The 72,089-nt window shown below is 39.5% G+C and overlaps 1 long non-coding RNA gene across 1 annotated transcript; it reads left to right on the forward strand.

The window, feature by feature from the left end:
• The first annotated feature begins 6,962 nt into the window (after nucleotides 1–6,962).
• LOC119791938 lies at nucleotides 6,963–46,536 on the forward strand. The gene is made up of 3 exons (XR_005281915.1): nucleotides 6,963–7,086; nucleotides 41,395–41,494; nucleotides 46,452–46,536. It is a non-coding gene; the product is annotated as an uncharacterized LOC119791938 (long non-coding RNA).
• The last annotated feature ends 25,553 nt before the right edge of the window (nucleotides 46,537–72,089 follow it).

Consider the following 72,089-nt stretch of genomic DNA (forward strand, 5'->3'; position numbering starts at 1 on the left):
TCCCTGGAAATACATCACACATCTCGGTCCAGAAAAGTGCAGTTCTAGGAACAGCAAAGCCGAGAAAGACTGAGCTTGGAGGAAAAAAAGGGGGAATTCTAGCAGTTCCATAACTGTGGGAAACATACCCTGGCTCCAAATTGGTAGGGACACTTACCGGTAATCCAAAGCAGAAATGCTTTCAGTGGTTGCCATTATAAGTGCTAAGGAAGAAGAGGTAGTGTGCTTACTATCGCTAGTTGAGTTAGCATATGGGCCTCCTGGTGTTCCTATCTACAATACTGCTAGGATTTCCTTTGTTTCCAGCCTTTTACTACTGATTAATCCAGGTGTGTCCGACTATTCTCGTCATGGTTACTGCGATCACACATGCCTGGAATAATCAGGTTGTTCAGTAATTAAGGACAAAACAAAGAAGCTGGATGAAGTTCAGGAAAGGGGAGTTGGGTATATAGTCCATGGCAGGAGCCATAATTTTAGATATTCAGAAGGAGCCCTTTTTTGTGAAATCTCAACTGTCTCATCACACCTGATTTGAATCTTAGTCACTCATCAGCTGTAATCCGCTGTTTGGAGACTAATAGGTGAGTATATGCCTTCTATAAAACTACAGTACAACTTTTTCTTTTAACTCTGCCAAAGCTCACCACGGTACAGATACTGCCATTCCAGAGGTGTTCCATGAAATGTGGATAAAGGCAGACAATGAGCAACCACAGTGCTGGTATTATTGGACCTTATAGCATCATTCAACAGAGTTGATTGCTCTATTTTTGCTACAGTACTGGACTATATTAAATCCAACTCCAAGGTCAGAGACATTTTTGTGTCAGTGAGTAACTTTACATCAAGACCACACAAATGAAATTAAGTGGTGTTTCCCAAAGGTCCATCTCATGGCCTCTTTTGTTCAATACATGCTCCCCCAATAATCTTAATGAACAACAAAATAAGTAACCATGGCTAGATGACAGACTATGATGTCTCCATGTAACCCATTCAAGTGCTGGGTAAATGCATTGGAGAAATTACCTGCTATGGATTTGCCAAAACTTTCTACAGCTGAATCAAAACAATAACTGAAGTCCTAATTTTTGAACCAAAGAAAAAACCTTCAAAAGTCAGGACAGAGCTTTAGTTAATCCAGCTAGAAACCAACAGTCAGGCTCTAAGTCTGGGTGTATTGATGGACTCAGGCCTCAACCTTTGGAGGCTCATAAAGAAAGGAACAGGCAACCTTCTATCACCTGAAGAGCATCCCCAGGATTAAATGGCTAATGTCTCACCTGGATCCTCAAAAAACAAATGAATGCGTTCATCATTATTCCTCCCTAAAGCTAAGAAAGTGGAGCAAATCGCCCCAGATCTAAAGTTCATCCCCTAGCTACCTGTATCTAATGAAATGGACTTTAAATATACTTCTGTTGGTCTATAAATCACTGAATGGCTTAAACAAATTGCACTGGTGGCCACATATTCAAATGGTGCAGGGATGTCAAATTGGTTCCAGAAAGGGCCGTGTGGCTGCAGGTTTTCTTTCCAACCAAGCAGTAGCTCACCACACTCCAGTCATCTCATTAAGTGAGTCCAATATGAAGATGATGAGTTGATGAGATGAACAGAGTCTGTTGTGCTATTGTTTTGGTTGGAAAGAAAACTTGCAGCCACACGGCCATTACTGGAATCAGTTTGACACCCCTGAAGTAGTTATTGACGTTTCATCAGTCTAGGTAGCTGGAAAAAGTCAGAAAAGGCCAGATTTCAAACATGCAATGGAATAAAGACCTAAAGAGGAACCTAATAAATGTTTTTTATTATAACTTTACAAACTAATCCAAACAAAACTTTAAAAGCTTTAAAACAGGGGTGGGCAACTCCAGTCCTTAAGGGCTGGTCTCCTGCAACATTTAGATCAGGGGTCACCAACCTTTTTAAGGCTGAGGGTTACTTCATGGCTACCGAGTCTTAGGAAGGGCTACCAATACTGACCTATGAACTGGAGGGATCAGTGTTCACCTACAGGAAATCTTATCCATAAAAACTCATTTTTATTCTTATTTTATTCTTTTATTCATTTCTAATTTTCTTTTTAATATTGTCATTTTGAAACCACTGAAATATGATGAAATAGTTAAATAAATGATTAAAAAGAAGAGCAACAGAATAAAAACAAAAATCAAACTTAACCCACTGAGTGAGTTCTTCTGTTTTCAGAAGACGAAGAGGGCACCCCATGTGGTCCTTGAGGGCCCCTTGGTGCCCGCGGGCACCGCGTTGGTGACCCAGGACTGGATTTTCCCAGCCCTGGCTTTAGAATAAGCATGAAAGGAAGCACACTGTTGTAGTTGTTTAAAAGAACCACTAGAGGGAGGCAAAATATCACATTATCAGGATATTCTAGTCGTGTGTCCTCTGATAAACTGCACCATTGCAACCACTGATCTTTAACATAAGAGTCAGTCGGTGCAGGCACGTGGATGATGCTTTGACATGAACAGCTCATCCACTGATGTGGTTCCTCTAAGCAAATTAAAACTGAATGTACTTACTGAGAGCCTTAGCATTAACAGGGGTGGATTTAGGAAATTTGGGGCACAGGCATGGGGCCCTCTAAATTGAGGAGACTAAATAAAACAAACCCATTATACAGATAGAGAAATTTATTTCTCTATGTGTATAAATTATCTGTTCTAGGTTCTGTCCCTCTCTTCTTGTCCCTTTTCTTCTTGTTTTCCTCTCTATGTTTTGTACTCAGCTGACTTTTCATGCTGTCTCAAAAACAATGAAAGATTTTTTCCAAGCACTAAGCTCACTTAGCTGATTGCTCCTTCCTGTGTTTCCAAAAAGGCCAAAGTAAATAACCCAGTCCTTCTTTTCACTGTAGACAAGCCATGATCTGCTTATCTGTTCTCCATTTTTCATTTGGATTAAAAATAGCTGCATGAATCATGACAGCAGACAAGATAGAGGAGAGCAGGAGGCGGGGTTACCAATCTACTTGCTCTGGAGAGCAGAGTTCGATGCTTTTAGATGTTGTCTCCAAAGTCTCCAGTAGCAGAAAAAAGTCGCTAGATTTGGTCCTGGACACCTGCCTAGTATTGCTTAATGGTGAATCCCCTTCTGACCATGAACAAGCAGGAAACGGAAGAGGAATATATTTAAAACTGCACAGCTCCTTTGCCATGACAAATGCTGCTATTATGCTTCAGAGTTAAGCAAATGATTTCTACACTATATCTATGTTAATCTGATTAGCATGATTGCTCCCAAAACGCAGTTAATTCATTTGTGTCAGGTGTAATGAGAAGACATAAGGATTGGCCAAGTGTTCTCGATGAAGTAGCATTTGAAGATTTCCCTGACCGTAGTACAAAATTATAATTTTGAGATTTAAGTCAACACTTTGAATGATACACTAATATGATGCTGGAAAAATATTGCTGTATTATGGAATGGTCTCAGGAGGCAAACAATACTCATGGAAGTGCTGAAGTTCCAGATGTTTAGTTGTCCAGTTATCTCAGTCTAAAGGGGCATTAGTAAAAAAAATAACTTGTTCCCAGTCCTGCGCCTAGTTCTGGTACTTTATGTCATGTTTTCACTGAAAGAACCGGATACTTGTTGTGATTAATATGTGTGGATAGAAACTAATCAACGCTTGATGTCGTCCCTGAACAAGCTCTGAAATGGTGTGGTAAACTAAATTGAATTAAACTTGGAACAGAGTTAGAAAACCATGCAATAAACAAGCCACTGTAGTTCAAATTGCTGAAGAAAACCATGTCGGTTCTGATGAAACAGTGTCAGAATAGACAGTAGGCTGCAGAGCTCTCAGGTAGCCCATGCTGACTCCTGTCTTCCATCCAATGTACCAATAGTAGGCGTGCAAACATTAGAATTTGAGCCAGAGAAAAATGGTGACCTGGTCCTAAAAAAATATCTAAAGCAGATTGATGGTTGGAGGTTGGGGTCAGATGTGGGTCCTGCCACCTAGGTGTCAGGGTTGGTTGTGGTTTAGGACCCAAATGCAGAGGCTGAGGTGATTTCTTGTGGATTTAATCGAAGGAAAACAAAGCAGGAATGCAAAAATCCATCTAATAAAGAAAAGCAAACCAGAACTATGGAGACATCTGGGGAAACCGAACACTAGGAGCCAGGGAGAGACGAGGTAGGTGGACAACAGCATGGGAGGACAGCAAAGACAAGGAACCAACAAAGAGTGAGAGCAGAGGGAGAGTATATATAGCTGACAGAGACAAAGGGAGGGCTAACGAGCAGACAAGGAGCAAGAGAGGAGACAACGAGGGAGCCAAGGGGAAATGAACACACACACAAGAGGGAAACAGAGGACAACAGAAAAACATGAGAACTAACATAAATCTACCGGAATTAAACCAATAAATCTAGAAAACAAGAAGCAAAGTAAAGAACAAAAGAACCAAGATGACACTAGGAGGAAGTTTGTTTGACATGATTCACGGCATGCAGAAAACAGTGCAAACAATTTTACGTGATCTGTATTCGGATATGTGGACTAACAAGGTGAGTAAATAGAGGCAACACCTCCCCATTTACAATCAGGGGGGGATTTACCATTAGGCAACATTAGGCAGTTGCCTAGGGCCCCAAGTTCCTGGGGGCCCCATAAAACTCTGTTTACATGTATGGTTAATACAACTATTCCTTATTTGTGCACATTAATTATGTTTTTGATAAAAATCCTTTTGCTAAAATGCCATCAGAACGCTTAGAATATTAAGTTTGTTTTAGGACTGGGTTATTTACTTTTGCCGTCACCTTTTTGGAAACACAGAAAGGAGCAATCAGCTAAGTGAGCTTAGTGCTTGGAAAAAATCTTTCATTACTTTAGAGACAGCATGAAAAGTCAGCTAAGTACAAAACATAGAGAGGAAAACGAGAAGAAAAGGGACAAGAAGAGAGGGACACAACCTAGAACAGATAATGGATGTCTGTTCTATTAACATTTCTCTATCTGTATAATGGATCTGTTTTATGTGTTTTCTTCTCAATTCAGAGGGCCCCCTGCCTGTCTTTGCCTAGGGCCCGGAATTTCCTAAATCCGCCCCTGTTTACAATTCCAGATTGACGTTAAACATAGACTTAGACTCAACTTTATTTCTACGTTGGGATTACTCCTTCAGGGAAATTCTATTCGATTCAATTCAGTTTATTTCTATAGCGCCAAATTCACAACACATGTCATCTCAAGGCACTTTACAGTTCAACCAGATCATACAGTCAAATTGATACAAAGTTTTCTATCTAAGGAAAACCAGTTGATTGCATTGACTCATTGACTCAAATACAATCCCCCACACTAAGCATGCTTGTAGCGACAGTGGAGAGGAAAAACTCCCTTTTAACAGGAAGAAACCTCCAGCAGAACCAGGCTCAGTGTGAGCGGCCATCTGCCGAGGCCGACTGGGGTTCAAGGAGACAGAAGCAGAGATACAAAATGCAGCTGTAAAAGGCGGCCCCGTCCAGGAAACACGCAGCCAGGCAGACGAGCTCCAAGGCAGCTCCCATGCCAGAGGACGAAGAGAGCACATCCACTCAGTCACGGTCAGAGAAACAGGACCAGACTGGAAAACAGGCCGATCTCCAACATCTATAAACAAGGGTGTTGATGGCAGCAGCACAGCTGATGTTTCTCTCCAGGATGGCGTCACAGCCAAACAGGAACAGACGAGGCAAAGCTACTCTGAGGAAAAGCAGAGAGAGCAGAAGCTTAGAGATTGAACTAACAGATTCTGCAGAATAGGAGAACAGAGAGAGAATGAAGCAGAATGATGAAAAAGGGGTCCCTATGTCCTCCAAAAGTCTAAGCCTATAGCAGCATAACTATAGAGATAGCTCAGGATAACCTGAGCCACTCTAACTAGAAGCTTTATCAAAAAGGAAAGTTTTAAGCCTAGCCTTAAAAGTAGACAGGGTGTCTGCCTCACGGACTAAAACTGGTAGTTGGTTCCACAGGAGAGGAGCCTGAGAACTAAAAGATCTGCCTCCCATTCTACTTTTAGAAATTCTAGGAACCACTAGTAAACCTGCAGATTGAGAGCGAAGTGCTCTGTTAGGAACATAAGGAACAATCAGATCTCTGATATCAGATGGAGCTTGGCCATTTAAGGCTTTATATGTGAGAAGGAGGATTTTAAATTCTGGTTCCAGTAGCGTATATAGAGTACAAAGCGTTAGAGCAAGATGCCATAAAAGATAAAAATATGACAGACAATATATAAAAAAGGTATATCGTACAAAAAAGCATAAAATAAGAAAAAAGTTGTAATGTCCAGGAATATGTTTCCCTTAGATATAAAGATATATAGAGCTAACGGAAGACTGCATAGTGGTTGACTTAGGTTATTGCACTTGTTCTGCAGAGATGTATTGACCTTATAAATAAGTTTGAAGACTAGTCAATAAAGGCACCTAAAACAAGAACATATGTGTAAGTTTGATTTAGTCCACTAGGGGGTGGTAGTACACTGCTATTGTTATTACTCTGAAACAGTTGGATTTAATAATGGCTTTTAAATTAAATTTGTTCAATAAATGGGATAATAATGTTGTTTGGTTGGCTTTCTAGTTGCTCCCTAATTACACTCAGCAAATTATTTTATGTCAATTTGCAGATCAATGTTAATAGAAAAGTGATTAATTACAGAACAAAAAGTTGTTTCCATTTTGTCCTTTTTGAGGATATCTAATTAAATATTATGTTAAATTTTCCGTGATGAACCAATAAAGTGACGCTCATCTTTGGAGCAGCCTCTGCTGTAGCTGCAGCGCTGCAGCAGGAGCTGGAAGAGAAACTGTCTTTATTCTTTATTAGGATGGAAAAGATGTCAGAAGCTCCGGAGAAACGGAGCTTTACGCGCTGAGGAGGTGGGATAGCAGTAAGGCTGCAGCACCACAGTGAAATTTGCAGTCACCAGGGCGGTGGTGGTGACAGAGCAAAGGAAGAAAGGAGAGAGGGAGAGGGGAGCAGATACTTGGGAACACATCAGAGCAGGACAGACAGTTGAGTGTGAGGCGCTCAGCCGGCGAAGGACGCGGAGCAGGAAGGTAGGACAGGAGCCCATCATCCAGCTGAGCTTCATTTAGGAAAAGTTAGAAAATCCATTTTTCATTTACTGCAACATTTACTGTCTGTTTGAACCTGCTGTAATTCGTGACTTTTAATTAGATATTTTCTATTTCTATTTACCTTTATTTGAGTTTGGAACATTTATAATAATTTTCTAACAGTTAATAGACAATCTAAGGTGATTTAGGTCCGAAAACAAAGAGTGTTTGGATTCTTGTTAAATATGATGTTGCTTCAGGGTCATTTTGTGTAGTTTGCATAATGATCGTTTGACATTACAGTTTGCTTCAGATCCGTTTCAATGTTGAGATGGTGCGTCTGCAGAGGTGTCAGGTGGACGCTGTGATCTCAGGTAGCCAGGTGCTCAGCTATGGTGGCCCAAGAGTGCCACAATCCAGTTAAAAAGTTGTAAAGTAATTTGAAAAGACGATGATTTGACTTAAAGTTTATATTCAGGTCAATTTAATTGATTTGTAATACATTTTACACAAAAACGAAAAAAGAGCATCCTCTTTAGGCACTTTGCTATAGGAGTAAATCCTATCCACTGATATATAATAAGGTTATGATAATAAAATTCTAAACTTGATATCAATATAACTATTTGATACACAAGGGGTAATTCATTAAAAATCAGTGGGGTCTGTACGGAAGAGGATTAGGGCCACTGGAAAAAAAAAAGAGTTAACTGATTTTTTTTTTTTCAGTATAGTATGGGACAAAAGTCAGAATTCTGACTTTAATGTCAGAATTCTGACTTTAATCTCAGAATTCTAACTTTTTTTCTCAGAATTCTGACTTTTTTTAACCCTTTATAGGGCACTCATTGAAAAACTTTGAAATGTTAAATTTCCATCTCAGGGTGTCATTGTGGTATATATCAATAATAATAATCTGTAATTACATTATTAAAAAAATTTCATTTTCATGCTGAAAATCACAGGAAACGAAGTGATCATATATGGTAACTTGCCCCGTTCTGGTAAAAAAAAATCTAAAAAGAACACAAGATAGAATTTGTTGAAAAAACATGAAATAGTTTAATAAACATTTGTTTAGACCATTTAATAACATTATGAAACCACTTTAACAAGATAATACTTCATAGAAAACATCTAAAATCATGACAGAATATTTTAAATATAGAGTATAATGTAACATTTCATAACAATACAATATAATAATAGGAAAATAGAACAATGGATGGATGTTGCAGTGCCTTACTGCTTTCTCATCATAAATAGAACTTTATCATTTTGCAGTATTTTAGAACCTTCAGTGTCTTAGTGCTTTTTCAACATAAATAAAACTTTAAAATTTTACAGTATTTTAGAACATTCAGTGGCTTAGTGCCTTTTCAACATAGATAAAACTTTATTATTTCACAGTATTTTAGAACATAAATTTATGTTGAGAAGGCAGTAAGGCACTGAATGTTCCAAAATACTGTGAAATAAAGTTCTTTCACAGTATTTTAGAACGTTCAGTGCCTTACTGCCTTCTAAATATCTATTGACTATCTTTATTTAGGGTTGTGGTACTCAGCAAAGCAGTTGCGTGTTGCATTTAGGCAGAGATGGACCTTGCAAACCCCGCAGAAAACATTGGACCTTGCAATGTTGTCTTTCCTGCTGCAGTACTTGCATGTTTGGCGATGAGTGTAGACAGGAACGTGGAACACGGAGTGGTCGAAACGCACAGCCTCAGTGGGGTTGGAGCAGCGATGTCCTCGGACTGGCTTGGGAACATCAAAGGCAGCTCTCAGACTGTCAGAGCTTCTTCCTGAGCGAACTACAGACAGCCTTTGGTTAGAGGCATGCTTGAACACCTCGATCCGGAAGCTTTTCAGAGACTGGCTGTCCAGTTTCAGTTCCTTGCAGTCCCGCCTGTACATCAGCCAGGCATTTGAGATGGCCAGATCAATAGTGTATGCAAACAGAGTATATACCACCTCTTGGACTTCATGGGGGTGCGGTACAGGTGCACCAACATGTCGCTCTTGTCAATCCCCCCCATGTTGGAATTGTAGCTTTTGATGACTGCAGGACAGCTCACAGGTTCCTTCTTTTTGGATTCACTGGAGAACCTAAAACACGATTTTGTTTTATTGATCACCATTAGTGAAATTTGGTGTTGTAACAGCTCCATAAAAAGTGTAAAAATATAAATGAATGGAGGAAAATAAATGGCTAAGTAAAAAAAAAAAATATAAAGGCAGCACTGACATCTACAGGAACAACACAATCAGACAAAACTAAAATAAACAATACCTGTAGACAGATGACAGAGGTTCCACTCCCATGTCTGTCGAAAGCAGAGTGACAACTTTATTGTCCTTCCACCTGAGGACCAGGATCCCATCATCACTGACAACGGAGTGACAGGTCCCACGAGGGACACCTTTTTTCTCCATCTCTGTGATGGACTTTAGGGGAGGATGTCCAATTCTGTTGTCCCTTGCAGTTCCTGTGTATCTGAACACATAAATATGGAATGGATGAATAATGGATCCAATGTAAGTGGGTTACATATCCAGCAGTAAAGTGCAACATAAATGTAATCATTCATTCACTCACTCACAGAAAGTAATTGTTACCTGCAGTTCTGAGTTTTGAGGTACCGGACTAGCTCCAAGCTGGTGAAAAAGTTGTCAGCGAAGATGGCTGTTGTGGTGGAGGATGACATGGTACTGGCCAGGACAGAGACAATCTGGCTGGTGGCGCCCAAGGCTCTTTGTTCAGGTGTCAGGGGGACACCATGGGCCTCCAGCGTAGTCTTGCCCTGGTATAGGACCATGTCATGGATAAATCCATCCTCGGAGGCCCTGGCAAACAACTTAAACCCCCACTTGTCAGGCTTGTTTTTAATATACTGCCTCAAGTTCCCAGCTGTCTTCCCTTTGAAGGCAACCATCACCTCATCCACTGACTGCTTCGGGGTCTGCTCCTCACTTCTGAAGGCACTGCAGAGGAAGGTGAACAATGGCCGGACCTTGAAGAAGCGGTCAGTGGTGCCAGGGATAAGGGTGTTGTCATTGAAGTGGATCATCCTTCTGAGCAGCCTGAACCTCTTTGATGACATGATGTTGGCAATCTGAGGAACCCTGGTGTCCATGGCCCAGTAGTCATCTATAGATGGCAGTTCTACCATGCCCATGTAGATGAGAATTCCTACAAATTTCATCATCTCATCCTCATTGGTGGTGAAGGTGGTGTTAATGTCCTTTTGACTGGCGTACAGGTTGGTGTGATAAGTTATGTGGCTAATGAATTGTGGGGTAAAGTATCTTAAAAAGTACACAAAAGGTTTCCCAATAAAGTTGGGAGCAGAGTGCTGGTACTCAGGCAGAGGTGAATTTCTTAATTTGGTTTTCCTCCAGGTGGTGGGTCTGGGTTTGGGTTTAGTGGGACCCTTAGCTTGCGGTATAACCTGCTCATCTTGATCTTCATTTTCATCCTCATCTTCCCCATCCTGAAGCACCTCCACTGCAGGCTGCACATGTCTCCTCTTGGCAGGAGGACTCATCTCACTTGTGGTGGGAGTGTCCAGGTTGTGGCTGACTGGAATGACTGTATGATCTGGTTGAACTGTAAAGTGCCTTGAGATGACATGTGTTGTGAATTTGGCGCTATATAAATAAACTGAATTGAAATTGAATGTAATCAGGATCGACCTCCACATCATCTTCCTCATCCTCTTCGTCATCGCTGATGGCAGGGTTGGCTGGAACAATCACAACCACCTTCCTCTTTCCATAAAACATGTTTGTTGAAATCTGCAACAGAAAAATATTATAATTATTGTATATTTTTATTACTGCTACTGTCATTATGTGGATAATAATATGCCATATACTTGAAAAGCACTAAAACTAGTCATAATATCACTTATTCAATATAAACAATTAATAATAGAAATAATAATACTATTAAGACATAAAATAACAGTTAAGTGATACAAAATATAATACAAAAACATCCAAAATCACTTATTTTCACCATTTTTAGCTATATAATCTTTAGAAGTGAGATATATATGTGAATAAATCATTATAAAAGCTTCTAAAAGCATCAGATAAGATTCTAATGTATTATTTGTTGGTTATAATGCGTGTTTGGTAAACAGAAACTCAAAAATGTGGCTTAGAAACAAAGAACATATGAGTTAAAGTAGGCGAAACTGATGCAGGTCTGTTTTTACTTGTTTTGGGCATATGCACATATATGTGCTCCCTGTTTTTCATGCTATGATTTCGCCAATTTCCAAAAGTCTCACGAAAAAAACATGTATGTCATCATTTAGTACAACTTCTCAACCGTGTAATGTGAAAGTTTAATAAACTTACCATGGTTAGTTTTGGAGAGCCGAGTGAAAACGCTAGAGAAATCAAGCCCCGAAGTGGTGATTTCCTGCTCCCGGGAAAACACTGACGTTTCGCGCGTCACAGACACGCGCTGATTGGTCGAACGGCGCAATGGCGCGAACCGTAACAAGCTTAGTCCCTGCTGATTGGCTGGGCCAAATCACGTGACTCCACAAGTATGCGCGAGGCCGCAGTGACGTCATTTAGAAGGTCTCCGGAAGTGCTCAAATATGGTAACTTGCCCGATAAAGGGTTAATTGTCAGAATTCAGTCAGAATTCTGGGATTAAAGTCAGAATTCTGAGAAAAAAGTCAGAATTCTAACTTTAATCTCAGAATTCTGACTTTTTCCCATGTTAAACTGAAATAAAATTTAAAAATCAGTTTACTTTTTTTTTTTTTTTCAGTGGCCCTAATCCTCTTCCATAGGTCTGAATAAAGAAAATCAACCAGTAAAGGTCTGGAGACATTTTTATTTATAATCTGTTACTTTAAACAGAATTTAACTGAAATAAAATTAGATAATTATGCATCCATGTTTTTCATTGAATTTTTAAATAAAAAGATAGAAAAAAATAGAAAATTTTTCCATTTAAAATTTTTAATTGTTATTTGAAGTAGAGAACAATCGTTCCGTTTGGTAAATAGACAATTTCCTGACTCTGTCTTAATGCTGGCAGTGGGCTTTAGGCTGCCCTGCAAGGCTTTAAACCTGGGTTTAAATGGAGACTAAGCCATTCTAAAGCACATATCAAGGTGCTCATTTTGAGCCTGGATCCAGATTTATTGTTGATTCTATTCATGGTGGAGAATCCTGCTTCACAGCAGCAGGTTGAGCCAAACATCCTCTAAATGTGCAGGGTCATCTTTGAGCACGCCATTTCACTTTTCTTTCACCAGTTCACCGCAGTTCTTCCAGCAGTCCACACTTTCTCTGCTCTTTTTCTCATGGTCTTCTCCTTCTTTCCCATCGCCCAGCTTGCCACAGGTTTGCCTGCTGTGTCTAAAAGTAGCAGCAGCAGCAACCCAGACTGACAGCTCATTGGCTCATTTGGATCACATGCAGCCTGGAGCCGGACGCTCCGGAAGGCTTTACCGTATTAACAGGAGAAGCAGCGCTAGTGACGTCAGACACTACTAATCCGTGACCATTTTTCGTTACTATAAGGTTAATAAATGCTAAATAATTAAAGGCAAAAACGTATATTTAATAACAATAAAAACTCAGCTTTTCCAATTTCAGGTGCTTTCTCAACAGGATCATAGATTTAATTAGTTCAATAAAGTTTCAAATAAATGTTAAATAAATATAACATAATTTAACAATGTTTTGAAGTTGTTTGAGGTAACATTTTTAAAGTGAAAATAATATATAAATATATAAAAGCAAAAATATATGTAAAATATACTTGTATTTTACCATGCCAAATTAGAGATGTATTGGGCTACAGCATTTCAATATCAATACAATTGAAAGAGGATATAATTAATTAATGTATTTATAGTGATTGTAAAAAAAAAAAAAAAATTATACTAAAATATTTATTTTCCCAAACTTTGTTTATTTGATGTCTTGGTTTATGTTTTTGTATAAAATTATCTGAGGTAGCCAAGTGCCAGAGCTAATGAATGAAAATGTCTTATTATATATTTCAGATACTGATTTTATACAAATAAAACTGATGATATATTTAATTAGCAAGTAAATAATGATAAATATAGAATTATCTAATAGTCAACTGCAAAGGCACAGTGATTTAGCTCCATTTATTTATTAAAATTCAAGATCTGTTAGGGTTCAATATGGTAATTTAACATATTTTAGATTTCTCTGCGTTGACTTCCACCATCATATTACCTCTAAACTGTCTCCTGAGCTTGGTAATAATGAACATTTCTGAGTGGGTCAACTGCAGACAATCACTTCTATCCGTTGCAATGTTAGGGCCAGCTAATGAAATTATGATGTGCTGTGAAAAAAATCAAAATATTAGGGGAGCACGATATAATCGGCCCCCTATCGGTATCGGCCTTAAAACTGAATATCGGACATCGGCCACCCCACCGATATTTAACCCGATATTTGATCAGCTTCTGAGTTTCTAAAGTCTAAAAAAAAAAAAAAGAAATACTTCTTCTTCTTCTTCCTCAAAAACTTCTTTTTTACAGACTTAAAAACTTCTAAAGACGAGGGAAAAAATATTGATACATTAAAATATCCCAATATCTTCATATGCTGATATATTGCCATTTAAAAACACCATATCAATCTCTTTTACTAATGAAATATTGCTATATGTCATCGTTATGCTACGAAATCCCCCGAAAATTCACAAAATTTTGCCAAATTTTTATATGTTGATATATTGACGCGGTATCGATCTATTTTACTAACAAAATCTCACAAGAATTTGCAAAATATCACGAGAGTTTGTAACAGAACGATGAAATTTCACGAGATTTTGAAAGTAAAATAGATCGATACCGCGTTTTTAAAAATCTATTTGATATCAGCATATGAAAATATATTTGAGTATATTATTTTTCAAAGTGTCAGAAATGGATAACAAAACTGCTATTTTCTATGACTACTTATTTTTGTCCAGCTTTAACATCAGTATCGATATCGGTTATCGGCTACATGAGTTTTAAAATATCGGCATATCGGATATCGGCCAAAATCCCAATATCGTGCATCCCTACTAAATATTATATATATTTTTTAAATGTGCCTCTCTCAACTAGGGCTGCATACAGCTTACATTGGTATATAAGTCAATTAAAATCAATGTATTTTTTATAAAGTATTACAAGAATTAGATTTTTGATAACCAAATGTAAAATTGTTTGTTTATTTGTTTATGTGTGTATCTTTATTTTAATATTTCATGAAATATTTAAGGACTTTTTTTTTATTACTTAGGTGGTGGTGGTGCTTTTAGGACTCCATACTTGTGCGTAGTGCTTTGAGCTCCCACTAATTTATTCATGTGTCACCTGAACGCAGCATCAGCCGAACGCCTGGTTGAAGGAGAATACTACACCTCAATCATTTCATTGTTGACGTCGTTTAGAATTGCAACATGTGTTTCAGTTTAAAAAATGCAGTGTTTTATATTTTTATCTGAATTTATTCACTGCTATACAACTAAGATTGAATATTATATTTCACATTTGATCTATTCAAAGATATAAAAATTATTGTTTTCATTTATGTGTTTCATTTTAATGGTTTAAGAACCTCAACATGTTCTGTAGTTTGCACAAGAAGGGAGGGTATATAAATTCCTTTTACTCAAGAATCTTCTGGTTTAAACATAAGTCTGCCTTCTGTATAGATGAATTCTTTCCAGTTCAGCGGTTTTAGGACATAAACTACACAATAACCTTTGAAGTAAGATGCTGCCTACAGACAGAGGCAGACGGTGTACTACATCAATAAAACAGCATCAACATTTCAGAGCTGGAGAAGTTATTGCAAACAGCATTAAAAGCTGCTTTGTTTCTCATTTGTCATAAAGAAATGACCCCAAATTTATTCTACATTCATCCTCTGAGAATATTTACATGAAGGGAAAAGGATCCCCCGCATTCTGTTCATTATAATAAAAGATATAGACATGTTTTATAATGTTGATAATTCTTTATGATAGCAATCTTAACCATTTCTGTTACCAATAATTATTTTTGTGCTGGCGATGTGTCATAGTTCTTTTATTAAAAGAAATGAAGATTATAGAATTTCAAGCCGTTTACTAAGAGCAAAGTGCATCAGTGTCATAACAGGCCCACATGCATTATATATAATTTCACAGTGATCTTTGTCATTACTGCACCTGGAGGCCGTATAAAACAGACAATTCTGAGCCTGACCTAACCTGACTCCGCCTGATGCATTTGCTCCGCATATCCATCTGGAAACCTTCCGTTGAAGTAATTTTGGGAAGGGGCGAAAATACTGGTTAGCCGATTGGCCTATGTTGGTGATAGACGGGCCAAATAAACCAATCAGATCAACGAAGCATATGACGTACTAACAGAGCGACGACGAAGAGGAGCCGATTGATAGATCAAACTCTTGCCGAAACCAGTTGGGAGAAGAGCAAAAACATCTTTTCCTCTGAGAAAAGCCTCCAGAGCAGTGTTTTGCTCTTCTTTCAGTGAAGAAATACTCGCTCGATACTTGCTCGATAGCCACGCTAACGCTAGTTTCACCGGCTGAAGCCGCCATGTTCTTTAGACCAGAGGTCTTCAACAGGGGGTCCGTGACCCCTAGGGGGTCCGCAGAGGTAGGCTACTGCATGGGGGTCGCGAAGTTTTGGTTAATTAGACTTATATTCCCCCCTGCAATATTTTCCACTAATTGAAATGTCTTTAAATCCACATTAACATGAATTCAACACACTGTAGTAAACAGATAAATGAAAGCAGAAGATGTCTTTCAGTCATCAATGCGTTTCTGAGTAAAAATAAGTCAAATATCTGAAAAAAAGTGGAAATTAGAAGATTATATTAAATTTTTTTTGTTATTGTTGTTCCAGTAAGTTTAATAGTAAGAACAGAAACATAGACTCTAGATTTTTTTAGTTCTTCAAAAAGTCAGAGAAAGAATATCAAGATTTGACGCATAAAATATCTAAAAACATGACTTATATTTTTAGATAGTCTTCAACATAAATGACAAAGGAACCAGAGAAAAGAGGTCAAACAGGTATAGGACAGCTGTAACCTAAACCTTTTTTTTTATATTACCCCTGCAATTTTTTCCACTAATTGAAATATCTTCAAATCCACATTAACATGAATTCAACACACTGTAGTAAACAGATAAATGAAGGCAGAAGATGTCTTTCAGTCATCAATGCAGATCTGCGTTTCTGAGTAAAAATAAGTCAAATATCTGAAAAAAAGTGGAAATTAGAAGATTATATTAAATTTTTTTTGTTATTGTTGTTCCAGTAAGTTTAATAGTAAGAACAGAAACATAGACTCTAGATTTTTTTAGTTCTTCAAAAAGTCAGAGAAAGAATATCAAGATTTGACGCATAAAATATCTAAAAACATGACTTATATTTTTAGATAGTCTTCAACATAAATGACAAAGGAACCAGAGAAAAGAGGTCAAACAGGTATAGGACAGCTGTAACCTAAACCTTTTTTTTTATATTACCCCTGCAATTTTTTCCACTAATTGAAATATCTTCAAATCCACATTAACATGAATTCAACACACTGTAGTAAACAGATAAATGAAGGCAGAAGATGTCTTTCAGTCATCAATGCAGATCTGCGTTTCTGAGTAAAAATAAGTCAAATATCTGAAAAAAAGTGGAAATTAGAAGATTATATTAAAAATGTTTTGTTATTGCTGTTCCAATAAGTTTAATAGTAAGAACAGAAACATAGACTCTAGATTTTTTTAGTTCTTCAAAAAGTCAGAGAAAGAATATCAAGATTTGATGCATAAAATATCTAAAAACATGACTTATATTTTTAGATAGTCTTCAACATAAATGACAAATGAACCAGAGAAAAGAGGTCAAACAGGTATAGGATAGCTGTAACCTAAACCTTTTTTTTAATATTCCCCCTGCAATTTTTTCCACTAATTGAAATATCTTCAAATCCACATTAACATGAATTCAACACACTGTAGTAAACAAATAAATGGAGGCAGAAGATGTCTTTCAGTCATCAATGCTCACATTCAGCGACACACAGGAGCTCTTTCAAGCTGGACACCGTTTCATTCACAACACCTGTCCCATCAACCAGGAATCAGAATCAGAAATACTTTACTAATCCCAGGGAGAAACTACTTTAGTCACATTACTCCATCTGAAATAGAGCGACTATAGAACCAGTTTAATATAACAGAGTTTCATACAATATATAAAATTAGGGGTCCCCGCTCCATCTCGCCATCAGTTTGGGGGTCCTTAGCCTGGAAAACGTTGAAGACCCCTGCTATAGACTGAACTGTCGCGCTTCTCGTTGCGTCACACCTCAACCCGCCTCAAAGCCAACGCTGATTGGACGTTCGTTTGGTGAACGGCTCCAAATTTTCTTTAACGGAGAGTCTCCAGACTGATCTGCGATATAAACCTTGAAAGCTTGCAAGATCGGGATGGTCTCACGAGGCTAAGCCTGACACTTTTCCAGCGATAATTTGTTATTAAGCCGAGCATTCACTGTACGATTTTTTTCAATCGTTGCACGCAGCTACAGCTCACACTGTACGATGAAACCGCAGGGTTTAAAAGTTCACAGCTCACGATGTTTGTTCTCACACTGTGCGACCCGACGCTCTGATGCGTTCTACCTGCTCACAGTGTACGTCTAAAAAGAACGTCAGACTCAGCTTCCCAGTGAGATGGCGTTACTCAGACTCATCTATCTGGAAGCCAAACGAGTAGAAGAGAAAAAGATGAAAGTGTCGATGCCTCCTATTAAATATGGTCACTAATGTAGAGTATTTGGACAAAGACATGGCTGAGCAAACGTGGCTACTACGGTCTGTCAATTTTACAGAAAGAACTCCATTTCACTACTTTCATCTGAGAGGAGGAAGTAGAAGAATCCTTGTTTGCGCACTGAGCGATTTGCCCACAACCACCTTATGACGGCCGACTGAATTTCAGACATGTTTGATTTTCTCCTGACCTCCCGATTCCTGATGGGGAAAAATTCTTGCACGACTGGAGAATCACCCAAATAAGGGCAAAAAGTCGTACAGTGCATCCCCGGCTTTAGCTTTTTTTTTTTTTTTCAATATAATATTTTTTGTAGCTTTTACTGTTTGCATTTTAGAAATACTAACTTTGTTCTCTGGCTGAATTAAGAGCCAGATATAAGTCATGGCTTTAATGTTTAGTGTATTTTGTTTGGAATTAGTGTTCAAAGACAAATAGATCCTTTGTTCTTTTAAGCTAATTACTAAAAATATAACTTAAAATGAAAAATAATTAACCCTCAGACAATTTACATCAAGAAACCCAGAGGAAATAACCTTGTAGCGGCACTCCAGCTCCTTTAGTTTCTTCTGTACCGCATGGAAAAACAGTCTAGATACTAGTATTGAAACGCGAGCAATTCCAGATAATGTTCTTCAACTTGTGATGTTTATTAAAGAAAACAAAAATAAGCGAACATCCACATTCATATAAAATAAATTCGGTCAAAAACTGTGTCTCTTCCAGCATATCTGTTTTCCCCTCAGTCCTTACGTACAGTTCGTAAAAGCAAACAAAAAATACACGTATAAAATTACAGCATGCAGGAAGCCCAAATATATGCATTTCAAATTGCATTTCAATAATCGAGTTCTTAAACTTAAATTATAATCTTAACAACAAACAAAATGATCAATCTTGTATTTTAACCCTTTTTAAAACTTTAAGTGAATTTGTCTCAAATGGGCTCTTACAAACCTAAAATAAACTGTTTTAAAAAATATCTGTTTATATATATATGTCTATAACTCTAAACACCTTTGATTGAGTGTTGCCCTTCAGCTCTGACATTGATATGACGGCTCAATTTATTCTAAATATGAGTGACAGCACCGAGATGTTTGGACAGTTGGTCGGGTTTATTACATGCGGAGGAAGTTCTTCACTTATTGATAATGGTTTTGCTGTAACTCTTCAAATATACAACTTTTGAGCAATTCTTGCAAACGCATTCATACTTCTGAATCTTTACCAGACTTAATAAAATAGTCAGCCTTCTTATTTTGTTTATTTTCTATGTTCCTTATATAATATAAGCAGTACTCGAGTTGAAATGAGGGGGGACGGCATCCCTCTTCTTAAATGACCATCCCCTGCAACGTTTTATTACTGACTGTGTAAAATTTCTACTATATAGTAAAAGTAATGGCAATAATATTGCTCTTTCAACATTTGGTAGTGGCCTGAACAAAATAAATAAAATCAAAGAAGTGTCCTACCATGACTATGAAGCTGATCCCAGTGGGAAATAAGTCCCTAACTCTGTAGGGGCAGTGGTAGCCATGCCAGTTCAGGGTCTGACTGCAGTTCTACTTTAAGGTGCCTCGGTCAAGATCAATGACTGGCGTACGTGACATTGAGCAAACCAGACCATGCATAGAGCTTTATTTTAATATTCTATATCAATGAGGCTATATGCTTACAACTAGACTACTGAATATAAGCGAACTTTACAATAATAAACTAAAGTAAATACGTTTTTTTAAATTTTTTTATTATCTGTTTTGGTTAAAGCTACAGTGTGTAATAATTACAGGGATATACAGTCAGAAATGTAATATATTATACATAACTATGTTATTTATCATCATCTACGAGCTCAGCCTCTTAACCTTAATATTTGCGTTGCCTTAGAATTCATTATTTATAATTACATAGGAGCGGGTCTCGCAGCCATGGAGGCAGACATCTTTGCGCTACGGCAGCGCAGAGCCGACAAACTAGCGATTGCAAGATCGCCAAAACGTCACAACGATGTAGAAAAAATAACGGGTATATTTATTATCTTAAGTCTACATGAAATCTATACCCTACACAGACTAATGAAATACTATCTGTAAAATTATCTATGTAAACAAACCTCATCACTTGAGAAGGTAGGTGATGCGGACGTCGTGGAAGACATTTTGTCCCGTAACGCTCGCCGTACTGTTGGGGGGGAGAAGCGGTGGGGGGGAGATGTTCATGTTGCTGCAGTCTGCAGTCTGACCGCTAGATGTCGCGAAAAGTTACACACTGTAGCTTTAATGCTTAAAGTTAAAGTTTTTTTTTTTAAATGTTAGTTTTGTGATTGAACATTAGTGTCATGTTCGGATTAAGGTGTCTAACCCACATGCAGAACACTCGGAGGCAGAAGAAAAGTTCAAAGATTTATTTACAATAAATGTACAAAGTTTGATCAGATCCTAGAGAGGGCTTGACTGGTCACGAGTGGATTCACTGCTGAGGAGGATAGAGAGATTAGTGGAGGTCCAGGTATTTTGCAGGTTGAGAGTGTTCAGGTCAGTAGCTGTTCAGGAGTGGAGCAGAGCTGCAGAGGGGGGGAACCTTGAGGGTCCAGAGGTTGTCGGCAGGCTGAGGGCAGAGGCGGAGGCAGAGCTTACAGAGTGCAGGCAGATCTCAGATTGAGTTTCCTTCCAGTAATCTTCTGAGAGCGGGCAGGCAGATACTTGATAGAGACAGCTCTCCAGAGTTCTACTGAGAACGAGCAGACAGATCACCGGCAGAGAAACTCTCCAGAGTTTCAGGTAATCAGGCAGGATCAACCTGGGAAGCAGAGAGGAGAAAACGGGATCAGGTTTGGTTCACAAAAGTCAGAGATCACAGACAGGCAGGTTGGCTCAGGCTTGCTAACCGTTACTGGCAAACACTCTGGCACTGGAGTGAAGCCCTCCGCCTCCTTAAGTACAGATCTCCTGATGAGCAGATGGGAGACAGGTGGTGCGGTCGGCTCAGGCTCCAGGAGACCTCCTACGCCCTCTGGTGGAGAAAGTGGACAAACCTCCAGATCCCAACAATTAGGGACTGAATGATTGTAAAATGAGCATTTCAATTTTACCCTTTTACATGAAATACTATGTAGTCCAACCGATTTCCATCAAAGTCTTCAATCGGTATTGCAGCCACTTTGCAGGAGTAACTTTGAAGGAGTGTCAGAGGTCCAGAGCTCAGGTTTGGGAATGAGAATGACACTATACCACCAATATAGTTTCGAGGAAACGATAAAAACAGCTAAAGAAAAGAAGTTTATAACAGGGATGTTCTGATCAGATATAGATTTTTCATCTAAAAAATGAATATGGGAATATATCAGCCAACAAGTAATACTTTAGATAGTAGAAAGCTTATGGAAAACTTTTCTACTATATATATTTTTAAGTTTATGTGATTGTGGAGAATTGGAAAGGGTTTAGTGGTTCTCATACCTGATGTTGCTGACTATTGTCCTCTGTTTCAGGAATATCAGTTCATTAATCCTTTTTTTTTATCATCCTACACTAGTGAATAAGTCATGAAATATGCATGATTCATGCTGATATCATGTCCGGTTTATGTCAATGCTTAAAGCCGCAATATCATTATCGTATTGGGAATGAAAAAGTTGCATCGGGAAACCCCTAGTTTATAAGTATTGGGGAGGACACAGCAAAAGTGATGCACTAAACACAGCATACAAAGAGTGAAACATGGCAGTGGCAGCATCATGTCCTGGGGATTTGTAATAGAGGGAAGCTTTGTTACAGCTGATGTGAATTTAGAGGGAGCAAAACGAGATGATTGTATGTTAGAAGGAGCTGCACATAATCTAATTCATGATTAGATGAGGTGTTGCAGAATTGCACAGTTTCATTAAAAAGAGTTCAGAATAAGAATGAATGTAAAATATTCATTCCCATTGCTCCTCCAATCCTCCTCAGCCTCTGAGGAGATTATGTCACTTCTTCTGTTTCAAAAGATTGCCTTTCAGCTTTTCAATTATAGTTCATTTTGTCCATCTTTGTCCTCACGTCTCTACATTATATTTTAGAAAGATAAGAACTAAAATAATCTCAAGTGGTAATATGTTCACTATAAACTGCTTGAGTTTTCCAGGCTTGGTCTTGGAAGGCATGAATCTGACAGTCAGTTTCTGAGTCTCTGTCAATCTAAATTTATTCAGAATGGAAAAAGGGAGCAGAGAAAAAAATCCTGAAATGTACGGTAGAGCCCATTTTTAAAAGACACCTTGACTGACAGGCTCAAATGAAACCCAGTAAGAGGAATAGGGAAATGAATTGCAGATACAGTAACTCCTCTATGCTGTCATGTGAAGTTTCACAATAGAAGCAGAGCATCATAAGAGGACAGCAGGTAATGCTAAAGAATAGTAAACTTATAGAGAAAAAGGACCTGGAATTTATAGAGGGTAGAAGATTGATAAAAGGTTTGAGGAAGGATCGTATTTTCTACCAAGCTGCTGTCAGAATATTTACTGTAAGCTAAGGAAATGACTAAATGCATCCTTTACAGCAGCATTAATGTTTATTTTAATAACTTTGGTTGGATTTGGCCAAAAGGGAGAGACTGGTTAAAAACTCAGAATTTCAATTTTCATGACAGCTTCTAGGAAAGAGAAGTCACAGCTTGATCTCCATGTCATAGAGGTGTAAAAGTCTGAGCAGGGCGGTGTTCTGCTTCTTTGCCTCCATGGCTTTGATTGAACCCCAGATAGCTAAGGCTAGCAGCCTCTCTGAGCTTATGCAGAAAAGAATCCTAATGTATCACAGACAGTGACGGGACTAATGGCGTTACCTTGTTTTAGTAACGAGTAATCTAACTAATTACTTTGACTGTAACTATAACGCAGTTACCATTGCAGACACCCCGTTACTGCACGTTACTCAGGTCGCACAATTAACCTTTTTTGATGATAGGACTCGTGCGCGCCTTGTCATGAGAGAGGGGAGGATGAGAATGGCTGACGTATAGTGAGATTCCGTCAGTTGGGTAGGTGGGTGTTTCTGCTGGTGGGTGTTAACGTACAGCACACACAGAGAGATGGAGAGGGAGGAGGATCCAGCAGCAAAACGGCGCTTTCCAGATGGAAATACTGGTGTTACATCGAGCTGCGTTTCCCCATCAGATACGGTTTCCCCTGCATCTCCGCACAGCGCAGGCGGCACGATTCACCGCACAAGCGACAGGAAACGCACATGCTTGCTAAAGGCGCGCAACAGTCGCCCTGTGCTCGCGCCACAGGAGAACTATGAAGAGCGTGAACGATCAACTGATATGGAGAAAGGGGGATGGATGGATGGATGAATGGATGGATGGATGGATGGATGGATGGATGGATGGATGGATGGATGGATGGATGGATGGATGGATGGATGGATGGATACTCTGCCTTTTCAACCTGTATTTTTTATGTTAAACATTATTTGATGACCTTTGTGGCAGGGATGGAGATCCATATTTTATGTCACACACAGAGTATAGATCTAGATAGATAGATGATAGATAGATGTTGCAGTATCTATAACAACCCAAAAACACAGGATTTCAGAATTAGACATCCCCAGTTATTAATTTCATATACTCACCAGATCTGAATGCCCTGTTAAAAACCTTCACATCGCTTTTCCCCCATGATGTCATTTACGTTGAGTTGCAATAAATGCTAAACTCTCTGCAGGTTCTTGTCTTTGTCGTCCGCTCTATTTAGCTGGCTTTGGAAACACACGGTGAGGAGGTGGGGGCTGGGTGGTGAGGGTTACGGGGCGAGAAACGCAAAAGTAACGCAATAGTTACTTTTTCTAGTAACTAGTTACTTTTATTGTGGAGTAACTCAGTTAGTAACTCAGTTACTTTTTGGGAGAAGTAACTAGTAACTATAACTAATTACTTTTTCAAAGTAACGTGCCCAACACTGATTACAGATTCCAAAATAAGGGACTATATCTCTAATTACTTCAAAAAATAGTTTTTCCTTCCACAGACTTCAGAAAAACAACATTAGAAAAGAAGCCCTTCATGTTTATCATGTGGGCCAGCCCAAACAGACACCAAAAATACAAATTTTACCCTTTTTGGGACAATTTTTTGGGGTTTTGCGAGAATCTTTTGGTACGGGTCCGGTTCCAGTCTCTTGGTGTGTCTTGCATGCTGTAGTAAATGGAGGGTAAGGAGGGTCAGTTATCTTCTCAAAGAACGACCTCCCGATCAGGAATCTTATATACTTAGACTTAACTTTATTTATCCCTCATTCAGGGAAATTCTGGTACCAGTAGCTTATATAGAATACAAAGAATTAAAGCAAGATGCCATTAAAAATAAAATATGACAGAATATAAAGATTATATATTACCAAAAAAGCATTGAAAAAAAAGTTGTAATGTCCTATAATGTCCTGTTTCCATGATATAGAAATATCTGCACAGTTGAGTGCTAAGGGAAGACTACAAAGTTGTTGACTTGGGTTAATGCACTTGCACTGCAGACATGTACTGACCATATATTTTTATATAATGTCAGGAAACGCGGACAGATGGACCCAGTATTCAAGGAGAGACAGTCAGTAGTAAAGTTCAAAACATTTATTAAATAAAGAAAACTAAAGTGGAGCTGTGGCTCGCGGACACTGCAGGAAGGGGACGGGGCACCGCCCCTTCTAAGACACTCTGGTTTAGCATTTTTAGTCCATACCCCTTAAAAGAGGGGTTCAATCCAGCCAATGGGCTGACAGCTGACGCCGCTCGCGTCACCCAGAGTGTCCCCAGTGCTGCAGCTCCGGAGGAATTGCAGGAAGCCGATCCTGATCAAGGATAAAGATCAGGCAGGAACAGAGCAGGTGGCAGGATCCAGGCTTCCATCAAAAACAGAGAACCCAGGCAGGCTCAGAGTGTGACTGGGACCGGAAGCATGACCAGGCGGTCATGCACAGGAGCAGACAGGATCAGGTGCAGATGAGCAGGCTCAGTGGCAGAGGGTAGCCGAGACAGGACGTGGAACCAGAACTAGATGCAGGAACTTTAAACTGGTCTCCTCCCTGGAGCCAGGCCTACTGGAATAAAAACTGAACCTCCCCACATATAGAGCCAAAAACCCAGAGGACTCCACGGGGGAGGAACAGTGGATGATCAGAAGACGAGACAAACACAAAACCCTCCTTCCACTGGCCGCCAAAATCCAGGACATGAACCAAGGAATCAAACTAACAGACAGGCTAACAGAAAGACAAATAATGATCTGGCACTTAATGCTCAGGCTGAACTGAATATAACCCAGAGGACACAGGTGAGAGGAATAAATTATAATTGAGGCGGGGGGGGGAAACGGCAGGTGAAATAAATGACCAATTAAGGGGGAGGAAACAGGCCAGATCATGACATATATATCTTATGTTAAGATGTTAAGAATCGTGAGGCCATTGTGAACACATCCCACTGTTGAAGCAGAGTCAGAGCATTATGTCCAGACAAGAGATATCTTCTGCTTCTCTGACTTTGCTTCCTGATAAATTAGTCCGACCAGCTCCATCTCTCTACAGTGCTGAGATTTATTGGTTGTACACTGTTAGTTTGAGTAATCAGAAAGGTTAAAACAAGTCAGGCTGATAACCAGGTTGAAGCCCCTGTATTCTTTTTGAATAGCCTTAAATTTCACAATATTGGCAACGTGCTAGAAATTTATCTGAGATTTTGGCCCATTGAGACAGAGGTCCTGCATAATGAGGATATGCTGGTTTTCCACATCCCAGAGGTTGATTATTGCGTTCGGATCTGGGAAGTGTGTAGCCAGTGGAGAACTGTAAACCCGCTTTTTCCCCCCGCTGCTGTGTAATTACAGGAATGGCACTCAATTTGATATTCAGCCACCTATGTCTCTGTGATTCAAAGTTCAATCTGTTGACCGTCCAGAAATGTTGTTTTATATATTTTGGCTCTAACCAGCGGGCATTTGATTTACTCGTACTCTTCGTATTGGGTGTCATCAGAGACTGGGTCTCAGCAGAGACTTCCTTCTCTCCTCACAGCCTGCTCACAGGCCAGCCAAGGGACATAGTCCTCCAGCATGTCCTTCATCGTCCTCTGGGCCTCCTCCAGGTGGGAGACATCCAAAAAAGATGTTCAAGCCACCCCAGCTGACTCCTATACATGTGGAGGAGAAGCGGCTCCTACTCTGCCACCCAATAGATTCTGTATAAGCTGTATAAACTTAAAGTGTGTGAAAAATCTCAGTTGATCAGCAATTTTTGAAAGATTCAAACAAGCCTGTCTGGCACTGACAAATGCCAATTCAAAGCCACTTAAATCCCCTTTCTTCCTCATTCTGACACTCAGTCTGAACTTCAGGAACTCGCCTGCTCAACATCTAAATGCCTAAATGGATGAAACTGCTGCCAAACTATGTTCAACACCTGGTGTTCTTTGGAGCTTGAAATAGCACTGCCGTATTGTCACTGCCTTCTGCTTGTTTCCGTTGAAGCGTCTGAGGCAATATGTTTGATGGATAATCAAGAGATATGGAGACATCCGTGAAATGATAGTCAAGAAGAGTTTTATTTGTGATTCCACTTTGAAAGTCGTAGTCGTTAATCATTATAAAGAGAAAACTCTTGCAGTTTTACCTCCATCCATCTGAAAACTACTCTTATCGTCTTTTGCTTTTCGTATCTACATAACATTCTCCGTATCTCATGATTACGATCAGTGTCTGCTTTTCCAATTTTCACTGCCAGGTCTCTTGTGGTCCAGCTGTGTGGTCATTAAATCAGCCAAGGCACTGAGGCAGAACAGCAGAAAAATGCCTGTAGAGGATGGAGAGGCAGCAAAGATGATTTTGCTCTGCCAGTTGTTATTCAGCAAGGCTTTCAGGTCCTTACAGATGTGAAACTATGTTTTCCTGAATTAATTGTGTTGTACAGATCACTAGCATATTAACTAATCCAAATTTTAATGTGATATCGCTTAAATATTTAATACCTTCATTTTAAATAGTTTATTGTAAACTGATTTACTACTTTGCTAATGTACTACTTTTAATTTCAGATAAAATATTTCGAAATTGAAGAAAATTGCGGATGCTTTTGGAGCTTTTATCACAAAGTAAAATAAGAGAAATTCATGGCCTGGTGTGGTTTTCATGCTGAAATGTTTTTCGCTTCACAAAACAGCCACAGTTTAGTCCCCGTTCTGAAAGATCCTAGCTGTTGGCATCCAGATCTGGAACGGAGAGCAGCAAGCATGCAGGGCAGGATGCTACTGGAGACACTGAATGAAGAGAGAGGTGAAGAGTTGAGCTTCAAAGGTCATCTGTGCTGAAGAGCAGCTGCTAAATGGTGCGTTTTGATCTTTCAACCAGAAGAGACGGTCAACTGTTGGTTGAGTGAAAGACATTATTCCAACAAAGAGGGGGACTAAAGGTTATGGATGAGTCTGCTGAGTTTTAGCATCAACTCTGACACAGTCAACTTATCTCGTGTTGTCTTTGTTCACATTTTAGAGCTTGTCCAAGCTTATTGTGTGCATGACAAACTGACGAAAAGATTATCCATAAAACATGGAAATAGGTGGGAAATCATTAGAAGGGAGAACAATACTGCTGCAGCTTTTCATGCAACTAAACCAGTTTCAGAATTTTAGGTACAAGAGAAGTTAAGATTTTTCTTTTAATGAATTTATTAGCATATGAAGGCTGTGTGGGTTAAAATGATTTACATAAAGCAAATCTCTCTGATGAATTTGAGTCATATTGTTAATATATTTTACAGCTTTTCCACCAGAGAGGAATTTTGAGAATGGAAAATAATGGAAAATATTACATATATGCAAACATTGTAGGTTTATTATCAGTCAGCCACACAATTATAACATATATCTATTATTTGTATATTCTTGTATTAGGCAAATGTAAAGGTTTTAAATATCAATCTCACCAAAGGATTATAAGTGCATTTTCAGATGGCTTTGAATAGAATAGAACTTTATTGATTTCACAATGAAATCAATGACTAGCACATGGGCTGTATAAGTCTGTTACTAAAGGAGCTGCTCAGCTCCTCTACAGGCTGGTGAATGGGATGAGAGGTGTTGACCATGATGGATGTTAGCTTGGACAGCAGCCTCCCCTCAGCCACTTCCTCCACTGAGTCCAGAAGGCAGCCTAGGACAGAAGCGGCCTTTCTCACCAGTTTGTTCGGTATCTTTCTGTCCTGCTTTGCGCTGCCGGCTCTGTTCCTTCGGGCGTCGGTGTTATGAGTCCAGTCCAGTTTATTGTTGACCTGCACACCCTGGTATTTGAAACTGTCCACATTTTCTATGCCCCTGGATGTTCACAGGGGAGTGAGGTGGGGGTCACACCAGTCCACAAAGACCATGATGACCAACCGGTACTCCAGCTCATTCCGCCTAAAATGGCCAAGTCATCGTAGAACTTCTGGAGATGGGAGCTGACGTGTTGTAGGAGAAGTCTGAGGTGTAGAGAGTGAAGAGGAAAGGTGACAGAACTGTGCCCTGGGGGACCCCAGTGATGCAGACTGCTAACCTGACTCCGCCAGATGGATTTGCTCCGCATATCCATCTGGAAACCTTCCGTTGAAGTAATTTTGGAAAGGGGCGAAAATACTGGTTAGCTGATTGGCCTATGTTGGTGATAGACGGGCCAAATAAACCAATCAGATCAACGAAGCATATGACGTACTAACAGAGCGACGACGAAGAGGAGCCAATTGATAGATCAAACTCTTGCCGAACCAGTCGGGAGAAGAGCAAAAACATATTTTCCTCTGAGAAAAGCCTCCAGAGCAGTGTTTTGCTCTTCTTTCAGTGAAGAAATACTCTGTAATTCAGATAATTCACGCTAACGCTAGTTTCATCGGCTGAAGCCGCCATGTTCTTTAGACTGAACTGTCGCGCTTCTCGTTGCGTCACACCTCAACCCGCCTCAAAGCCAACGCTGATTGGATGTTCGTTTGGTGAACGGCTCCAAATTTTCTTTAGCGGAGAGTCTGCAGACTTGAAAGCTCGCAAGATCAGGATGGTCTCACGAGGCTAAGTAATTACAGTAGTAGCCCTTCAAAGTTTCCTAACTATTCTCAATGGGCCTTGGATGGTCCCCTACAATTCCTTATTAAACATCAATCTTTGTACTAGAATATATTCTGATTCATGATTTGTGTACATTAATATCCAAATAGAAGTGTCATCTCCTTGTCAGACCCTGTAAATCAGAGAAAAGGGGGAGTCATAGTAAAATAATATGCAAGATGGGCTCCCTCCAGTGGCTGGAAGTTGGAGGGGATTCTGCTGGGAGTTGCAGGGAAGTGGCCTGCCATTCGGCTGGCGTTAGACTTGGAAGGGCCATTTTGAATGGCTGCTACTGTACCCAAAATAGCACATTTTAGTTCAATCTGACATGTCCAAACAAGCTTACCATAATTAAGTTGATAAAGTAAGAAGCGGAAAAAAAAGAATGTTATTCCCCAGGTCAAACTTTATATGAATATGTTGTTTTTAAACCTTGTGACATTTCTTTACATTTCCTACAGGTTACTAATGTCCCACCGAGTAAAACTTGTTTGAAAACCACATTGAAAAGAGGACATGATTTACGTCCAAATGACGTCTACATTTGGTTGTAAAGTGAAAGGTGAAGATCGTTGATCTTGAAAATGATCTTGACCTTCAAAGTCTATTTTTGGGTAAAATGGGACAAAATCAGCCCCACAAACAGCCCAATGCAACAATTATTTCTGGACTAAACCAAAACTATGATGGACTGATGGACAGATTTACCCTTAAAACCAACGCCTAAGTGACGTCTGGTATTTAGGGGGTAATTCTCGCAAATACATTACATTGATGCCAATGTTTCATGGCTGATATGATGGATATGCGGAGCAAATCCATCTGGCGGAGTCAGGTTAGTAATTACTGACTCTTGGTGTTGATGTCAAGGGAATTTAATATTTGACTTGTATCCTCAGCATGTTTATTCTTAAAAAAAAATGCATAAAAAAATTGAGGAGTTAATATTTTACTGAGTGCTCAGTATGTTTAGTTATCTCCATTTTTTTCTTTTAGAGACTCATGTCATGTTGGAGATAAAGAGGTTGGATGGTTGGAGAATTACTCAGCTCATCAGACCATTGCTGTCCTTCCCTCCTTGACAAAGCTAAAGTGTTTGCTTATCTGGCTTTGATCAGCGTGTTAATGAGTGACGGCTTTTTTATGAGAACTGAGAGCAGACAGAATCCTCATCGATTTGCTGTGATAATCCAGATCTGGCTGCAGGCTGAGAACCAGCACCCTTCCTGTGAGAGGGGTCCTTATGAGGTCGCGGCAAGTCAGACACAATTGCCTTGTAATCAATAATATCGAGTGCAGAAAGCCTGCAGGATTTTACAATTTGGCCTTTTTGGATAGAGCATGTTTGGTGCAGACATTATTCTTCATTTTAGCCTAATTACATATGGAAGTAGGGGAAGAAATCTAAACGAATTACATATGCAGGTTCAAAAAAAAAAAAATAGAGTTTGATCATTTTTGTCTCCTTTCAGGACATAGAAGTACTATCGAACAGACTAATTATAAAGGGTGAAATAATTTTAGCATGTAATTTTTATGATTTTTGCTTAAGATAAGATAACTAAAAAATGGGCATCTTTGGAAATAAGAATATTGAATTAGATCTACAAAAAGGATAGTTCAAATGCACATTTTCAGTCTGTAAAGTTTTTGTGTCTCATTTGCTAATGCTCTATAGATTTAACCTGACTCCACCAGATGGATGTGCAGAGCAAATCCATCTGGAAACCTTCCGTAGAAGTAATTTTGGGAAGGGGCGAAAATATTGGACTGATTGGCCTATGTTGGTGATAGAAGGGCCAAATAAACCAATCAGATCAACGAAGCATATGACGTAACAGAGCGACGACGAAGAGGAGCCAATTGATAGATCAAACTCTTGCCGAAACCAGTCGGGAGAAGAGCAAAAACATCTTTTCCTCTGAGAAAAGCCTCCAGAGCAGTGTTTTGCTCTTCTTTCAGTGAAGAAATACTCTGTAATTCCGATAAAACTTGCTCGATAGCCACGCTAACGCTAGTTTCATCGGCTGAAGCCGCCATGTTCTTTAGACTTGTCGTTGCGTCACACCTCAACCCGCCTCAAAGCCAACGCTGATTGGACATTCGTTTGGTGAACGGCTCTAAATTTTCTTCAATGGAGAGTCTCCAGACTGATCTGCGAGTGAAACCTTGAAAGCTTGCGAGATCAGGATGGTCTCACGAGGCTACTATAGATTCCCTGTAGGATTCAGGTCAGGCCAGTTATCTGGCCATTTGAGCACAATAAGCCTTGGTCACTAAAGCAGCTTTAGGTACCTTAGGCAGTGTGGGCAGATGTTTAGTTCTGCTGGAAAAGGAAATCAGCATCTTCAGACAACCTTAGACAACAGCGGTGTCGGATGTTTGAGTTTGCCCTGCAAACAGAGGGTTGTCGGCTCAAGCACCGCCTCCGGCTTTTAGTATCGTCCTGTCCTTGGGCAAGACAGTTCACCTGCATTGCCTATAGATGGCGGTCAGAGGGGCTGGTGGTGCCGATGTGCGCCAGGCTCACTTCTGTCGGTGAGCCCCAGTGCAGCTTTGGCAACGATATAGTTTGCCAGCAGCAGTATGTGAGTGAATACGTTGAATGACTGAATGTAATGTGGTTTGGTCAAGTCCTCTGACTTGCAAAAGTGCAGGCCATTTACCATTTTCTCCAGTACCTGAGACCTTGATTTCCAAATGCAAAATTTGCTTTAATCCAGAAAGAGGGCATTGCACCAATGAACAATGATCAAGTATCTATTGAGAAGTGGTTTGTGACAACAAATGCAACATTTGAAGTCCATGTGTAGGACTATCCTTTAGTAGCTCCATACCCTGACAACAGCCTCAGTCCACTCTCCCGATTTAAATGCATTTTGCTAGACAATCATCTCAAGAACATCTGTCAAGTTAGCATTCTTCCCTTATGATTGTTCAACTTACTGACCCAAAATGAGAGACTATTTAGAGGTTCAGGAAACCTTTGCAAGTGTTTGAGTTAATTAGCTGATTAGGGTGTAACATCGTGAGCTTCCAGTAATAAACTCTTTTGCAAAAGTCCAATTTTCTGAGTCACTGAATTTTGGGGTTTTCATTATCTCTTAAACAATATCATCATATTTCACTCTGTGTGTAAGGAATCAGCATAATACAAAGTTCCTGGTATAAATGACAAAAAAGATTTTACTTGAGATGCTTCTACCTTACTAAACACTAAAATGACCAGCTTCTGAAAGGTTATAGATGAGCTCTATGTCATGAGATAGTTTTAGTGTAATTTATTGTCCTTGGGTTTTTAATAAAGTGGTATATTTTATGATAAAAATTAACTATTTCCACAATAAGATAGAATTGGGTTATTCCAACACGGTGGAGGGATTATCATAGTTTGGGTCAGTTCTACTGCATCTGTTTAAGATGAGTGATAAAAGTTATGGAAGCCCCTAAATTTTTGGCTGAAGTGAAAAAACCCCGAAAAATTAGGGAAAAAAAGCCTGAAAAACGAAACACCGAAATAAGTTATGTCAAATTTTAAAATCTTAGTATTTCTGGCCAAGATTTGTACTAACCCTATTTAAAAATGTATATATATATATTTTTTTACTCAAGGCATTTTAATAAATTATATATTTGTCATGCCCTTTACCTCAGCAGGATCACTGGGAAACTGTATTGTTTTTTGAAACATGTCATCCACAGACGGAGTGGAGATGTTTGGTGTCAGTTTCCTTTTTTTCGGGTCAAATTCCTTCTCATACACAGAATGGTGATGTTTGTCGCCACCCGATCCGTACCGGTAGCACGATCCGTACCATCAGCTCATTTGCGCCTGCGCGAACAGAATAACTTCCGGGTCCCCAAAAAATAATGTAATTACGGTACTGAAAAAACTTTATTTATATCCTTAAATAATTAAAGAATACTAAACTACATCGTTAAGACAATATTGAAGACTTTTCTGGAAGAAATGGATGCTTTTTAAATTCAATCCATTGTATTGCTTGACGTCATCATCAGACATGCTAAGAGCAGCCTGGGAATATATTATGAAAAACTGCAGGTCACGAAAGGTAGCAAATGAATCCATTGTGGGATCAGTACTGCTGGAGTGGATAGTTAAGTACAGAGTAAATCAAATATTTAAACAAATTTAAATATATACGCTGTGTGACATATATTTGCGCATGCTCAGAGCAGTCAAAGTAACTATCACAAGGCGATTGAACTTTTTTATGTATTTCTGTTTTTTAGTTTTTAGAAAATGCAATATTGACGAAAATACAAAGATATACAAAAAGAAACCCATGCCTCTAAAAAATACAAAAGAATAAAAAAGTAAGAAAAAGGAAATATTACCACCGGAAGTTATTCTGTTTGTGCACACGCAAATGAGCTGATGGTACGGATCGTGTAATGACACCAGCAAACATCAACAGCTAACAGAGCTGTCATTACCCGATCCGTACCGGAAGCACGATCAATATTGGCGCAAATGAGCTGATGGTACGGATCGTGCTACTGGTACGGATTGGGTAATGACAATGTTAACGTTTGGATTTCTATGGCATCATTTTTATACCAGTGACCTGACCAACGTGCAGCGTTTAAACTCACACCCCCTCTCTCAAAATTGCCCCTAATGACCCCCCTTTTAGAAGCCTAACCCACTATCGGGTTAGCCTCGTGAGACCATCCTGATCTCGCGAGCTTTCAAGGTTTCACTCGCTAATCAGTCTGGAGACTCTCTGTTAAAGAAAATTTGGAGCGTCCAACCAGCGTTGGCTTTGAGGCGGGTTGAGGTGTGACGCAACGAGAAGCGCAACCGTTCAGTCTAAAGAACATGGCGGCTTCAGCCGATGAAACTAGCGTTAGCGTGGCTATTGAGCAAGTTTTATCGGAATTACAGAGTATTTCTCCAGAGCAAAACACTGCTCTGGAGGCTTTTCCCAGAGGAAAAGACGTCACTTAGGCGTTGGTTTTAAGGGTAAATGTGGTCAGTCCATCATAGTTTTGGTTTAGTCCAGAAATAACTGTTGCATCGGGCTGTTTGTGGGGCTGATTTTGTCCCATTTTACCCAAAAATAGACTTTGAAGGTCAAGATCATTTTTTAATATCAACGATCTTCACCTTTCACTTTACAACCAAATGTAGACGTCATTTGTACGTAAATCATGTCCTCTTTTCAATGTGGTTTTCAAACAAGTTTTACTCGGTGGGACATTAGTAACCTGTAGGAAATGTAAAGAAATGTCACAAGGTTTAAAAACAACATATTCATATAAAGTTTGACCTGGGGAATAACATCCATTTTTTTCCGCTTCTTACTTTATCAACTTAATTATGGTAAGCTTTGTTTGGACATGTCAGATTGAACTAAAATGTGCTATTTTGGGTACAGTAGCAGCCATTCAAAATGGCCCTTCCAAGTCTAACGCCAGCCGAATGGCAGGCCACTTCCCTGCAACTCCCAGCAGAATCCCCTCCAACTTCCAGCCACTGGAGGGAGCCCATCTTGCATATTATTTTACTATGACTCCCCCTTTTCTCTGATTTACAGGGTCTGACAAGGAGATGACGCTTCTATTTGGATATTAATGTACACAAATCATGAATCAGAATATATTCTAGTACAAAGATTGATGTTTAATAAGGAATTGTAGGGGACCATCCAAGGCCCATTGAGAATAGTTAGGAAACTTTGAAGGGCTACTACTGTAATTACTTAGCCTCGTGAGACCATCCTGATCTCACGAGCTTTCAAGTCTGCAGACTCTCCGTTAAAGAAAATTTGGAGCCGTTCACCAAACGAACGTCCAATCAGCGTTGGCTTTGAGGCGGGTTGAGGTGTGACGCAACGAGAAGCGCAACGGTTCAGTCTAAAGAACATGGCGGCTTCAGCCGATGAAACTAGCGTTAGCGTGGCTATCATGCAAGTTTTATCGGAATTACAGAGTATTTCTTCACTGAAAGAAGAGCAAAACACTGCTCTGGAGGCTTTTCTCAGAGGAAAAGATGTTTTTGCTCTTCTCCAGACTGGTTTCGGCAAGAGTAGCCTGGCTTGTGGTTGTGTTTTTGTCGTCGCTCTGTTAGTACGTCATATGCTTCGTTGATCTGATTGGTTTATTTGGCCCGTCTATCACCAACATAGGCCAATCAGCTAACCAGTATTTTCACCCCTTCCCAAAATTACTGCAACAGAAGTTTTCCAGATGGATATGCGGAGCAAATCCATTTGACGGAGTCAGGTTACCATCGCGTATTGCAGACTAACAAAGAACCCAAAACAACTCCCCACTCCTAAGGGGCGGACCCGTTCTACTAGTCAATTTGCATGTTTTCGAAGCCAAAACAAGTTTTTGGGCTACTATATAAAGCTTCGAACTCAATGCTAATTCTTATATTTTGAACTGAAAAAGCTTCCTGGATGGAAATTGAAACTTAGAAACCAAGTCCAATTGATTGTTTTTTAACTTTTTTTTTAAAATGACTTTGACCTGAGATTACTGAGAATCTTCACCAGCGTATGGATGGTGATATTATAGTCTTCCCATCACTGCTCAGCTTTCTGCTCTGTAGAATGATAACTCCATGCTCTAGTCAAGGGACCTCTTCTATTCTAATAACTCTTTCTGGATTTTACTCAGTTTTACACTTTGAAGTCATTCAGTGGGACTTAGTATTAAAACCTGAAGCTCTTCAGAACATTTGATAACAATTTTTGTTTCCTTGACCATTAGAAAGCCATAGAAAGCTTTGCATTATAGAGTTAGGTTTCAAAGTTACACAACCAGGTCTTTGATTGAACAATGGCAACAACAGTCTGTTAGCAATGAATTGCTTTTAATTTTTAATTGTGGAAGCTAAGACCGACTCGTGGCCCCTGGAAAGCAAAATGGGTTTTTTGATTGCCAACCCCCACACTACATTATGAATAGAGTGATTGGAGCTGCGTTTACGGTATCCACGATAAAGCACAGTTTTCTTAGCCAGACAGTGGCCGGGTCTGCTACATAAAGCCATAAAATGAAACTAATTAACATGTCATTTTCAGACCTGTTATTTCAAGTGGTACTATAACTTAAGAGCAGTGGAATAAGCAGCGTGTTTCATTTAAGAGCAGCAACAAATGGTGAACAAGATCCATGCATCCATGTGAAACCCACCTCAACACAAAGAACAAATTGTTCCACAGGCGCAGGAAAACAAACTAAACTATTTGTTACGCTCCAAATATTAGCAGATGACATTTAAGAAACGTTCATTTAAATTGGCCTTTCAAAAAGGAACAGCTTATTTATTTAAGATTTACAGTTTGGCCAAACTTAAATTGCTCTGAAAGCCGTTGTTTAATTGTTTATGCTGAGCACAGTGCGGCTCTTTTGTGGACATTTTTGATAGATTTCACTCAGTTGCTTTACTTGAACAAATAAATCTACAAAGTGTATTTACCCTCTGAAAATGACAGGTTTCAATGATATGCGGAGTAAGATACAAACATGTATATTGGCTGAAAGACACAGAAATGTAAAAAGCAGCTACCTGGAGTCACCTTTGGATTTCATTTCAGCAATTAGTCGCTTTGTTTTCTCACTTGTTAGGAATTACAGTCAATTTGATGAATCTGAAATAAAAATTAGCCGCCTTGGAAGAATCTCTCTTATATTTGGTTATTTACGTTCTCTAGCGAAAGGCATAATTTGCAGAAATTTTTATTTAATGAAAGAATTGAAATGTTTTCTTTGCGTAAATATATAATTCAGGAGAATAGCAGAAAAATAGTTAGATCAATGCTGTGGTGCAGTGAAAGCGATGATCAGAATGTAGAACAGGGATTGCAGCAACATAAAAAATGCTGAAGTCATTTCTGGTGAGGACTGGATATACGTTCAACATGGAACAATGCTCTCCCTTGATGTGCATCTCTAGAATGAGGGCTGCTTTAGTCCTGGACCTCAGGATCTAATCCCCTACATGTTATAGGTGTCTCCCTGCCTTCAAACATCGGACCAAAATAGTTAATTAAAAGGCCTCTGCAGACTTTGGTGGTTGCTGAGGCAGGAATGCAAATATTTGATTCAGGTATGCTGGAGCAGAGAAACCTCTAAACATGAGGAAAGGTGATCCCTATGGACTGGGGTTTAAACATCCCTGGACTCAGGAGGAAAGTTGCAGCAAAAAAGGATCTTTCCTCCCCACGCTCTCTTCTTGGACAGGAGGGTTAGGGCTGCTGGTGTTGGCCTGACAGTTTGAAGCGCTCTGCTGTGTTTTACTGCTCAGCTTCATGTGCTTGGAGAAGTTTCGTACTTTATCCCTTCTTGTTGTGATTTACTCCTGAGTATGGCTGCAGATGTTTTGGATTGGTCAGGCAATGAGTGTGGAGCAGAGTTAGTTGGCTGTCCGCCTCTACGATGGGGGCCTTTGGTGCAATGGCTGCTGCTGCCGGGTATTGCTTGGTGGATTGTTTGATCTTGCCTTAGTGTGGGGTTAATGAGTCTGCATGGCGAGTCCTGGACCCCCTTGGGTCTTGGGATTCTAGACCCCTGACGAATCTACTCAGGTGTTGCCCGCTGTGGGGACAGCCCCCATTGCCGTAGCCTCCTGACGCATCTGCACTGCAGCCGCTGCAAAATTTCCCTGTAGCTCTTCTCCACTCTTCTCTCGGCCTCTGGCTTCTGACGACCACTGTTGGATGCAGAGCTTTACTGATGCACAGATGTTCTGATAAACTCTAAATTCAGCAGCAGAGGAAGCATTAAACATTTTGTAAAAAAAAGAATCATTCTGAAATATTCAGTGATGTTTTTTTTTTTGTTATATGCGCTGATTGTTTTTACCCATGATACTTTTTTTGTTCTGTTTATAGACTTCTATTCTTTTTTCCCTCCATTACTATCTCCTTATCTCCCTTTAAACTTTTTGCCTCACCTCCTCTTTCACCGTTATCTTATTCAATATTATTTGAAATAAACAAATAATAATATATGTTCTTTAATTAAATATAAATATAACAGTTATAGTAAAAGCTGTAATAGAATAGAATAAAAAAATCCCTTTATTGTCCCACAATGGGGAAAATCTGGTGTTTACAGCGGCCAAAAAATAATTATAGAAAAAAATGGTCACACAAATTTTAACCTTAGAAAAATGTATAATAATAACATAATAATGAAGAGTTAAAAGATAAACAATAAAATACTGTACTGTAAAGTGTTTTAGCATTATAAAAAAATGTGCACCTGGAGAATACATTTTTACAGTAATTGATAATTGTAAATAGCATCAACATCAGAGATGTCTGAAAAACCATGTTATTTAACTAAGATAGAAATTGTGCAAAATCTGCTTTAATGTAACAACTTACTGAGGTTGATGGGAACAACCTAAAAAATGCTCCTCTTGTAAAAGTAACTATTGGGCTTCATTTTGTTACCAAGGTAACCATTAAACTTCAAACCTTAGTGCACAGAGAATGTCAAACTTTATTTTCACCTACACCCACATACTGATAATAATAAAATAATAAAAATCAAGATAACATGTTAAAACATATTTTTGAAACTTATTTAAATAAATTATATTACAAACTTTTTGAATCACAAAGCAACGAATTTGGATTATACATCACCCTTTGTTATGGTTTTCCCCTTTTGGAATTTGAGTTTTGAGGTTTCAGTATCTGTCATTCTGTTTTGTTGATCTTTGGTTTATTTTTCATTTTGTGTTATATTTAAGCAGCCATTAGTTACTCTCTGTTGCCCCCTTTTTCCAGTTTTTTCACCAGGCTCCCTTCTAGTCACTTCTATCCACACCTGCTCCATATCACCTGATTAATCCAGTCCTTGTTCTGTCTCCCATATATACTCCTCCTGTGCAGTTCTTCAGGGCTGGTTTCTTGTCTTCGCTTGGCTCCTGGAGTGTGTTTTGTCCTGTTTTCATTTTGGTTTCCTGTTTCTTGATTATTGAATTTGGTTTCTGTTCCCTGCAAGAACTCATCTGGGCCTCCCTCATGTTTGCATTTGGGTCCTCAACCTCGACCTGACACCGTCGCCCTGCTGTTTTACCAGATTGAAGACTAAACATATTTGCCTTTAAGACAAGCCAAGTATATTAGCATTATCAGCTTGAATTTTAGAATCATATTTAAAAAGAAAAGACAATTGTTCCTATCATATCCAGGTATTTGAAAGTTTTTTTTTTCCACCATAGCAGCAAGTTAAACCTTTAGTCTTCTACATTTTATCCAGCTGCATTTTAGCTGGATCAGTGCCACGAACAGTGAGTGCCTCGGATCACAGTTAACTGACTTCTTCAAGGTCTTAGCCATCTTAAGATGAAAGGTTGCGCTGTGTTATTTCTTCAGTTTTCCCGCACAGTCTGACAATGGCCTGGGGGCTCCGTTTGTGTTTCAGGTTAAGCGAGTTGCACCTGAAGTCAAGCAAAGGCTTCAGTGTTTAAAAAATAAAGTTCTTGGTAGAAAATGAGCTGATGGGATTTCCTCTAAAAACAACTAATTATAGTCTGCTGTGTTGTTAAACTCCCCGTGGTTTTATGGAGAAAGGGGGGTGCAATTATGACCTTCCCAATTTTTCTAAAAATCATCACGTCTGTCTTTTCCAACCTGTAATCGTCATTCATCATCATTCATTCCTCTCAATTACAACAACTGTTATTTTTTTTACATTATTTTATTGTATAGGACTTTATATTCACTCGGAGTTTCCTAATGAGGATTAACCAACCCAAAAACTTCAAAGACTCTAGAAATGTTTCAAATAGAGCGTTGGTGTCATATGTCCATTATAACTTTTTCCTAATAGTTGACATAATGTTCTCTGGCTTTTAAACCAAGGAGGAGAAATCAAAGGCTCATAAAGCTCAAGAGTAAAGGAAACAACCTCTGGAAATATATTTATACTACAGAGAAGAACAAATGCAACCATTCAGGAATGCAAAGGAGAGCAAATTAATCTTTAAAAAAACTGCACAACCATCCTTTACCTCAAATGTCTTTCTCACTCACCTTAAAATAAGCCTTGAAATAAATCAAATTTTTCTCATCCTTAAGAGAACACAAATAAACTTTGTTATATTTAAGTTTTGTGACCTTTAACTCTGCTGTCAGTTTATTGGGTCATTAAGATACAGGACCTTAGATTAGCAGAAATATCTCTGTAAAGTTTTTCTTGAATTTAGATAAACTAATTTTTTCGGGGGGAAAAAAATACACTTTAAAACCCTGTAACAAATTATACAGGTGTAATAAGAGCAGAGGACATTATAGAAGAATAAATGTAGACAATGAATTAATACAGAAAATTAGTCTGTAGTATAATGGAACTAGTTCTGTGATTACAGTAGTAGCCAATAAAAATTCCCTTTCCTTGACGGGCCCTTGTCCCTGGCTGGTCCCCTACAGTTCCTTTTTAAACATCAATCTTTGTGCTAAAATATTCTTTTTGTCATTATTTATGGATATTAAGATCTAAAGAGAAGCATCATGTTCTGGTCAGACCCTGTAATTCAGCGAAAAGGTGGAGCCAGAGTAAAAATAATGCACGTCCAGTAGAAGGCCAGTGAATTGAAGTTGGAGGAGATTTTGCTGGGAGTCGCAGGGGAGTAGGCTGCGTTTGACTGGGAAGGGCCATTTTGAATGGCTGAAACTGTATAAAATTTAAAATCTTCCTAATTATTATTATTCCTCCATGTTAGATGTGTGTTTACAGGAAATTAACATTTGGACTAAACCTTTAGACAATCCATAATCTTGTTGGGCTGTTATAATATTGAACCAACATGGATATTTGCACTTGTTTGGTTTTTCAAGACAGAATAAATCTGCCTTTTGATTATACAGACTTAGTTTAAAAATATAAGAGTTTATATTTTATGATTGAAAAATATATATATATAAATACCCTGATAAATAGTGGCCCTGATGCAAATTGATCTGTAAACATTTTCTTTTAATAATTACAATCACCAGGATATGCACTTTCTCTCTAACATGCCCAGCTAAAGATTATTTTACCAATTCCATTCTAATCTTCCCAACCAGTTTCCATTTTTTCATTTAAAAAAGATTAGGAGAAATATAGTAAATAACATAGTTATTTATAATAGTAATGTTAGAAATATGTTATATTTCATTATATTTCTATATTAGGTGTCCAATAGTTCTACTTCTTTCTCTAATATCGGTTGTTAGAGCTGCTCTAAAACCTTCACATATAACTGTTAAAGGGGTAAAATGATTAGCTGCTGTCTGTGACTTGACATAAAAGCCAAGCTGATATAGTTAACAATAAAACTAAGTGTTTTTCTGTTTGTGTGTTTTTTCATTAGGTGCAGGCGATGTCGTGGGTTTCGTTTGTGGGTTCAGGGTGCAGGATGACGGCTGCTAAGCTCCTCGTTCCTTTCCTTGTTCTCCAATCATTTTGTGAAGGTGAGTCTTTTTTTTTTTTCTTTAAACAGTGACTAAATGTAAAGCCTGAAAGATTGGAGTTTAATTTTTATCAGATTTGAAGCTACATGAAAGGTATTTAGGCTGCATAATTTCCACCCTGATCGATGTCTGTTTGTGCTACATTCTGAAGTCTTCATATTCCCTCTGCAGAGAGCTGAAGGTGATGCTTTCATTTAAAAGTTCTGTTTTTTATTTGTGAAAATCTGTGTATTTAGATTTTAATCATAAAAAAACAAAACAGAAAAAAACTCACTAAAATATTTGCATAATCTATGGTTGATAAAAAAAAAGGAAAGCTATGAATTACAGATTACCTATATCTGGCTTTGGAAGAAACAAATTAAGTCAAGGTTGATCACAAAACTTTAAAGTGTTGCTACTGAATTTATTTGTAGCAACAAGTGAAAACCCAGAAAATGTTTAGCTGTACAAACAACTACCTCATAACAGGTATTTTACAGTTTTTCCAGATTGCTGTGTTTTTACATTATGACAAAAAAGAGAAAAACTATAATTCCTGATAATTGGCACAGAACATTTGGTAAAAAGTAGTTTATTAATGGATTTTTGTTTTACTAAGGCTGGACATACATTGTACGATATTTTCAATAGTTGTTCTCAGCTACAGCTCAAACTGTACAATGCTCAGGATGTATATTCTTACACTACGGCCCTGATGCTCTGATGCGATCTTCCTGCTCACTGCACATCCAAAATGTCGGACACGTCGTGTAGAAGCAGTTTTATTGTCTTATATCAGATCAGAATCAGAATATATCCTTGCACATGGCCCTGTACTTCTCTGCTGCCAAGCAAGTACAGGGCCATGTGCAAGGATATATTCTGATTTCTGATTCTGATCTGATATAAGACAATAAAACTGCTTCTACAGTCGGACGCCAAGAGATGCTGCTGGTCAGATTCGTCAATCTGGAAAAACAAGAACTCCCTTATTTGCATATTTGCAGCACGTGAAGTTCAGGCAAATCAGCTCATAGTCGTTCGTAGCTCTCCTTCCTGAGAGGCTAATCGCCCCTCCTTACCCCCTCTACATTACGTGACTCAGAAAGAGGCTGAAACTCGGCCCGATCCCAAAAAAAATTCACGACTGGAGAATTGGCCCAAAAAGCGCTAAAACGCGCAGTGTATGTCCATGTAGAAAAAATGGCAAATTTCCTTGAATCAATTCAATTCAATTCAGTTTATTTATATAGCGCCAATTCACAACACATGTCATCTTTAAGGCGCTTTCCAGTTCACCAGATCATACAGTCAAATTGATTCAAAGTTTTCTATCTAAGGAAAACCAGTTGATTGCATCGACTCATTGACTCTTCAGCAATCCCTCACACCAAGCATGCTTGTAGCGACAGTGGAGAGGAAAAACTCCCTTTAAACAGAAACCTCCAGCAGAACCAGGCTCAGTGTGAGCGGCCATCTGCTGAGGCCGACTGGGGTTCAAGGAGACAGAAGCAGACATAGAAAAAGAAGCATAGATACAAAAGGCAGCTGTCAACCAGCTCCACAGGCGGCCCCGTCCAGAATTCACACAGCCAGGCAGACGAGCTCCGAGCCAGCTCCCACAACAGAGGATAAAGAGAGCACATCCAGTTAGTCACAGTCAGAGAGACAGGACCACACTGAAAAACAGGTCAGGTTCAAACATCTAGAAACAAAGGTGTTGATGGCAGCAGCACAGCTGATATTTCTCTCCAGGATGGAGTCACAGCCAGACAGGAACAGACCAGATGAAGCTACTATGAGAAAAAGCAGAGAGAGCAGAACGTTAGAGATATTAATATTATTATATTATAGAATACTAAGTGTTAGATTTAAAAAATCATAGCTTTTCGTTTGCACCTTTACTGTTTTTAACTCATTAACTTGTTTGTTTGCAGGAAGCTACAGCCTCTGTTAGTCAATGTGTTTATTTAGTGATTAAATGTGTAAATAGGTGTGTAATACTCATACATGTTGGTTTGTCTACCTATTGACATTATCTGGATAATCTACGCACATATCTTGGGTTTTATTAGGATGTGTTAGGTCTTTCCTCCCTGGTCTTTATCTCTCTCTTACCGGCTTCCTTCATCAAGCTCATTAGCACACTGACCTTGTGCTTGCTTCAAGCATTGCCTCTCTGATCCACCAAATTAGATTGATGATCACTGTTGTGGTTATTTTTTTTTTTTTTGCTGTAATCAATCTGCATTTCTGCTTTTTAAACAATGCTGACTCACTGTAATTAAAGAACAGGTATAGAAACAAGTCAATTAACCCTTTTCCTCACCACCCTGCAGTCAATAAGGCATAGACCATGTGCCGGAACGCAGGAGCCCGACTGACAAGCCAGAGATGAGCATCTTATTCCGCTCATGAGGGAACATGACAGCAGGAAAACCTCCTGCTTTGAAAGCAGAGAATCAGTCACTCGAGCATTCTCACATCAAACAGTTTTCAGCTGCCGCCCATCAGCTTAGGCGTGTCGATTGTCTACCAGACAAGCGGGTTGATCAAAGACGGTTTGTTCAGTGATCTTTTAAAAGAACCTTCTTGTATCATACCACCTTCTGACACCAAAAAAAAAAAGCTGCTCAAGCACAATTAACCCTTGAGCGGCCGTTTATAGAGCGAGAATACAATTCTTGTCTGGAACATTCGCACCAAAGAGTGATGTTTCAGTGCAGGTTTTAAAGAGTAAAACATTTCTGGCAAATTTAGAGAGATTTGGAGATGCTGGTGACACCAAAAGTTCAAAACCCCACAGCTCTGGAACTGTTGTAGCTAGAGGTCTGAAATATTCTGATGTAGAACAAATGTAATACATTGAGACATGCCTATTCTCAAGCATGTCTTTATTGCTGCTGTTCAAATAAGACCTATTATGTACAAGAAGAAGAAAAACAACTTTAAGTCTTGTTTGAACTGATTCAGCTTAGGCTGTGTTGTACTCACACTACTTTCATATATTTTCAGAAACCAGAAGGTGTTAGCTTTTAAATTATGAATCACGCTTGTCATTTTGGCTTACAGTTCCTCATTTATTTGCTTTTCCATTTCGGTATAGACGAGGATTACTTCAAATTAGGTGGGGTTTTGTTTTGTTTTTACAGCAGTAGCGGCTCATTTTTTGGACAGTAGGCTCACTGGTGTCAGAATTTTTAAATGAGAGTCGATAAAATGAGTCATACAGGGGTGACCCACGTATGGAGGCCTTGGTCCTTGACGCGAGCAACCTGGCTTCGAATCCAGCCTGTGGTCATTTCCTGGAGGTCAGCCTACTGTGCATAAAAACGAGCCGCTAGTGCCAATAAACCCCCTCTCCAAAAAAAAAGTCATACATTTTCCAAATTATCAACTCATCCTTACATGTGTTTACAGATGTTCTAAAGTATCTTACAGAATGCAAGTTTAGAAGCTATGAATACAAGTCTCAAAAAGTGCCACTGAAGAGGGTCCATGAGTAAGACCTTTAGCCTCAGCACTGCACAGATGCAGCCAATTGATCTCTAAGGAATAGGATAAATGCAGCAGGCTAATACTGTCGTGATGTAGAGAGTGGCGTTGATGAATAGAATTAAAATCTGAAGGACTCTTTAGGCAAACCTATGAAGACTCTGTTGCAGTAATTAATTTGACTAAAGATAAATGCTTAGTCCTCGACGCAGCCGACCAGTGCATATGATTTTATTGACAGTTCTATAATCAGTTATGCGTTACTCTAACCACAGTGCCATCACTCCTCAAGCTATTAAAGGAATAGTACACCCAAAACATGATTAGCCTTCATTTTCTACTCACCCCCATGCTGAACAACACTCTGGAGTACTTTTTTGATATCTCAAATGCATCTGGAGATCTGGGAGGCTTCTTGCTGTCTGCTGACATTCAAATAATGGAGGTCTATGGTGACCGAGGCAGAAAGGTCCATAAAAGTCCACTAAAAACGTGTCAATATTCCTCCATACTGCTCGTCCAATGTATTCCAAGTGTCCTGAGTGGGTAGCGTCCATAATTTACTCGAAATGAAGTCATTTAGAATGTTTTTAGAGCATAAACAGTAGTGTATAGGATTTCCTAAAAGCGAGTTCACGAGTCTACAGAAAACGCGGCAGACCAAACCAGATGAAAGTGCGCATTCAGCTCGGCAAAGAACTCATGCTCTTCCTCAACACTGAAGTCCTCAGACATTTTTCTTTCGTTGTTTCTTTCTTTGCACAGGTAAACAGCACATTTCTTCTTCTACGCTTGCATTATCGGCAGAGCAGACGCTGAATGCGCACTTTCATCTGGTTTGGCCTGCCGCAGTTTCCGTAGACTCGTGAACGCGCTTTTAGGAAATCCTATACACTACTGTTTATGCTCTAAAAACATTCTAAATGACTTCATTTCGAGTAAATTATGGACGCTACCCACTCAGGACACTTGGAATACCTTGGACGAGCAGTATGGAGGAATATTGACACGTTTTTTGTGGACTTTTGTGGACCTTTCTGCCTCGGGCACCATAGACCTCCATTATTTGAATGTCAGCAGACAGCAAGAAGCCTCCCAGATCTCCAGATGCATTTGAGATATCAAAAAAGTACTCCAGAGTGTTGTTCAACATGGGGGTGAGTAGAAAATGAAGGCTAATCATGTTTTGGGTGTACTATTCCTTTAACATTGAGAGGAATATTAAAATTTCTAAAGGAATCCAACTGTAGTTTTATAAAACTTTAGCCAGGGTCTGTCATCTTCCACTGCCTGCCTTTGATTTTAGAACAAAAAGCTTAGTTTCCTCCAAAGTCTGATCCTAAATACGTCTATTCGGTTTTGTAGTGATCAGAGATGGGGTCAGCCTGGACGCTCTGACCAAACCTACTGCTGTCAAAGATGCATCTGTGTTGTTTTATTTATTGTCTGTGAATAATGTTTTTTTCTTTCTTCTCCACAGGCTCCAATCAGCCACCACGCTTCCTGAACTACTTTTTTTCAACATATCTCCTCATATATGAAGACATGCCCATTGGTGAGTCAGTCAAGTGTAAACACGTTGCATTAGAAGTGTGAATGAGGTCTAAAAAAGTGCAGCTTTTTCTGCGGCATATAGAAGGAAAAAAAGCAACAGCAGATGTTATGAAAAAACTGAGAGGGTTTATTCATTTTGTGCAATTATTTATAGTAATTAGGGAATCTAGAGTTTAAACATCTGACAGGAAATGAGAGAAATTCACATTTTAAAGTAAAGTTTAAATGCCATACTTGAATTCTTTGAGTCTATAACATCCAACATCTTCTGTTTTTTGTGGTTTCTCTAAAAATGAATGACAAGGTTATGTTCAAATTCTCGTAGAGCTGTTGTTCTTACACTTACTGTATATTTTTTGGTTGCAGTGATTGGCAGGACAATTTTAAGATGTCTGTTTTATTATCTTCTCTTAGAGGCTTAGAATTAAAATCCTCTTTATGGGATTGATTTTCTGAAGGTTTCATCACATGAACTTTACTCTCCTCCAGTCTGTCAACACTCCATGTGTGAGTCCTGGATTATTCTCTTATTCTGGCATCCTAGGGATTGTTTACCATGAGGGGGGAACATGTTCCAGCCTTTCCCCTCTCCTTCCAAGTTTTGTCCTCTACAGCATTTTTCATACGTTTACCATCATACTTAAGTAAAAATTTCAGCTGCAAACTGGGATGAATTATGAAGGAATGAATGTAAAAGTTGGAAAAAAAATTGCTTAGTGTGATTGCATATGTATAAAAGAAATTTGTATTAACTCAGTTTTTCTGAAAAGATAGTTCAATGAATCAAAACTAATGTAAGAACACATAAATTCTAATAATAGTTCCTATTTTAAGGAAAAATCCGGTCACCAAGGACTAACCAACGGGTCATTATTTATACCTAAAAGTTTGCAGTGATTTATTGAATTTAGCATTAGTAAGTAAAAACATAAAAACTATAATTTTCGTCACAATCACTGAGTCTGGGAGCGGCCATCTTTGCCCAAATATAGTAACCCCTCCCTCCTGCCATCTTCCAGCAGTGACGTCACTGTGCGGTAAGCCTAGCGCCATTCTCCCCGCTTTACAAGCAAAATCAATGGGAACTACTAGACCAGGAGTGTCAAACTGGTTCCAGAAAGGGCCGTGTGGCTGCGGTTTTTCTTACCAACCAAGCAATAGCAAACCAGACTCCAGTCATCTTATCAAGTGTGTCCAATCTGAACATGATGACTTGATGAGATGACTGGAGTCTGGTGTGCTATTGCTTGGTTGGAAAGAAACCCTGCAGCCACACGGCCCTTTCTGGAACCAGTTTGACACTCCTGTACTAGACACATCTGCAATCAACAACAATTATTGAAGATTTCCAGAGGACTTCACCATTGAAATTCACCAGAGCTATAGTGAAGCTGACAATGCCCACGTGCATGGCAGCTGGGTGCTGGAATACATCGGGTAAAAGTGGAAAAAAAGAGTTATTCCACCTTTCTGATTCCTGATCCTCTACGGACGGGTTGGTCGTTGGATCGCCAACTTGAAGAGGGAGGATTTGCCATCGAACTTCTGGCCAGAGAAAAAAACATGATCAATCAGTTACTCTCTGCTTCACATAGTACACTGGTCATCGCCATCATGGAAAATAGTGCATTGAGACAAACATCAGATACAGTATTGGGACTTGATCAACAGCCGATAGGTGGCAGTAGTGTTCTTTGACAAATATGGATGCATCCAGTAAAGCACATTCAAATGAAAGTTATAATTGCTAAAATCACTTATTTATTGAAAAGTACGTAATAATTTCATACTTAAAGTACTCTGAATGTGACCAAACTTTTCCTTTAATAATGATTAAAGCTGTTCACACTCCTGATCAAATTCTCTAAAGCATGGAAGATACCAAAGTCCTGCTGGGTTGTTTTAGTTTATAAGTAGAACTTCAAAATTCCACGGCCCTCTAGTGGCAATCAGAAGAAGGATTTTTTTTTTTTCTTTGAAGGTTTTAGGTTTAGCTTTACAAGTAAATCCTGTCAGAGCTGAGGTGTTTTACTGCATCACAGTTCAACTTACAGTATAACATTCATTTTAAATTTCTTCAAAAAATCCTCAAGTGGTCAGGACAGAAAAAGGAATCATCTGTCCTGAGTTGGAGGATCTGACACTGTCATGATCTTGGCACTTATGACTGGTTTAATTGCTCATTCCAATCAACTGTCTAACTCTGCCTGGTTAGTCATTACCTCTTAATTGATCCACCATCTCCTGCCCCTACCCCGGAGAGTGTTTTTAGAGTTCCTTGGTGTTTCTGATTTCATGATTCTGACCTGTTCTGCCTCTCAACCACTGGGCCTGCCTGTTCCCATCTGATCTGTTTGCCTGAACTGTCTTTGGACTCCTGGACCTCTGATCCTTCCTGTTCCTGTTTGATCTTTTTGCCGGACTTGCCTCAGAATCCTGCCTGTTCTCCGGGTTTAAAGCATATGGGACACTCTGGGCGGTGCCCGCTGCATCTTGTTGGCAGCCCACCGGCTGGATCCTACCTCATTCTCTGGGCATTGACTGAACTTGAAAACCAGATGTTCTTGCCGCAGATGCCCTAACCGCTGCTACCCCTGCCTGGTTATTTAATTATGTTATTTTTGAGTTATCCTACTATCTCTCTGGTCTTGAGTACTGGGTCCTTCTGTTCTGAGTCTTGATAGACACGGGGATATCCTCATCCCATGTGAAAGCCCTGAATGACTTCTTACTGCAACACAACAATAAAAGGTGTCTGATCCGTACTTCCGTTTAGCCGAATAGTCCTGACAACTTATAACTTTGCTGGCATGATGGAGATTTCTTCTTTGAGACACAGTGAAGAAGCTTTATCATGATCTTTCTGAGCAACAATGGCTTAACTGTTCAGTCAGTAGAGTTGATACAGGAGCTGCTTCTTTTAACTGGGACTCCTCATCTATGCGATGCTGACAAGCTCTCTCAACAGTACAGCATTACAGTTCACAACATCACAACGACAGCTGCAGGGGAATAACATCAATGTAATAAAGCTCAGTGAAAATATAAGGTGATGAATAGTAGAGGAACTTGTTTGAATGATTATCACCACATGATGCCAACTGGAATAAAAACTCATCAAGAATTTTCAATCAATTGTCGTTTTTAAACAATAAGATCATTCTGGATGCAGCGCTCTCTGCTAACCAAAGGATGTGGCTGTGTTTCCCCGACCAATATGCTTGGACTGCCCTCAGGCCATGAATTACTGCTCTCTTGCAATGCATTTGGGCCTCCGTCCAGCACTACCTTCCACTAGCACATTTAGCTGTCAGTCATGTCCTTGGCCTGCTCAGTAATGGCTTCCAGTGGTGATGTGACTCTGAGGGTAGATACAGTGATCAGACGGTGACAATTTATCAAGATTATTGTTTATTAGCTTAGCAGATGTCCCATCATGGTGGTCCTTCAGTTCAAACACATACACAAGCAAGTTCACACATAAATGTTTTTCTTTTTAATTGAAGATGATAAAGAAATGTTTATTTTTGTACAGTTTCACTAAAATTAAAATGCATTTTGTCATGGAGACGAAACGGCACTACCATGCATGATGATCAGGTTTCAGCAAATGCTCACATTAAGTTACCTCAGTGCTCATTCATTGAAGTAATTGTGGTGATCTAGTAACATCTGGTTCCTGTGAGCAGTTTGTGACATGATACCAGACGGCTGCTTGTCCGGCAGCTAGCTGACTGACGCATGCACAAAGGGACCATTGATACGGTCGTGCAGAGATGAGGGTAAAATTGATCTAGCACACGTTTCACACTCTAGCAGCGCTGTTACAGCCTGCCCAGAGAGCATGTCTGTAACATCAGTGCATGACCTTTTTACAAGCAGACTCAGCACTACGTGGCATGCATGATTACAGCCTCCGGTTTTCCCATTGATAGAAACATAGATCTAATCACAGTTGGTTGCAATGAGACTATAAGTGAATCTTCTTCCATTTTAGATGCAGCAGGTAAAGAAAGATCATGTAAAACATAATTGACAGAAGGCTCCAGCTCAATGTGAATTCACACTTCTGACATGTGCTGAGTTATGTTCAGTCCTACCTTCATTGTTTGTTATAGAAGGGGGGAAATATTCTGAGATTGATGTCTGGACGAAGCAAAACCAAAGAGATTGACGATGGTTGTTGTGTTTGTAGAAGTTTTGTAAAATGTCCTGGGTTTTGAATTTCGATTGCTGTGTGTGGTTCGTCTCAGGAAGATGAAACATGTAATTAGACAGAGACAACAGTTTGATTAAACACATCTTATAACCCACTTTGCCCTGGTTCTGCAGATTAAGCCTCCTGCTGAGTAATTAACTCACTCTATGGAAAACCTAATTGTTGGAAATATGAAAGTTACACTACTTGCAGGAAGTTTTTGCCAATGTGTCATCAGGGCACACTTAACTTAAGGTTTGGATGTGCTTATTGACTTTATATTTATTCAGAGGCATGTTTTTTAATAGGAGACATTAATTTGTTTGGAATAAATTATTTTATGCTCTCAAAGTTACTTGTTTTCACTGAGAGAGTGAGAGTTCTCTGCCGACTGAGAACCAGCAGAGGGGAAGTTTACCTTAATTAGTTTATTGAATTTATGATCTATTTTTATAAAACCCCTATGAGCAATGACCCGGTGTCACATACTAAAACATGGATTTTAATAACGTGGCATTCTACATTAAAAAGGTAGTTGCTTTCTCCCTGTTTTTTCATTCATAAAACAATCAAGTAGGAAACAACATAAACAGTGAACAAATATCTAAAGTTTGGACAGTTTTTGACCAGACAAAGCATTAAGAGGTTTATTCTTAGAGTTATTTAGTGAAGTAATTTTAAGATTGTCATGAAATAAAATGGCTATTTTATTGTTTATACAAAATTGTGGTGTGGCCATAGCTAATATAGCTGGTGTCATTGTTTCATGCTCTAAGCCTCGTCTACCTACTCTAGCTTCTGTAACGGGAACTGAAAGTTGGACCCAATATTCAGCAGACAACAGAAAGTTTCAAGACAGGTTTATTTCAAAAATACCTGAAAGAAGACGATGGAAACTCCTCAGAGCGGGTTCTCTGATTCTCTGCCGAGACAGGAAACTCAGGTCAGTGACAAGAATGAAGAGTGGAGAAGACATCAAAAAGTCACTGACCTGGTTGAGAGTTCTGTCCGAAGTTCAGAGAGAAGAAACCCGGGGGGAGACAGTCGACCGCTTGCGGTCGTTACCGATTCAGAGAACAGAGCGTGGGGGAGCCGGCGCCAGCCAACGGCGAGCGAGCTGAAGTGTCCGTGAGGGATTATGCGAAGCCGAAATCCAGTCCAGTCCAGTGCAGTGTCAGAAACTAGGAGATCCGAGAGCCGAAGAGGTATCCAGGGAAAATCCAAGCCGAGGTCAGAAAAACAGTCCAAGTTCGATAACAGGCTAAATCCAGGCAGACAGGCCAAAAAACAAACTAAGCAGGGCAGACAGGGAAAAAGGCAAAAACCAAAAACATATGGGCAAAAAACTGAGAAGAATTCCACTGAACAAAACACTTACTTGATAGCTGAGTAACTCACACTGAGACAGGTTGAATAATCTGACGCTGATGGCAGGAAAGCAAACAGCCTAAATAGCTGCAGGGACCAGGTGAATCAGATTGGCAGTAATCAGCCGCAGGGCCAATTAGGCAGGTGAGCAGGAGCAGACGAAAAAACCCAACCATCAGCGGCAGGATTATGACAGCTTCTGTGTTACCTAGGTTCTGTATTTAAGCATACTGAATTTTGTGTCTTTAAAGTTTTTAAACTAGATGTGAAAAATATGCAAAAACACAGGTCCCCCATCTTCCAACCACTAGCCCTCCTCCGCTACTAACATACCTTCAAATTTAAGCCACAAAAGATAAGTTACTGCATATTTAATTATGCACTATATAAAATACATTCCACCATGAAGAGCAAAGAGATTTTTTAATTTTTATTTAAATGGAAGTTAGAGAAAGTAATGCTGGCAACAGATGAAGTGAGTAATGGTCTTAAGAGGTTTGTTGATGGCATTAAAAAAGCTATTTTAATTTAGCCCTAGAAGGATTGTTTTGTTGTCCTACCTCCAGCATAGACACCAGCAAGCTACCGCCTCGACTTCTCTGATCTGGCACATCTGTCTGCCCGGCAGGTTTTTTCCGATCTACTGAGGTTATCAACAGTTAGTCTCCAGAAACTAGCCCTGGCCAGCTGCTCCCTCACCCCACTCTGTGTCCCAGACAGGCTTTTCTGATGTACCTCTGTTCTCCGCTTTCTTGAGCTAACACTGGCCAACCGTAGCCTCTAGTTTGGCCTTCTACAGTCTATTGCTGTACTTCTTGATCTCTTGCTGTGGTTTCTTAGGTCCATAGGTGTTTTATCTGATCTCCAGGACACCATCTCACCTTACCTGTTTTGTAGGAGAATCTGGTGAATCCAGATTCCAACAGCTTTGTCTCTGGAGAAAGTAACTCCAGAGAATTCCTGTCCTTCACATTGAGCCATTGTTGTTTTGAATTATCATATTAAGCATTCTGGGAAATTGTCCGTGGCTCTTCCTCGGCAAGTCAGCATCTGAAGGACTAGATTCATAACTCAAACCTTTGTTGTGTCCACTACCCCTACATGAAGAATTGGGATATCGCTACCCTCACAGAAAGGTACAAAATGTAGGGGTATGGCTGAAAAATTGTTATGTGACTTATTGTAACAACGGGAAGTTTCCTTATATTTATATTTTTCTGCTTTGTCTTCAGTTATGTTTTTTTAAAAAAGCGCAAAAATAAAAAATAAATACATTTATAACATATTTACTGAGAAGACTGACATTACAAGCCCAACACCACAAAAGCCAGACATTGGCAGTAGGTTGTTGGGTCATTATGGCAAACTTAGTGCGGCTTCTTTACCTCCGTCACTGGTACCACTTTCGATTTCACAGACCAGTTGAGCTCAGTTTGTTCCCTCGGCCCTGAGCACTTCTTGTTCTTCTCATGCTCCATCTTTCTGAAGTTAAATCCCCCAGCTGTTTTATTCAGCAGAGATAGAATAAATGTTTCTCCCCTTCCTCTCTTCTAATACTGAATATAACAACCTAAGCATGATAATATATTGTGATCTACAAAGACTTATTAAAGCAGGTGATCTGTCAGATCTGCATACCCGGTTAGATCAGCATACCAATAGGCAATACCCGTTTATCCCTTTAGTTTTGAACGAAAATACACTTTAAACTACATTGACAGGGGTATATCCCTTTAGACATATACAAAAAAATATTTAATTACTTACTTTCTAGTGCAAATCTGACGTCTTGCACATGCATATTGACTATGGGCATGCTAGTCTGACGGAGTATGCTGATCTGACAGAACATCTGTAAAACCGCCACTTTCAGCTTAACCTGCAATGCCAGTTGCGAAGTAGACAGCTGGCGGAGAAAGAATGGACTATAAAACCATTTACTGACCATGGCTTACAAGGATAGCAACATGAAACACACCACTGTGTTAAAACTTAGACTTATGAATGAGAATAAAAGCAAAAAACAAAAACATTATAAAAGAAGGCAGTAAAACAGTTGGAGCGCAGTGTTAAACTAATTAAAGGTTAGTTTAAGAGGGTGTGTTGAGTCCATCTCTAGAGAACCATGACAGCAGCAAACGGACCTGAGGAGGACCTGCTTAGATCCTGACACAACAATTTAGCTGGACCAGTTATGGGCCCCATGTCAGTTTAACCATCATATTAGAAATCATTGAGATGGAAATATTTCTTTATTTAGCTACTTTATATATATATATATATATATATATATATATATATATATATATATATATATATATATATATATATATATATATATATATATATATATATATATAGTTGCTACACATTTGTAAACTCAAAAAGAGCTTATCTGCCTGAATCTCATGTGCCTTCTTGTTGGTATACAATATTTTTTCTCTTAATTATTGTTTAATTCGTTCTAAATGAAATCATTACTTCTGATTTGTTCAGAACCTCTATCTCCAGCAGATAAAACCTCATCAAGACCAGGACAAACTGACATATAATTTTTATGGTTTTCTTAGGATAACTGATTTATAATATTTAAACTAATTGGAATGTAAAAAAAAAAAAAGAAACGACACAGTTTGCAGTATACTGCTGTTGGTCTTTACTAATTAATCTAGAAAGTTTCATGTAATCCATTATATTAACACCAAATATTTATTCTTAAATCTATTAGAACCTGTACCCATTGGTGTGTTTTATTCTTTCTTAGCTTAAAATTAAAAAATATATATTGTTAAATAATATAAGACTCTAACAATTCAGCAAAAAAGTCTTTTTAAAGTGCTGTGCAGAAAGCCTAATATTGTCCTTCACTTGAATTTACTTCTAAGATATACTCAGAGTTACAACAGAGATGTGTGAGTAAAACCAATAGCCACTGGATAGATTCCCACTCACAGGATTTGGTATAAAAGCCCACTCTTTTTTTCTGCAGCATGGTCCTATAATGTTTGCACTTGTCCTCCTTAAAGCTACAGTGTGTAATAATTACAGGGATATACAGTCAGAAATGTAATATATTATACATAACTATGTTATTTATCATCATCTACGAGCTCAGCCTCTTAACCTTAATATTTGCGTTGCCTTAGAATTCGTTATTTATAATTACATAGGAGCGGGTCTCGCAGCCATGGAGCCAGACATCTTTGTGCTACGGCAGCGCAGAGCCAACAAACTAGCGATTGCGAGATCGCCAAAATGTCACAACGACGTAGAAAAAATAACGGGTATATTTATTATCTTAAGTCTACATGAAATCTATACCCTACACAGACTAATGAAATACTATCTGTAAAATTATCTATGTAAACAAACCTCATCACTTGAGAAGGTAGGTGATGCGGACGTCGTGGAAGACATTTTGTCCCGTAACGCTCGCCGTACTGTTGGGGGGGAGGAGCGGTGGGGGGGAGATGTTCATGTTGCTGCGGTCTGCAGTCTGACCGCTAGATGTCGCTAAAAGTTACACACTGTAGCTTTAAAAGACACTTAAGAAACTGTTTACATATTCCTTACGCTTTTAATTTAGATGTATGTTTGTAAAGGCTTAGCACCGGATCTTTTTGGTTGGTCAAACTTTTTACTGGATATTATTGCTTTATTACTGGATATTTTTTCCAAAAAAAAAACCTAATAATAATATAAAAAAAGTCCATAAAAATGTATTGCCACTTCAACAAAAAAATTATGCCAAGCTAAAGATCAACCTGAGGACACTGACCTCAAACATACGGCCAGATCTACAATGAAATAATTTAGATCAAAGCTAATCTAAGTGTTATAATTGCCGTGGGAAAAAGTCTTTAATCCAGTTGAGCACATGCTGTTTTGTCTGGAATCTGCATCAGCTGGGAACATAATTACAAAGGGTTAGGAATATTTTGAGGCAGTGTACATGAAACCTTCCCATATTTTTTATATTTTAGTATTTTTACAATTCCTCTACAGAAAGGTGTGTCCACTTCCGCCCTCTATACACCTCAAGAAACTGAAAGATGACAAACTGTATTTTGCTCTGCTCATCAGAAACTTGTATTCCCTGACTTTGCAATAAATAATTTGTAAAAAAAAACAAAAAAAAACAGACAAACTGAAAAACATTTTTAGAGATAGAGAAACCAAATGCTGTAGAATTTCACTGCATTTGTCCCATGAGGTGCTCTGGTTTTCAGTGTGGTCTTCAGATTCATCCTCTATTGATAATCTTGAATAAAACAAATAATGCTGTATTGTTTTCTCTGTTTTCTATTTTTCTCATGAGCAGGTTAAGATAAAAGTAGGGAAGATTCACTCATTTACATATACACTCACCGGCCACTTTATTAGGTACCCCATGCTAGTAACGGGTTGGACCCCCTTTTGCCTTCAGAACTGCCTCAATTCTTGGTGGCATAGATTCAACAAGGTGCTGGAAGCATTCCTCAGGGAGTTTGGTCCATATTGACATGATGGCATCACACAGTTGCCGCAGATTTGTCGGCTGCACATCCATGATGCGAATCTCCCGTTCCACCATATCCCAAAGGTGCTCTATTGGATTGAGATCTGGTGACTGTGGAGGCCATTTGAGTACAGTGAACTCATTGTCATGTTCAAGAAACCAGTCTGAGATGATTCCAGCTTTATGACATGGCGCATTATCCTGCTGAAAGTAGCCATCAGAAGTTGGGTACATTGTGGTCATAAAGGGATGGACATGGTCAGCAACAATACTCAGGTAGGCTGTGGCATTGCAACGATGCTCAATTGGTACCAAGGGGCCCAAAGAGTGCCAAGAAAATATTCCCCACACCATGACACCACCACCACCAGCCTGAACCTTTGATACAAGGCAGGATGGATCCATGCTTTCATGTTGTAGACGCCGAATTCTGACCCTACCATCCGAATGTCGCAGCAGAAATCGAGACTCATCAGACCAGGCAACATTTTTCCAATCTTCTATTGTCCAATTTCCATGAGCTTGTGCAAATTGTAGCCTCAGTTTCCTGTTCTTAGCTGAAAGGAGTGGCAACCGGTGTGGTCTTCTGCTGCTGTAGCTCATCTGCCTCAAAGTTCCACGTACTGTGCGTTCAGAGATGCTCTTCTGCACACTTGGTTTTAACGGGTGGTTATTTGAGTCACTGTTGCCCTTCTATCAGCTCCAACCAGTCTGTCCATTCTCCTCTGATCTCTGGCATCAACAAGGCATTTCCGCCCACAGAACTGCCGCTCACTGGATGTTTTTTCTTTTTCGGACCATTCTCTGTAAACCCTAGAGATGGTTGTGCGTGAAAATTCCAGTAGATCAGCAGTTTCTGAAATACTCAGACCAGCCCTTCTGGCACCAACAATCATGCCACGTTCAAAGTCACTCAAATCACCTTTCTTCCCCATACTGATGCTCGGTTTGAACTGCAGGAGATTGTCTTGACCATGTCTACATGCCTAAATGATCTGAGTTGCCGCCATGTGATTGGCTGCTTAGAAATTAAGTGTTAACGAGCAGTTGGACGGGTGTACCTAATAAAGTGGCCGGTGAGTGTATCTATAGACAGCGGCGTAGGAAGCGGGGGGGGGGGGGGGGGGGGGGGGGGGGGGGGGACAGGGGGGACATGTCCCCCCCAATATTAAAGCCAGGTGGATTTGTCCCCCCCAAAAAATTGTACTGCAAAATATTGGATTTTGACATCTTATGACCAAATGCATTATATAAATTTTAAATGCATTATTTTTGCGAGACACATTTATAAAGGAATAAAGTAAAAGATTAAATAGCCTTTTTTTAAAAGTAGCGTACTTAAGATATATTTCTGTTGAATATTTACGAATCTCAGATTTCCGGTATGTGTCCCCCCCAATCGTAAACTTATTTCTACGCCCTTGTCTATATTTGATCCTACTTTGAGTTAACTTCACTGCTAAGATGATGACAATTTAACATTTAGAGCTAAACTTAAAAAAAAAAAACATGAAAGAACACTGTTTAACATGTTAAATTGATCAGGGGCTCTCACAGGTTTTACCAGCTGATGACCAAACAATGTCACAATGTTAGTAGTTTAGAATAAAGAAACTGTATTTGAAAAATATAGTCAAACCATTGCTGCTTCCAGAGGGTTAAAGAGGGGAAAGTAGCAGCCAGGTTCATCTAAACAAAGTTAAAATATCAGAAATGTCCTTCATGAATTTTGAAAGTCCCTTGAAGACATATTCTAAAAAAATAAAAATCCATCATTCCACAGAGAGAGAATATTGACAAGCTGAAAACACCCAAAATAATCTCCAATCCTCCCAGGATTTGGGAAATCAACAAACTCATCTACAAATTCAGATTATTAAAAAAAATGAGTAAAACCCTTAGGAGCATCGAAGCTCATGAAAACCTATTATGTGCTTTGGTGAAAAAAAATCCTTTTATATCCGTTCATCCATTTTATTAACTATGAGTGTTTGTTTTATTTGTTTAGTTAAAAAAAAAAAAAAAAAAAAAAAAAAAAAAGAATTTGATGACAGGCAGACACACCTGGGAAGCTGAGGCGAAAGACCCCATTAGGTTCAAAGGTTATTCTGCAGCCATCTTTTTTGTGAGCAATGACTATAGCATGTTGTTAAAAAGCTGTATTTGAAAACCTGCTCTTTGCATGAGCTTCCAACACTTGGTGAAACAGATTCTGGTTGAAAAAGACTGTATCTGTTCTTCCTTCCAGGGATCAATAAAGACTGCTTGAATGAAGGCTACGGATCGCTTCCCTAAAAGAAAATTCTTATGCTTTTTTCTCCCGATAACTTTGCATACAGGTGCTGGTCATAAAATTAGAATATCATGAAAAAGTAGATTGATTTCAGTAATTCCATTTAAAAAGTGAAACTTGTATATTATATTCATACATTACATACAAACTCATATATTTCAGATGTTTATTTTGTTTAATTTTGATGATTACAAATGACAACAAATGAAAATCTCAAATTCATCATATCAGAAAATTAGAATATTGTGAAAAGGTTCAAAATTGATGGCCCCTGGTGCCACACTCTAATCAGCTAATTAACTCAAACCACCTGCAAAAGCCTTTAAATGGTCTTTCAGTCTAGTTCTATAGGCTACACAATCATGGGGAAGACTGCTGACTTGACAGTTGTCCAAAAGACGACCATCGACACCTTGCACAAGGAGGGCAAGACACAAAAGGTCATCGCTAAAGAGGCTGGCTGTTCACAGAGCTCAGTGTCCAAGCACATTAATAGAGAGGCGAAGGGAAGGAAAAGATGTGGTCGAAAAAAGTGTACAAGCAAGAGAGATAACCGCACCCTGGAGAGGATTGTGAAACAAAACCCATTCAAAAATGTGGGGGAGATTCACAAAGAGTGGACTGCAGCTGGAGTGAGTGCTTCAAGAACCACCACACACAGACGTATGAAAGACATGGGTTTCTGCTGTCGCATTCCTTGTGTCAAGCCACTCTTGAACCACAGACAGCGTCAGAAGCGTCTTGCCTGGGCTAAAGAGAAACAGGACTGGACTGCTGGTGAGTGGTCCAAAGTCATGTTCTCTGATGAAAGTAAATTTTGCATTTCCTTTGGAAATCAAGGTCCCAGAGTCTGGAGGAAAAGAAGAGAGGCACTTCATCCACGTTGCTTGAAGTCCAGTGTAAAGTTTCCACAGTCAGTGATGGTTTGGGGTGCCATGTCATCTGCTGGTGTTGGTCCATTGTGTTTTCTGAGGTCCAGGGTCAACGCAGCCACATACCAGGAAGTTTTAGAGCACTTCATGCTTCCTGCAGCTGACCAACTTTTTGGAGATGCAGATTTCATTTTCCAACAGGACTTGGCACCTGCACACAGTGCCAAAGCTACCAGTACCTGGTTGAAGGACCATGGTATCCCTGTTCTTAATTGGCCAGCAAACTCTCCTGACCTTAACCCCATAGAAAATCTATGGGGTATTGTGAAGAAGAAGATGCAATACACCAGACCCAACAATTCAGAAGAGCTAAAAGCCACTATTAGAGCAACCTGGGCTATCATAACACCTGAGCAGTGCCACAGACTGATCGACTCCATGCCACGCCGCATTGCTGCAGTAATACAGGCCAAAGGAGGCCCAACTAAATACTGAGTGCTGTACATGCTCATACTTTTCATGTTCATACTTTTCAGTTGGCCAACATTTCTATAAATCCTTTGTTTTTATTGGTCTTCAGTAATATTCTAATTTTCTGATATGATGAATTTGAGATTTTCATTTGTTGTCATTTGTAATCATCAAAATTAAACAAAATAAACATCTGAAATATATGAGTTTGTATGTAATGTATGAATATAATATACAAGTTTCACTTTTTAAATGGAATTACTGAAATCAATCTACTTTTTCATGATATTCTAATTTTATGACCAGCACCTGTATTATATGGCCACCCTAAAGACACAGACTCTAGACGAGGATAATCTTTTATTTTTACTATTTAATAATGCATTTAGAGTCATTTTCATTAGGTAATAAAACAAGCCAGATAAATAACTGAATTTAAATGACTATGAATGATCTCTACTGATGGAGGAGTTTACAGTATGGCACATGATGTATTTACTTTATCTTGGAAATTGTTATAAGTCAGACTTTGAATCTTAAGCAATTTTATTCCACCTTCCTGTTTGCAGAGGCTTGTATTCTTTATTGATTGCATATGGCCGCTATGAGCAATTTTTACAACCATAGCATTGCCATTTCTGTTTAAGGCATGTATTTCGCACAAAAAATGATTCAAATAAATCCTCTTTAACATTTTAAATGTTAAATATCAATGTTACTTAGATTATTATATAACTGAAATGATGCAAAGGCCATCCATTATGAATGTTGAAGACATTCATAATGGATGGCCTTCCCACAATGTTCTGTCTTAGAAATCCAACTTCTGGGGGGTTCTGGTTCAGATTAACTACCTGGATATCAGAAATCCTGACCTCGCTGTTTTGATAGTTCAGGTTTTATTACCAGCTGTTTACGTGGCACCAAAACTGAGTTTATATTCCTGCTTCATAAACTGAGTGCTTTGTAGCTCACCATTTATTTTTGGTGATTAGCAGCCCCCTGCCACAGCACAGATAAGTAAAATGTAGTCATCCAAGAAATCCTTCAGGTAAAAAAGTATTTGGTAGGAAGGCTATTTGAGTTCTGAGTAACTATTTGTATAATAAAATCAGATTTAATGTTTATAAATGATGCTGGCAAACAGATTTATGCGCAAGTTCTGGCGTTATAAGACTCAAATGCCTTAAGAATACAAATAAATGTCATTAATAGAAGATAACTAATTCATCCAGAAGAAATGCCTTTTTCAACAAAACTTAGAAAACCAATCCTTACAGTGAGAACTGTATATATGTTAGGACAAGGCAACAAACTTCCACTGTTAATATCTATGGTTTACTGCATGTTTACCTGATTTTATAATAGTTCAAATGACTCACAGAGGGCAGAGTAGTTAGGGATTTTACTCCAGTAGGATTAACAATGCTTTGCTGTACTTCTTACTTTTACTTGTGTAATATTCTAGTAAAGTAAACCGACTCCTTAAGTAAAAATTTTTTTAAAAAAATCATTAATCAGGTAAATGTAACAGAGTAAATGTAAGTAATTAATCTCCAACTCCAGGGCTGCTGGACGTATTTTTGAACAGGGGGTGCTTAGAAATGTTTTTAGTTTTTTGGGACTGTTGGTGCCGTTTTCTATTTAGTAATTTACGTTCATATTTAGTTATGTCATATATGTTCAGTATTTGCATATCGTAGAATATTTCTGATTGGATTATAAATACGTTACTGCTTTACTATTTTCATAATTTCCTTTAGTTTCAATTTGCATTTGTTAATGCTTAGAATTATCTTGAATGATAGCTGATAGGGATTGACGTTGAGCGATGACGTTGCAGAGCTGTGTCTAGCTCGTTTTTTTTTCTTACTCTTAAAATAAGATAATTATATAATATGCACTTGAAATACAACAATACAATTGTATTTTCTTATTTTACATGTAAATTGACTTGTTACATTGGCAGGGTTTCTCACTAACCTTCTCAATTCAAGAACAAATGCCCTTATTTTAAGAAAAAATTACTTATCTAGATTTCGATTTTTTGCAGTGTGATGCCACGCTCTAGCACTGGAAAAAAATCGAAATCTAGATGAGTCATTTTTTCTCAAAATAAGTCTGTTTTTTCTTGAATTGAGGATGTGAGTGAGACACTTTACCAATGGAGCACGAAAATTTACATTTAAAATAAGGAAAAACAATTGCTTTGTCTTATTTCAAGTTTATATTATCTAATTATCTTATTTTAAGAGTAAAACTACTCATTCCATTGGTAAACTATCTCATTTACCTACTCAAATTAAGGGTGAATATACTTAATTTAAGAAATTCTTACTTATTTCTAGATTGTTTTTGCAGTGAGCTTGCTTGACGTTGCCATGACAACATAACTTGAACTTGTGTTGATTTGGCCTTAAACAATTATAGTAAAATCACACTAATACATGTAATTGTAAAATAAAAAAGTCAAAACCATTTCCCAAAATATTCATAAGCAGTTTCTAATTGTGCAAAGTATTTTTATAAAAAAAAAAAAGAAAATTATTTCCTTCGCTCCACTAGGGGGTGCTGCAGCACCCCCAGCACCCCAACTTCCGGTTGCCATGCCCATTGGAAGTGGGGGCATGGTTTGCACTTTGCAAATAAGTTAATTTCTATAACTTACCTGCAAAGTGCAAACCTGAACTTTTGAGTTAAAGAAGCCAACCAGCCACTAAATAAATAATGTAGCTTCCTACCATTCTTCTAACCCCCCAAATTTGTCTGTTTGCCTACTAATGAAGGTGATGCATAGGAGTGTGCGTCTATGTTTGCGTACGCATGCTTGCATTCCTCCGTTCTCCAGTACAGAGCAGTGCACTGCAGGGTGGAAGATCAGCTTCCTGCAGCCTCTTATCGGGCCCAGGTGGGTCACGGCTGATACCTGCCTGAGCCACGCAGGGCAGCTAACCTGGAAATTGAGGTTTCACATCAGTGACCACTTCTCTTTGCTCCAATGCAGAGAGGCAGCAGAAATTAGAAGAGGAATTTGTATGTGTACGTGTGTGGGAGCATTTCTCTATGTCTGATTGTGTTTGTTCTGTTGGTGGTTTTATTTGTTTAGCTTTTTCCATTTCTTTTGGCTGTGAAGATGGAGTGACTGTAAAAGTGTAATAGCAGAACTTTTTTATTAAACTTGTAACTCAGGTAAATGTGATAGACGTTGCGACAAATGTTCTCTGTTTTTATCTTGGGTCAGAAATCAGCAGCTGATCAGCAACATTAACTGATTCTTCAATATTTTTCTAAATGAGCAAAGTAGTTGGACACATTCTCCTTTTCTATAACTTTTTTAGGTACCATACATTTGTTTAACCGCATTACATTAAATCAGAAAAATATACTTTTTTTGTTAAACATTATATGGAGAGTGTTGAATTATTTTCATGTTGAGCTTTTGTTTGATAAAACTCACTCATTAGGATACAACCTTTTTCATTCCTGTTGGTGATAGTTTGGTTCCTGTTGTCTGCTTCCAGTTTGTTCTCCTGTAGTTTTAGAGGGCCATAATCTGTTTATATGACTTTTCAATTTTATACGCCAGTAGCTCTCTCTGTTTGCATACAAATTTTACAGAAAAATTACCCCGTCCTGGTGTCTTATTCGTTGTTTTTGTGTTTTATGATTTGTTTTTGCTCAATTTGCATGTAAAGAAAGTGTGTAAGTGTGTGGGTAATTGGTAAACACGTAATGGGGCTAAACAAGGCATCAACTTCTAGCAGAGGTGTAAACAAGAAGAAAAGTCCAAGAATCAGTGTGAAAAAGTGAAAACAACGAAATGTGGCTCTTTAGACAGATGTGACTTTAAAAGTGATTGGAAAACAGTTAGTGTTCAGTGAAGCTGGAGCTAAAGCCGGGCAGTATTCAGTTAACCATGTGAAGATAATGAATGTAGAGTAAAAGTCCTTAACAATGCTATTCTTAGTGTCTACAGTCTCAGTACAAACAACATACACATATTGATTAATTGATTGATATAAATCTACTCAAGATCAGATTTAATTCAGGGCTCATCAGCAATGCTATTTATGCTGTCAGCTCATCACACAAGGATTCTATTTAGGTTTAAAAAGGACCTGCGAGGACTATATATATATATATATATATATATATATATATATATATATATATATATATATATATATATATATATATATATATATATATATATATATATATATATACATGTGTACATCATGATTAAAAGGTTTTTAGTCATTTTTGTATAGGTGTATAATGGGAGTATACCAGTGGTGGCTGGGGGAGTTTTCTACTAACCTGACTCCGCCAGATGGATTTGCTGGATTTGCTCCGCATATCCATCTGGAAACCTTCCGTTGAAGTAATTTTGGGAAGGGGCGAAAATACTGGTTAGCTGACTGGCCTATGTTGGCGATAGACGCCAACATAGGCCAAATAAACCAATCAGATCAACGAAGCATATGACGTACTAACAGAGCGACGACGAAAACACAACCACAAGCCAGGCTACTCTTGCTGAAACCAGTCGGAAGAAGAACAAAAACATCTTTTCCTCTGAGAAAAGCCTCCAGAGCAGTGTTTTGCTCTTCTTTTAGTAAAGAAATACTCTGTAATTCCGATAAAACTTGCTCGATAGCCACGCTAACGCTAGTTTCATCGGCTGAAGCCGCCATGTTCTTTAGACTGAACTGTTGCGCTTCTCGTTGCGTCACACCTCAACCCGCCTCAAACCCAACGCTGATTGGACGTTCGTTTAGTGAACGGCTCCAAATTTTCTTTAACGGAGAGTCTCCAGACTGATCTGCGAGTGAAACCTTGAAAGCTCGCGAGATCAGGATGGTCTCACGAGGCTAGTTTTCTACAGTGGGGACTACAGTATAAATTCCATCACCTCGTCTTCAGGTCGCTGTGAGCCTCAAAGGTTTTTATTCCTTTTCTGTTTTTTTAATTATATTATCTTGTTGGTTTGGTACCATTCTAGGAGATACCATATTCATTAATATTTGCATCAATATTTAAAATTTTAAAAACAAACATTTCAGGAAATCGGTGCATGTTGGTGCGAGTGTTTGTGTGAAGAGCCGTCTCTCTGCAGCTGGAATCCATTCATTAGCTGGCTCTGTCTGAGCTATTAGTTTAAATCAAACATTATAACCAAAGAGGCTTAGATAGGGGGTAACGAAAACAATAACTCCATATAAAGAGTTTTTTTCAAGGACAACAGTAAATAAAAAAGCACCAAATAATTGATTTTGACTCTGGAAGAGCTGCAGAGATCAACAGCTTAGGGGAAATAATCTATTCAAGAGACATTTTGGTGGCATTAAAGCCACAGGAGGTAGAAAAACATAACATATCTAATTTAATGTTTACCACATATATGGAACACTGCAAACACGTTGAAGAATTTGCACTCTTCAGCACTGCACATAACCCTTAACCCAACACTTCCTCATGAAACATTGTGCTGTCAGATTACATATATTGTCAACAATTTTACAGACAAGAACTTGATAAAATAACTAGAGGACAGATTTCAACCTACAGTGGGAGCTGCAATTGAATGGTTTGGAAGGTCTGTCAAAGTCCAGACCTCAATCAAATTGAAACTGATAGTTTGATGCAGAAAGAATCAGTTGTTTTCTTTTTAATTCACATTTAATCCCTCTATCAAAGAACCTGATGTATTATATTTATATTATATTTTCAATTCTGTGTGTTTTTATCCTTAATCTTTATCCCTAAAATATTGAATTATTTTAATATTGGAAGTTCTGACTTAAAGAAAAACTAACTTGAATTTGATTATATTATTAATTACTAAAATATATATATAAAAAAGAAAACTAATAAATCTCAGAGATGTGAAAATCTGCACAAAACTGCATAAAAATACGAAGCCACAAAATATTTGTGTTATTGTTGAAAGAGCGGGTCTAAATTAGAAAAAGCATGAAAGATAGGCCGCTCTAAAGCGGATCAACTAGAGCAGCTGCCGCTCCATATCTCATCGCCGCGTTTACGATTCACCTCAGCACTATGTCCTTTTTCTGAGATTGACCAAAGAGGTCAATTGCCAATTTGCCTGTGTCAATGTCTTTTTCAGGAAACAATATTAATTTTGCCTAATTAGAACCTGAAGCTAATGAGCGCCGCAGATAACGAGTTAATTTATAATCCATAAAACAAGCGTGGTGTGTTATGGGTTTGACATACAGAGGAAAAAAGAAAAAAACTCAGATGGCTGCTCTCACAAATCAAATTCAGTCTGCGGCGCAGTAAAAATTGGGGACATGTAAGAGATTTATACACACCATCAGCTTTAACACTCAATTTCTCTGTGTTTCATTTACAGAGACGTAAATACAGACACACTATTGTTTTAACAATGTTGCAGACCTTCCAGTGACAAAATGTGTTATTTGCCTCATTGCCCCGACCTCTAACATATTGAGGAGGTAACCTAAACCTTAATTCAAAGTTATTTTTAAACTTTGTGACCGAAAAACTGGTCTTTAGAGCTCCGCTTTTTTAAAACGGGCTTAAAAAATCAAGACAACATTCCAACAAGTTTGTACAGAAATTGATTCTGAAATCATCTCTATTTAAACCCTAAACGTGGTCTAAAATAATTCTTCACTTATTGAGTTCGTGTGTTTTTCTTTATAGCCTGTATCTTCCCTTTTTTTAATTCCGTAAAAGTTTAAAAACAAAATCACTGGACTTTGTTTCCAAGCTTAGAAGACGTTTCGCTTCCCCTCCAGGAAGCTTTCTCAATCCAAATGTTCTTCCTTTTTTTAGGCCATAGACAATAATGATCTAAAAAAAAAACCAGTTGCATAGTTTAAAGGCTGATTTATACTCAAAAACCAGGTTGTCTGCATGTATGTCGCAGTTAATGCAGATATGCCCCCGCCCCTTCCGCAGATTCTCTGCAACTCCCAAATTGTAGGTTGCCGCAGACAGGAGGCCTCCGATTGGTCAAATCTACATCCGCTCTACTCTATACGTATTTCCTGTTTGGTATCTTACCGGCTTGTTTTGTTTATATGACCGCCATTGTGGAAAACGACTCGTGAAAATGGACCAGCTAGAAGAGCGAAGAGGTGATCGAGAACGCTAGGACCTTTTTCCACCTGGATACCTGCTCATTTTTCGCCCTCATGTCCCTCCGTTGTCGCACAAACTTGCCCCCACTTCCTCACCACCTCGGCCACAGCTAGTCTAGACTAGGGGTGTAAATAATAATGGTTATGTATCGATGCATCGACACTTCCGCAAGAGAATCGATTCATCTTTTTTTTTCCTCCAGTCTATTTTTATCCATTTGCTCCTGGGCGTAATTCTCCCGCCCGTGCTGCGGTGGCGCTAAACCTATTTTGCCCTCCTACCGCGCTTCCTGGTTATACTCTTACAGCAGTGTGTTGCAGTGAGCTTGACACAGACATTTTTGATTTATGCTCAATATTGAAGCGTGGTCTGTGCTACATGCTGTGGGTCTAGAGACGGCCGAGGCGGCGAGGAAGTGGGGGCGAGTTTAGTCCAACGACGGAGGGACATGAGGGCCAAAAAGAGCGGAGATCCAGGTGGAAAAAGGGTCCCAGCGTTCTCGCGCACCTCGCTCTTCTAGTGGGTCAAATTTCATGAGTTGTTTTCTGCAATTTCGGTCATAAAAACAAAACAAGCCGGCCTCCTGTCTGCAGCGCTGTCTGCGGTCAGCTACAATCTGGGAGAGGTGAAGCGGAGCGTCTGTGGAGGGGGCGGGACGTCTGGAGCCAAGGTATTGCATTGTAACCTGACAACAGCCAGATGCATGTCTCGCTCCGCCTAGCTCCGCTCACATACATCTGGGACACCACTCATTGAAAGTGATTTCCCCAACCAAATTTATGGTCTGGCCAATCAGGACGCAGGGCGGGTGTTTCCTAGATGTGACGTAGTGGAGAAGCGTGCACAATGTTGCCTTTTATCCGGACATTTTCATGGCACAAACAACATTGATCATTTACCGACATTGCGCTGATTCCACTGTTGCTATATCCAAGATGTCGGCTGTTCTGTTTTTTTTTTTTTTCCTGCATCGCTCTCACAGCATCCCGGTTAGCTTCGGTGTGAGTGGTTGAAATAGCACGTCGATAAAGATGACAGACAAGTGGCTTATCCAATCATATGCAAGGAGTTTTGATAAGGCCCAGCCTTCAGTAAAGGCAATTCCTATGGTGGTGTCCAAGATGTATGTGAGTGGAGCTAGGCGGAGCGAGACATGCATCTGGCTGTTGTCAGGCTGCTGGAGAAAAGGTGTATTTCTCCAGCTCCCAACAGTACCCCCCCCCTCAACGACCGCCCCTTGGCGGTGCGGAAGAGGTAGACGGGAGGGAACGCTCATACTCCTCGATGAGAGAAGGGTCGAGGATGTATGAACCAGGAACCCATTGTCGGTCCTCCGGACCGTAGCCCTCCCAGTCGACGAGGTACTGCCAACCGCGACCTCGCCGACGGGAGTCCACGATCCGGCGAACGGTGAAGGCCGGATGTCCATCGACTTCCAGGGCGGGTGGAGGGGAGTCGGATGGAGGGCAAATGGGACTAGAGATGACTGGTTTAACCTGGGAGACGTGGACAGCCAGACCTCCTGGCCGATCTTGTACTCGGGGGCTGGACGTCTCTTGGGGTCAGTGAACCTCTTAGAGGACTCAGAGGAACGGTTGAGTGCTTGGATGGTCTCTCTCCAAACACGCTGGCAATGACGGATGTGGTGATTGACAGTCTTCACCGATATCTCTCTCTCGTCAGCAGGGAAGAGAGGTGGTTGGTAGCCGAGGCTAACTTGGAAGGGAGACTGACCGGTAGATGCAGACTTAAGTGAGTTATGGGCGTATGCTATCCAGGTGAGATATTGACTCCAATCGGTGGGATTATTGGAGGTGAGACAGCGGAGGGTGGATTCGAGTTGTTGGTTCATCCTCTCAGTTTGACCATTTGACTGGGGATGATAGCCAGAAGTTAGTGACACTTTACAATTTAGAGCAGAACAGAAAGCCTTCCAAACCTGTGAGACAAATTGGGGACCACGATCTGAGAGGATGTCCTGGGGAATACCATGGAGGCGAAAGACGTGCTTGATCAGCAACTGGGCGGTTTGATAGGCCGTAGGAAGCTTTCTGAGAGGGATCAGATGACAAGATTTGGAGAAACGATCTACGATGGTTAAAATAGTTGACATACCTCGAGACTCTGGGAGACCAGTGACGAAATCGATGGCAATATGGGACCAAGGACGTGAGGGCACAGGGAGCGGTTGCAGCAAACCGGAGGGTGGCTGATGAGAGGCTTTGTTCCGTGCACAGGTGGAGCAGGCAGACACATATTCCTTTACATCTCGATGCAAAGTGGGCCACCAAAACCGTCTTGAGATCAGTGAAACTGTTCGGCTCACTCCCGGATGAGCAGAGAATCTTGCCGAGTGCATCCAATGAATGAGACGAGACCTAACAGACGAGGGGACATGGGTACGGTTAGGTGGTCCATTACCTGGGTCAGGTTCTGTGGCCAGGGCAGCGTTGATTAAATCTGTTATCTCCCAAGTGACCATTCCAACGGTACATGAGGCAGGGAGGACAGGTTTGGGTGACTTAGGTTGATCCACAGCGTAGAGACGAGAGAGAGAATCGGGCTTGGTGTTCTTAGATCCAGGTCTGTAGGAGATAATGAGATTAAAACGTGAAAAGAAGAGAGACCACCTTGACTGTCAAGGAGTAGCTTGTTTAGCGGACTGGATGTAGGCGACATTCTTGTGGTCAGTCCACACCAGGACTGGATGCTCTGCTCCTTCGAGCCAGTGTCTCCACTCTTCCAAAGCCAACTTAATGGCCCAAAGTTCTCGGTCCCCAACGTCGTAGTTGTGTTCTGCGGGAGAGAGTTTACGGGAAAAGAAGGCACAGGGATGGATTCGTTGATCAGAGTCGAGTTTCTGAGACAAAACTGCCCCTACACCGGAGTCAGAAGCATCAACCTCTAGGATAAATTGCTTAGATGGATCTGGTTGGATTAGGACTGGAGCTCTGGAAAACAAGGTTTTGAGTTTATCAAAAGCTGCTTGTGCCTCGGGTGACCATCGAAAAACTCTCTTGGAAGAAGTTAATGCAGTTAATGGGAGCGCGGTTTGGCTATAATTTCTGATGAACCTCCGATAGAAATTAGCGAAGCCCAAAAATCTTTGTAGCTGCTTACGGCTTTCTGGAACGGGCCATTCTAAAACAGCTTTTATCTTTTCTTCAGAAGGCTTAACCTGCCCGCCCTCGAGCTCAAACCCCAAAAAGGTAACTGAAGATTGGTGAAACTCACATTTTTCAGCCTTTACAAAAAGTTTATTCTCTAGAAGTCTCTGAAGAACCAGGCGGACATGTCTCTTATGTTCAGATAGATTCTTGGAGTAGATCAGGATATCATCAATGTATATGAATACAAACACATTGAGAAAGTCTCTGAGGACGTTGTTCACTAGGGCCTGAAAACATGCAGGGGCATTTGTTAAGCCGAAAGGCATGACCAGATACTCGAACTGGCCCAAAGGAGTCTTAAATGCCGTTTTCCATTCATCTCCTTCACGTATCCTAAGGAGATGATAGGCATTTCTTAAATCGAGCTTTGTGAAAACGGTAGCTCCTTGTACAGGCTCAAAGGCTGAGGCGAGAAGAGGAAGAGGATATTTGTTTTTGATAGTGATTTGGTTCAGGCCTCTATAATCTATACAGGGTCTCAAAGAACCATCCTTTTTTCCAACAAAGAAAAATCCTGCGCCCAACGGGGATGAAGAAGGGCGAATAATTCCTGCAGCTAGCGACTCGTTAATGTATTTTTCCATTGTTTCACGTTCTGGTTTGGAAATGTTATAAAGTCTACTGCTGGGTAACGGAGCACCGGGTAATAACTAGATGGCACAGTCGTATGGTCTGTGTGGTGGAAGGGACGAAGCACTGACCTTACTGAAAACAGGAGCCAAATCATGGTAATCAGGGGGTACCGGAGTAAGGTCAGGGACGTCCATCTCCCCCCCACCTCTAGGGGACCCCACAGCGGGAGCTGCAGAACGGAGGCAGTTCTCGTGACACAATGTGGACCAGGACTCCACATGACGATCGGCCCAATTAATATGGGGATTATGCTTCTCCAGCCATTCATAACCCAGTACCAGTGGGGAACATGCGGATGAAAAAACAAAGAAGGTTATGGACTCTCGATGGTTACCTGAGATTAGAAGTTCAAGGGGTTCAGTTTGGTGGGTGACTTGATGAAGTTTTTTCCCATCAATCGCAGAGACTCTGAGAGGCTGGGTTAAAGGAACCGTAGCAATTTGGAGCTGTTGGACGAGATCAGAGTCTATTAAATTACGTTCACATCCAGAATCAATGAAGGCTGAAAGAGAGAGGCTCTGGTCGAGGAAAAACAATGTGGCAGGAAGCAAAAGACGAGGAGGTTTTTCATTTTCTTCATGGCCCGTCAGACTCCTCAAAACCTCTGACGGGCCCCGGCTTTTGATCTTTCTGGACAGGAAGCAATGAAGTGTCCACTCTCACCACAATAAATGCAAAGTCTGCCCAAAAATCTTCTTTGCCTTTCCTCAGGAGACAACCTTGTGTGTCCAACCTGCATCGGCTTCATTTCAGTTTCTCCAGGATGAGTAGCCTGAACAGGCAAAGGGAGAGGCTGGCTCTTTGGCTTTGGTCTGGATAACTGTTCTGTGGGGGCAGAAACAACAGTCACGTTATTAGAGGCGGGGGCAGAGGAAAATAACGCCAAACTCTTATGTTTGCGGCTGTTTCTGGCCCGAATCCGGTTGT

This window comes from Cyprinodon tularosa, unplaced genomic scaffold (assembly GCF_016077235.1).
Source record: "Cyprinodon tularosa strain WSP-4 unplaced genomic scaffold, ASM1607723v1 ctg406, whole genome shotgun sequence".
Lineage (NCBI taxonomy): Eukaryota > Metazoa > Chordata > Actinopteri > Cyprinodontiformes > Cyprinodontidae > Cyprinodon > Cyprinodon tularosa.